Source organism: Natrix helvetica (assembly GCF_964273705.1).
Source record: "Natrix helvetica genome assembly, chromosome: 4".
NCBI lineage: Eukaryota > Metazoa > Chordata > Lepidosauria > Squamata > Natricidae > Natrix > Natrix helvetica.
Genome location: NC_138550.1, coordinates 132,785,651 through 132,857,739, shown reverse-complemented (window position 1 = coordinate 132,857,739; position 72,089 = coordinate 132,785,651). Strand labels below are relative to the sequence as shown.

The window sequence follows — 72,089 nt, the reverse complement described above, 5'->3', positions numbered from 1 at the left end:
TGAGACATTGGAACACTGCTATCATGTCTCCCCTCATCCTTCTTTTCATTAAACTAGAAATACCCAGTTCCTGCAGCCATTCTTCATATGTTTTAGCCTCCAGTCCTAATCATCTTTGTTGCTCTTCTCTGCACTCTTTCTAGAGTCTCAACATCTGTTTTACATTGTGGCGACAAAAACTGAATGCAGTATTCCAAGTGTGGCCTTACCAAGGCATTATAAAGTGGTATTAACACTTCACGTGATCTTGATTCTATCCCTCTGTTTATGCAGCCTAGAACTGTGTTGGCTTTTTTTGGCAGCTGCTGCACACTGCTGGCTCATATTTAAATGGTTGTCCACTAGGACTCCAAGATCCTTCTCACAGTTACTACTATTGAGCAAGGTACCACATATACTGTACCTGTGCATTTTGTTTTTCTTGCTAAATGAAGAACCTTACTTTTTTCACCATTGAATTTCATTTTGTTAGAATTTCATCCATCATCAGACTTTGGCGATCATGTTGTCCATCCTGTGTGTATGCTGAAAGTAATATGAGACTAATAGTTTTAATAGAACTATCCATCCTGAATTTATCTAGTTTCCTTTGAAAGTAATATAATCACACTTTGATTATATCATGCCTTTTCTCTCAAATGAAAGAATATTAATTTTTAAAGATCTTATTTTAATTTTAATAAGAGGTGTTCAAACTTTTGCTCAAACTTTTGGTTTTCCTAATCTGGATACTACTACAGTGATGTTGGGAGGGCCAAAGTGCTTCCAAGTTGAAAGGATTTGCTAGTGACATCATGGTTGCCCAGGGATGCCCAGTTGTGGGCTCCTTTCAGGTCTCCTTTAAGCTGTCCACTGATATGGTACTTATCTCACAGTTGCCTTCTTTCAAACTGCTGGGTTGGCAGGAGTTGGAGCGAGTGATTGGAGTCCACCCCATCCTGCAGCAATAACTGGGTGTCGAATACAAGCCTTCCAGTCGTCAGCCCAATATCCTAAATACATGAGTCCCTGCACTCCTTAATCTGGATTACAGTGTTGGCAGTTTATTTTTAGTTCTTTTCCTAATGATCTGAGGCATGGTGTTTGCTTTTTCACAGCTACCACACAATGAATTGACTTGTTCATAAATTGACTATCCACTATGACCTGAATACCTTTTTCCTGGTTAGTTCCACACTGCTGTTTCCTCCAAAATAAGAACCCCCTGGATAATCCCAATCAGGCCTTCGAGCGTATGTCCTAAAATTAACCCTCCCTCGAAAATAAGCCCTCCCTGAAAATATTTAAACATATGCGCAGCCCCGCCATTTCCTCTGGTTGCTTACTGCGCAAACAACAAGAGGTGAGGAGGTGAGGCCTGAGGGGGGAAGTGTGGGGGGAACATGTCCCATGCACCCCACATGCCCTCACCTAATGGCCGCTCCCTCAATCCTAGCCACCGCGCCCCTTCTTTCATGCTAATGGCCTACGCAAAAAGAGAAGCAGGCCCAGTGACGCGCAACACAGCAGCAGCCATGAGCTGACCACGTTCACTCCCTCCTCACAAATAATAAGACCTCCCCAAAAATGAGGCCAATTGCTTATTTCAGGGGTCAAAAGAAAATAAGACACTGTCTTATTTTCAGGGAAACACGGTATGTATATAGTTATTTATTAAACATTTGCACTGCTGGGTTCAAGTGAATCCTGGTTGTTTGCCAAATAATCACATACATTTAGAATGATAAAGAAACAGCAAAATAATGCTATAAAACTATAAATACCATCCTAAGCACTGATGGAAAACCAACCAATCAACCAACCAGTTCCAAATGCCCCGAGGTATAGCTCCATCCTTATTCAAGACCTCTCTGAAGGATGTCAAGGTAGGTATAACTCACATCTCTGATAGGAGGTTGTTTATAAGAGGAAACAAAGTATAAATAAAGTGTGTGTGTGTGTGTGTGTGTGTGTGTGTGTGTGTGTGTGTGTGTGTAGGGGAATTGCCACAAAGTGCATCATATTATAATTACTTAAACTGAACTGAATTTACCAATGACTGACTGGTCCCAACCCAAAGAGATAGCTTTGATGTGACGTCTTTCTCCATGCTAAAGGCACATGTCCCACTTTCTTCTTTCCAGCTTTTTTCCCTTCTTCTCTTTATTCTAATCTTTCCTTTGGTAGCTTATGGAGATTCTCAATCACCCAAGTCATGGTTATCCCAAAGGTGTTTTTCCGAAAGGAAATTGGACTTCCTTGTTTTTTTTTTCTCTTTGAAAATGTTTCAGCTTCTCATCCAAGAAGCTTCTTCAGTTCAGTGCAGAAAAGTCCAGTTGCCTTTTAGAAAAGCACTTTTGGTTGTTTCTCTGGTTCTTCCCTTGATTGAGAGAAGGCAAGGCAACTTTTCCCAGCTCCAAACTGCTGCCCACTAAACAAGAACAAGTTAAAGGTGAATACCGGGGAGTCAAGAAGGGCCACCAAGGTGGAGTAACTCATCGACCAATAGAGATAGCCAATATTAGGGACTTTCAGACAGGATTTCACTTTATTGACAATGATATGTGATTGACTGATTATATGCCATCAATTCATTGTCAATTCTTGGCAGCCATATAGATAGATAGAAATGATAGCTACTGTTGTTTAACTTGGGCTCATTAATTGCACGGGAAAGCTAAATAATCAAAAATTGCTTATTTTAGCATAGAGATGCAATGTTGTTATTCAATAAATCAATGCCAAAACATTTACAGAATATAAAGATATTTAGGGCAATTGCAAGTGAGTTATATTATTTAATTGAGGTGAAGATATGATTCATGAGTTCTGGCATGTGGTTTTTTTTTTTTTTAGATTCACAGACGTTGCTAAGTATTTAACTGTGCTTTACCAACCACAGTGGTTGTGTTCATATATATGTGAACCAATCAAACAATATTGTGAGTCAACACAATGGTAGCATTTAATCTTTGCTACTTTGATATTGCAGTACTCCAAAATGAAGTGTGTGCATTTTGCAGCTGCAGACATCCTACTAAGATATTCACATAGTAGACAAGCCCTTGTGTTGCAGCCATTTAGGCTGCAGGTATCAGTGAAGGCAAGATAAAAGTCATGATGATGAATCAGTTGATAGATGCAGCTCCAAGGATATATTTAATGTCTATATATTTTTAAATAAAGATTGCTTATTTTAATCATTGATAGAATGAAAGAATTGCTCATTACACAGAGGGAAACAAAAGGGAAAAGATGGAAGAGGAAGGGAAAATACGATTTAGTTTTAAGTAATATTTTCATATTTTAGCTTCTCAAGTGGAAAAATGTAGTTTCTTTAATCATAGATCCTAAGTAAAGTGACTCCATAAATATCCTGGCCAATGCATCATGGTGGTGACTCACTTGAGGAAGCCACACTGGGTGCATTCTTATAAAGCAGTGTGATGTCAGGAGTACAACCTACCTAGTGAAATATGCCAAAGGTATGGTGTGTATAGTATCTACTTCTTGACATTTGGCAGGCCAAGTTTAAAATTGGTTTTAAAAGTTTAAATGACTGAAGGAAGATGTAAACTGCATACACTTTTGTGGAAAGGAAAGGCTTTGAACAAATATTTCTCTTTTGGTTCCAATGGAAAATCCCTTGTTTCATCAGTGCCTGTTGAAGGTAAGCCCTGAAACTATGTAAAGTACTTTCTACTGAGTAACATTAAATAAAATTAAATTCCTCAATGCATCTAAGTAAAATGTTTATGAATAATTAATCAAAACAGAAAAAAAATCACTTATTTGTACAGGAGATTTTTACTTTCCTTCTTGAATGATTTCTCCCGGATGATATCTGTTCCCCATAACTTTCAGGTAGAAGAGCACTATTTCTCATATTTTGCCAAAATTAAGCAGAATCAGAGATGAAACATAACAATCATTCTACTGAAGCAATCTTAACCTGCTCCTTCCATTTTTCTTCCACTCTTTCATACTTTAATAGGAAAGGAAGTGAAATATAATTTCATTAATTAAAACAGCAGGAGAATTCTACAGAGCCATGCTTTTAACTTTAATTACGTAATTTGGAAATTGACCAATACTTGGGACTTCAACCCTTGTTCAGAATTTTGCAATAATCACATAATTATTGGACATTTATCTACAAGATCTGAAAAATGTCAATGAAGATGCTGTTCTAGTACACTGGAGTCAGTTGTGAGAAAAAGTTATTACTTGAATGGGACAGCATCAGAAAATAACAGGGCTGCAGAATATACTGGTGAGTAAACAAAAATTCTGAAAGAAGGCAATGATTATTAGCTACATCCATATCGATTCCAAAATAACTACATGGATGTGTCCATGAAATTAATCAGAGTTGAGCTTCATTGTGTTTACAATTAAAATAGCTTCATGGATATTATCATATGTTGGTAATATGGTTTGTGAGTGGTGAGAATGTTAAGCCAATCAGAAGACTGGAAGATCAGTCCAAAATTTATATGCATGTGATGTGATAAGTCACCATCTTTTGTAGAATATAAATGGGTATCACACAATTCACAAAACATTTTCAGTATTTTTAACGTCATTTATTTGAGTTGATTTACATTGTATTCATGCTGTTGCTGGAAGATGAATTTCAGTTTAGGGTAAGTAAATCATTTGAAAGCTGGTCCATTTGGTCCAGTGGTCAAGCAGAAAATAATATAAATGGACAAAGTGGTTCTCTGTTGTTACAAATTGTAGCAGATTTAGTAAAACCTTTAAGTATAAAAAGAAATGCATTAAAGTAAGATGGAATGTCAGGCCTTGAGTGGATACATGCCAACTTCTCTAAGTGAGATGAATCATGCTGCTTGCCTTCCACAGAACATAGCTAGCAGAGTACCAAGTCATTACTTTCACTGGATTCCCTGGAGTTTACTTAGGAGTAAGTATTGGCAAGTGAAGTACATAATGTAACTTGTTTATGGTATATGTGTTAAGCTAAAATAAATACAATTTGAAAGCCCAGTATTTCTTGATCTCTTGGAGTTATCTTGCAGGCAATAAATAATCCTTTGATATAATAGACTATTTTTTAATGTTCAGTATAAGATGTTTAAGGGAAATATCTTCAGTTCAATCCCAGAAGTGAACCTTCTGCTTCAAAATTTCTCTAGGAACAAACAGACTCATCAGGCTCAAGACCTCAAACAATAACAATCTGACTTTTACCCTCCTCTCCAAAAAAGGCAGATTAATGCTTTGCGTACAAATAGTTTTTGACATTTTGGATAAGGACTCCAGAGAGTCCTACTCTGTTATCGTCTTCTTGTTGTTGTGCCATATCTGTCATCGGACGTTGGTGATCATGTTGGCAATCCAATTTTTGTCAACAGCCACATGAAAAAGTCTGCTTAGTTTGTCCAAACCAGTCCCTTTTGAAACCATGATGTTCTTCTTCTGCTTGGACCTTGTTTGCCTTCAATCTTTCCCTGGAGGATTAAGTGAAGGATGCCATATTTTTCTGGGTGTTGTATCACATGTCCAAAATATTCCAACTTCTGATTTTTAATGGCTTTGATGATTTCCCTTTGCTTTCCCAGGCGGCTTATCACCTCCTCATAGTCTGCTATGAGGAATCTAATTCATATTGGCATGGCTCTTTGGTATGGGTAACTTGGCAAATTTAATGTTCTTTAATAGTTCAAAATCCACATTATAATTTAACATCATGCAATGCCATACCTTATTGAATAAACCACAACTGACTGAATTCACATAGGCCAAGCTATTGCTCATGGTTCAGAGATTGCAGTGGCTGAGTTTACAAAATATGTACAAAATGAAACAAATTATACTGAAAGAGTCATGTGCTATATGAAAACAATGTAAATATCATCCAAGTCCCTGATCTGTGTTTGAACATATGGATTTCCAGCTTCTTGTCTGAAGCCCTGCAATAAAAGGGAACTTACCACTTCATGAGGCAACCTACTTTACTGGTTGATGGGTTCCTACTATAAGATTCCCCCCCCCCCATAGCTAACCTGAATATATTTCTCTGTAATTTCATTTTTTTCGTCCTAGTCCTGCCATCCAGGGTGACAGAGAATGAGTCCATTCATCTTAGCATTAGGGATGAGCTTAATGTCTTCTAATAGTGAAGAAAATAAACTATAGTCCATGTGTCAATATAGTCATTATGCTAGCAAGTTGAGATATACTATAAAAGAAACTAAATCTATCTCTGCAACCTATTTTTAAACCTATTCCAAATGTTAACCATAAGAAATTCTGGATCTGATTTTAAGCCACATTTCTCATGCTTTTCTGAAAGCTGTAAAGCTGCCCTTTTATATGTTCCTTTGGAGCAAGAAGAGAAAGAAAGGTGCATTGTTATAACTGATATGAAAAATTAATTCACAGCTGACTGACAAGCCAATTAACAAATCATTTTGAACCAGCAGGTTTCTCTTAACAAGGGTAGAATTGTTCCCACATAGCTAATGAAGCAATTAAATTTGTCTTTAATTTCCATTAATAAAGTATGTGTAAATTGTTTAAAAGAACATATTTGAAATGTTACCTTTAGTGGTGTGTGTATGTGTGTTTCTGTCTGCTTATCTTATAATTATTTGTTGAAGATGGAATATTTAATGGTTCAGTCAAATATGGCTGAAGGTAAACGACATTATAAGAAATTGTTTGATGATATTAACAGAAGAAAAATGAGTATTTCCTGCAGCTATTATCCAGAAAGATGTTCAGTATTGATTACTAGGCATTGTTTTGGTTGGATAAGAAATCTGGTGATGCAAAGAACTTTTCAGATTTACATAATCTGCTTAGAAATATAAAAATACATAAAACTATTGCTGTGTTGAAATATGTCCTGGAGATTTAAGTCGTGTTCCTTTGCTGCAGAGAAAGATTTCTATCTACCTTGTTCTCAGGCTCTCTGAAATTTTAGAATTTCTTTTAGTGATTTTTAGTTTACTTTATTCTTGAAGAATGGTGTAAGGTATTTCAATGTTTTTGTTTGTTACACATTGTTCCTTCATTGTGATGCTTCCCTGGTTTCCTATGCTTCCAACATGGTGTCTCCTTAGGGCAGGAAGCTTGGGAGAATGAAGAAAAGAACAATTAGAAGACTATATTCACACATTCCTTGGTTATTCCATAAATGGAGGCTCGTATTGTGCAAATCTCATCAAAATGTTTTGGCCATTAAATTGAATTAGCATGGAGAGAAAATAGAGAATCAATTTTATCACAGTATTTTATTTGGTTCAGAGGCAATAGATATTAGGGTTCTCAATATTATTTATACGGGTTTATGAATAACATCTTTGGCAATAGACAGTGATTCATTATAGAGTAACAGCATACAGATTTTGTTCATATATCACACTACACCATTGTGCTTTATTTAACAGAATGTAATTAATCAATCAGATGAGTTTGTATAACATGGTAACCATAAATCATGCTGTTCGAATCACAATGGCTGGTTTAATGCAGTATACAGTATCAAAACCAAACAAACTTCATGTGATATTCAATCCCAATAACAGTTAACACATAATACAGGCCAACAAACTACTGAAATTTGTTTCCAGAATAAAATCCAGGATTATAGAGCTCTACCCAAGTGTATAGATAAAATTTTATACCAGCCCAATGATTACTTCAGGCTTTGTCAAGTGGCATGTCTCTTCAGTTTCCAGGCAGGGCGGTTCATTTTACTGGTACCAGAATTTTTTGAAATCAAATTGGCAGATATTGAAATTTGGTCTTTTTTTTTTTTTTTGCTGAAATACATGCACCTCACCATCTGCATTAGAGTCCTCTCCTGTCATTGATTGTCCTGGCCATAGAACATTTCCAGATGAAAGTGCTTTTGAAAGTATATTCTGGCTTTGGTGTAAAATAAGCCCTTGATAATTTGATTATGTGCTAATATGGAACATGACTTTGCCAACAAGTCTGATAAAACGTATTTGTTTTCTTCAATAGCACTATTAATGCTGTTTCAAGTCAGCTAATGAAGAGAGATTTCTGGCAGAGTTAAAATAGTCCCTGCAGCTGGAAACTTTGTTCCTAAGAACACCCAGTCCACTAACTTGGAGTTTGGAAATTAAAAAAGGAAGGGTGGGCAGGTGGGAAAAGAAATGTCAACCTGATACTATTAGTCATGAATGCAGAAAATGCTGGAAGCTTTAGAAGCCCTTAAATATTTGTCTCCCTTTTCCTTTTTGCTCATGCCTTGGAAATGTACTTTTCTTCCCCCACCAGATAGGAAGGGAGGAAAAGAGGATGTCACTTCGTCAGAGAAATGTGTTTGTTTCTTGTTCTACATCAGAAGGTAGTCAACACACATCCATTTTAAGTGTTCTTTAAAAAGAATTCAGACAGGTTGGGAAATAAGCAGCTTTTCTGGTAGCCTTTCAAGACTTTGATGATTAATTTGGGGCCAAATTATATGTGATGCAGGAAAAAAAAGTCGGATGTGAATAGAATTCCAATGCATTCAGAATGTTCCGGCATAAAGGGAATAACAACATGGACAGAACCTGAGGGAAAGGGGTTGATCTTTATTCCAGGTAATTTTTCTTATAAAAATCACTCTTATAACTTGCTATTTGCCTCAAAAGGTAAAAAATGAGGCAAAAAAGAAAAAGAAAAACAAAGCTTCTGCCCCTCAGTCCTCTAAGCCAGGGGTGTCCAAACTTGGGAACTTTAAGACTTGTGGACTTCAACTGCCAGAATTCCCCAGCCAGCATGGCTGGGGAATTCTGGCAGTTGAAGTCCACAAGTCTTAAAGTTCCCAAGTTTGGACACCCCTGCTCTAAGCCAAAAAGGAAGCAGGAGCTGGAAGTGGGTGTTAATTGGGGAAAAGGTCATGGACAGTAATAGGAAAATCATTCCACAGCACTGCAGATTCATTATCTGATTCCTATGGCTACTGTAAACACAAGATAATAGACCCACAGCATCCAAGCTAATTATGCATGCTTAAAAAGAAGCATTAAGTCATCATACATATTAGAGAAACATCCTAGTGATTTGGCTCTACCACAAGCCCATGAGATAATATTATGTAGACGCTAAGGCTTCTTCCGGACGTTACCTACATCCTATAAGAATAACGAGCCATTCTTTTAAGACTGCATTAGTGCTAGGCATTTAATAAGTTACTTCTTATTAAATATGTTCCAAAATAAAATTGGGTGCTGCTGGACAAATGATGGCTGGGGATGTGAGTGGCGAGAATACATGTGGTGTACATAACTTCTAAAAATAACAGATTTACTAAAATGTATCAGAATGGCTTGAATCAGCAATAATAAGGATAGTAATAAGAATGATTATAATTTAACTATTGAAATGAGCTTTAAAACACAAAGGAAAGACATATTTACAAAACACATAATTAATCTAAGGCTCGGACTCCATAAGAGTTTGATGGGCCAATATGGTATTAAATATATTGGGAACCTACACTTATAAACAGTGTACACTTAATACTACAAATGACTAACCAGTGTTGGTTTGTTCGACAAATCATGGCACAGTGTGAATCTATTACTGATGATGTAGAACCCATTTACAGTTAAAAACTCAAACCACTGGCATATATTAACTCTATTCTAATTACATTTATGTTGCTGATTGTTTTGGAGATAAGAATAAGAAGATAAGAAGGCCAGGAAGATCTATGTGTCTTTGAAAATATATAAGTTTCCTATTCTTTTAATGCCAATTATTATTACAATACATGCATGAACAGGCAGAGATTATGCAAGTGAATTTCCCAGTAGCTTGTTACAGGGCTAAAGGGAGAAGTGTCATTTGCATTCCTTAAAGAACTGATTGAGATTCCAAAAACAGATTGGAAAGTTGAAGGTAAGAAATGCACAGCTTGAAAGTCTTTACTTTTTGGCAAGAAAGAGTAGTCCAGATTGACATAATCTGTGACATAGTTTCTGATGAAGCATTGATAATAAACCATTTAAGAACAAGACACTCTTTAACCCATTGGGATAGATACACCAGAGGTTTTTGGTTGAAATTCTGTCAGCCTTGAATAGACAAACCCATCCTGAAGTGAGTTTAGAAAGGGATTCAAATGTAAATATAAACCATGGGGAGAAAATGCTTCAGGGAGTATGTATATACATATATACATGCATATAAATTAGGAACTAGAATTAAGAGTTGCAAGAAAAATATTTTGGAAATTAAGAAAAGGGGAAGAAATCTTTGTTGATTAGCATTCAGCTCAAAGCAGATATGTATTGTATTTTTTTTTACAGATTATTCTTTCAAATATAGACAAAAATAAAAGATTTAGCTGAATGAGGAAACTCAAATTAATTCTGACAAAACTGACAATAAGAGAGGTTAAGAATGGATTGAGGAGTAACTAACTTAGATTGTAACTAAGTTACAATCAACGAAGATATATTTCTCTTTGTGTGCATTTCACCTTATTGGGAGTGAGCTCACATAGAAACATATTTCTCAATAGCATATAAAACATTGCGCTACAAATGCAAAGCAGGAAGCTAGTTATGAGACTGGTTAGATTGCCAAATATCAAATGAGTCGAAAGATTGCTAAAAGAGAGCAGGTATACAGGGAAATGGAATAGTTCCATCAGTCTTCATAATTCAGATATTAAATAACCACGGAATTATTTTTAAACTAACCAGTTTCAGTATTTAATCACATAGAACAGATGAGAAATGAAGTTCTGCAGCTCTCAATCTAAATATTAAAATAATCTGTTTACAATTTATTTCTTGAATTTTTTATAATATTACCACAAGTGAATGAGCTCAACATAGACAATACTGTGTCTAATATAAAATCTAAGGAGAAGCCAAGACATTATAAACACATTGCTCCAATGTTGAGTTTTAACTGGAAGAAAGCACCACTAAATTAAACTTTTAAACTATTCTAAGTGTAATGAGAGGAACAAGCTTTGCTGGACCAGCATGGCTTCTGAAAAAGGAGTTTTCTTTCTTTTGCAACAAAAGGATATAAGTGGAGGCATGTGATCTAGAATATACCATAGTTCAATCAATCAATCAACCAATGAACCTTGTGTATGTATATACATAAATGCAAATGGGGTGTTTTCCCTTTGTTACTCTTAAAGCAGAAGATATGCTAAACAGTACGATAGCAGTAATGAAGGACAGAGGACCAGCATGTTTTGGGATGTGGAATTTCACTCTCATATGATTTTATTTGCAGCTGCGTATTAGTTTCTTGATGCCTGATTCCATACTTCCTCATCCCATATTTCACCAGAATATACAAGCTTATATTTGATTTTGGGATTATGGGAGGACCATCTTTGAATAGCCAATTTCAATCTGGCCTATGTCTAGCCAAGGTGATATTAAGGCAGGGGTGTCAAACCTGCATTGTCATGGTGGCGTCATGTGACGTATTGGGACTTTCCCCCACTTCGCTAAACCGGGCGTGGCCATGGGCAGCATGTGATGTATCTGGCCCGTGGGCCGCAAGTTTAACAGCCCTGTACTAGACTGATTGAAGTAGTATTGGCAGCTTTTTAACATTTTGCCCAGGAAATAGTGTAAAGAGAGTGATAAAAATTTATGTTTAAAGCTGATTGATTAATTAATTGATGTTGGTAAAATATTATACTATGGTATGATATGGTATACATTTATTTGGACTTATAGACTTTTTCACTCATGACCAACTCTAAGTGATTATTTTCTTAATAAAACATTTTGACTATGGTTTAAAATTATATGAAAACAGATCCACTTTTTTTTAACTGAATAAAATGTCCTGATTGAGACCTTTATATGAATGTGGCCAATGTGTCGAAAATTAGCTTTGCACTACCGATGTGAGAAAGTTACTAATAAGGAGGGGGCTTATATTCATAGGAGGGTTTTTTTTCCTGTTGCTTCCACCTTTCAACTTTTTTCCAGCTTCCCTACTGTTATATTTTGTCCAGCTGAGTAGATCTCTGGGATTATCTTCCTATTACTTAATTATTTTTGCCTGAATAAATGCATTATTCTCTCTAGCTAATTATGTGATGCTACAATATATACTTTATGTATAGTTCTGTTATGTAGTACAGCATATATTATATGACTGAGAAAAAGATTGTCACTTCAGATTTTAGACAACCATGGAAGTAGCATTTTAAAAACTAGATATTATTTGATTCTGAAATATATTTACATGATTTAAGAAGCACAGAGTCTTAGGAAGAAAAATCCCGCTAATGGGCAGAGATGGATCTGGAGCCAACCTCTGCCTTAATCACAGTAAGGCTGAATTAGTACAAGTCAAGAAAGCACATGAACACTTCATCACTGACAGTGTTAGTATTAATTTAAGGCAATCAAGTTATTTAATAGCAAATTGGATGGCAGCGTATACTGTATCTGAAATCTCAGTGGTGTTCCAATTCACAGTAAATGAGATCATGATGGCAAACATCAAATATAAGGATATGAATAGTTGGAGAGAAATATTCTGTAAGAACAATTAACTCCATCATGAAAATAGAATGGAAGTGGAAGAATAGGATATTTTTTTCCTATGGGTAGAACCATCTATATTTTTTAAAGTTCCCGTTTTTATCTGGTATCAGGAATAGCTACCAACTAGAAGATAACTAATCAGTCAATACTAAATGGGAAAAAAAAACCCTAACTGTTCTTTGGAAGGACAGATGCTGAAGCCGAAGCTCAAATACTTGGCTCCCAAATGGGAAGAGAGGACTAATTGGAAAAGACCCTGATGTTGGAAACATTGAAGGCAAAAGGAAAAGGGGACAGCAGAGGATGAGATGATAGTGTCATTGACTCAATGAACACAACTTTGGGAAGACAGTGGAGGATAGGGTGACCTGGCATGCTGTGGTCGCGAAGAGTTGGACACGACTTAGCAACTGAACAACAGCAACAGATGGTAACTTGGAAGAACCCAAAGTAGTGGGAGAAAGTCAATTTTTCTCCCGTGGCCATAGAGCTTGCTGGAAATCCAAGGCTGACAACTTTAGAAAAATTAAGGAACAATTGACATAAAATGCATTTAACTGCAATATTTTTAAAATTCTAACAGTATTAATTACAATCTTGAGGTTGCATTAGTTGTGCAGAGGAATTTAATCCTTTTCTTCTGTGATGTGATCCTCAGACTGTGTGTGTGAGAAATCCCTTATTACTTCACCAAGCAGAAATTCTCTTTCCATGCTATCCCCTTCACACACACACACACACACACACACACACACACACACACACACGATGGACGGACGGACGCACACCAGTAATATCTTCTGAGAAAAGTTTTATTCAGGACTGAAATAATTGAATGTGTTTTTTTTATTGAATGTTGCTATCTCATTTGTTGGCTTTTTGTTTTTAACAGTATTATAGATATGAAATGCAAAGGTGCCATTAGTACTGTCCTTAGTTCTTTGCTAAGGTAACTTAATGGTGACTGCAATCATAATGCTAAGGAAATGTAATATTAACTAAAGCCAAGTTCTGAATAACCAGAGTCTGATTCTATACATTTACAATTAGCAAACTGGGTTTCTTGTATGACAAACTGACAAATAAGGGTATTGTTTAAATAATAAGAAATTAATGCTTAAAAAAGAAAAAATAGAGTCATGGGTATTGTGGCCTGGCTGAGAGTTGAAAAAAAATGTGATTCTGTTGTTGGAAGTCCACAGTGAATACGAACTGCTTTCATTTGCTAGGTCTTACAAGCAGATCTGGAAATCCTAAAAATTCCTAAAACAAGCATTTAGAATCCTATCTTACAATAAGATTTTAACCATATTAGATACATTAGATATAAATGTGTCAACACTCATTTCTTTTTTGAAGTATTTAACCTGATAAGACTTCCACAGTTCAATGCCCTGGGCAGTGGTTCTCAATTTTTACCAACTTCAACAAGTGTGAACTTCAACTCTCAGAATTTCCTATCAGCATGCTGGCTGGGGAATTCTGAGAATTGAAGCCCACACATCCTAAAGTTGTTGGGACTGAGAAACAATGCTCTAGGGGTAAATGTATAATACCAGAATTCCAATAGATCACGGTTGGGTTCCAACACACTTGGGCAATTCTGATGGAGAAATCTGCTAAAATCTCAAACATTGTACAGTACACAATGTTTTTCCCCGCTAAAGCAGGAAAAAAATGTTCTTATCCTACTAATTTGGTCTCCTTTTAACCTCTTTTAAGACTGGCAAAGTTTAAAAAATGATTGAAGGGGAGGGCCTGTAGAATTCATTTCTGCAACATATTTGAATATATATCTAATGTCTGCCAGACAGAAGGAAATAGAAAGTTTTTTAAAAATCTGGTTGTCAAACCTGTGGCTGGGTAACTTTAATTGGGTTTTCTTGTTTGTATGACATTCTTAACCCTCTCCCGATGACCTAATTAACACACTTAAGTGAACAAGGCCCACATTAAAAGATAATTAGGGTCAGTTGCATTTTCAGAACAGAAAATATTAATCCAAACTAAGTTATAAGAATGTTTGCATGAATTATTTGAACGGTTACAGCTACTTTATCAAGTGACATCTTTATCTGTCTTACTTAAGTAATATGTAACTCTCCAGATATTGCTGTCCAGCATAGGCAATGGGATGTGATAATGGAAGTTGCAATCCAAAATTTGGAGGCAACACGTTCCTCCCAATGGCATTTGTATACATGAAACCTAAACAACAGCTTGCAATTACTGTGTTATATAGTGTAAATTCTTTAAGGAAAAGATCAACATTATTGGTAAAGACAGCAAGACAGTTGATTCCTATGGAACTGACAAACTTTAAATTAAATTGTATATCATGGTTATGGAATTATCTTGGTTAAGTGTAGGCATTCTTATTATAACACTTCAATATATTTCTAATTGAGGCCAGTTTTTTCTTGGTTATATTTAGTATGGTAATAATTCATCAACAAGACACTTTTTTGATTTAACCAGCTGTTTATTTCCGGTCTAGATTTTCCCAATTATTTCACCTGTCTTTTTTCTTAGACTCCAAACATGCTCTGAATAAATGCTGCTTTCTCTAACTGCTTTTTTTAATGTTTGAGCATTGATCCAAATAAGCAACATTTAGATCATGTTTAAAAAAAGACAAAGAGCTAATTCACTTGGGCACATTGGGTTGGGGAAGGGTAATTGCTTTGTGACTTATCCAGTTTGTAATTTGTTTGTAATTACATGGCTGGTAATTTCTTATCATAAAATATAATAGGCAGGTGGTTGGACTAGAAGACCTCCAAGGTCCCTTCCAACTCTACTATTGTATTAAAAGGTAATACAATACAATGCAATGCAATACAATACAATACAATACAATACAATACAATACAATACAATACAATAGTAGAGTTGGAAGGGACCTTGGAGGTCTTCTAGTCCAACCCCCTGCCTAGGCAGGAAACCCTATACCATTTCAGACAAATAGCTATCCAACATCTTCTTAAAGACTTCCAGTGTTGGGGCATTCACAACTTCTGGAGGCAAGCTGTTTCACTGATTAATTGTTCTGTCAGGAAATTTCTCCTCAGTTCTAAGTTGCTTCTCTCCTTGATTAGTTTCCACCCATTGCTTCTTGTTCTACCCTCAGGTGCCTTGGAGAATAGTTTGACTCCCTCTTCTTTGTGGCAACCCCTGAGATTGCAGCATCCTACGCTCATATGATTTCATGTGCAAGCTTGACAGCCAGTTTCTGGCAAGCAGAGTCAATGGAAAAGTCAGCAGTAAATCACATGACTGTGATGTCTCACTTAACGACAGCAAATAATTTGCTTTATGATTGCAGGGGAACAGATGTAAATACATTGGGATCATTTGATGTTTCACTTAAGGACCACATTACTTCACAATGGAGTTGCTGGCCCCAACTGTGGCATTAACCGAGGACTAGCTTTATGTAGACATTTACTATTTGAAGTAGAAAATCCCAGAAGTGCACTCTATGCCAGTAAAAATACAACAATATTCATAGTAGAAACATCTGCATGGAATTATATAACATTGTTGGCCAAATTTTTAAACCAGAATACTGTCACATATAACACACATTCCATAGTTTTGTTGCTTTATCATTAACCAGGGAACAGGTATCCCTAATATGACTCCCACCAGATATATTATAGCACTAGCATGCATGTGGCTGGCATCTGGTTAGAAAAGTAGACTAGAAACAAGAACAGGTCAAATTATTCCTGGGGAAAAATAAATAAAAACCAGTTGTTCTTTCCTGTTCTCCAACAAGATGAACAACATTCCGCTTTAAATTGGAGAACTATGTAATTCTGAATGTTTCATCAGAATAGTTTCCCATGATACTAATCTGAACATATCAAACAATGGTCCCATCATTAAATTGTCCACATCTATGCCTTAGTATTAATTTCAACTCCTGTGCTATATCCAAAATGTCAGTCCACTTGGTTTGTGATGATCCAGTCTCTCCCCTCCTCTTCCCTCCCCTTTCCTTCCCCTTCCTTCTACTATGCTATCCCCTCCTCTCTTCCCCTCTCCTCCCCCTCCTTTTCCTCCCCCTCCTTCTCTTCTTCACCTCCCCTCCCCTTTCCTCTCCCCTGTTCTCCCCTGTTCTCCCCTGCTCTCTTCTCCCCTTCCCTCCTCCCCCTCCTCCCCTCCCCCTCTCCTCTTGATTCTCCCACTCTTTTCCTCACCCCTCCAGTTTCTTCCCCTGTCCTCCCTTCTTCTTTCCCCTTCCCTCCCATTCATCAGCCAAAGAGAGGTAAATACATCCACAACCCAACTTCTTAATTTGGGCTGAGAACAACTGGAGAACAGAGAATCAAAGAGTGCTTTTGACTATGGGACCTCTTTTGTATAGAGGAAATGAGCTGGATCGGTGATGGCATTAGCAACAGCAACTGTTCTGGGGTCAAGTTTGACTGTCACTGATTGGGGGTGAGAAAAGAAAAAAACAGTATAGGATGTGTGTATTTCAATTCTGATATTGAAGCTCTTGGGTTGCACTGAGAAAAACAATGCTAATTGGTCATAGGATTGTTCAAACTATAAAACTATGGACAGAAATGGCAAGGGTGACATTCAGTAGAATCAATTGTAAATAAAAATTTAAAATTAAAGAACTAATTCAGATCAATTTGCTTCCTAACTCCACGTACAGAGGATATACAAAATAATGCCTGATTAGTACTTGGTAGGAGACCAAAGAATTCTACAGGTAACAATTAGGCTGGGAAGATGAGAAAATCTTGAGGTGAGATGGGCAGCAAATAAATCTAACAAATGAACAAAAATCTCAGAAGTTAATAGCAAACCATTTCTATATTCCTAACAAGAAAACTGAAGGGTCCTTGGTGCTCTCTGAGCTTTCCTGTTTTCTTGCAGATGTTTCATTGCCCATTCATTTCAACCCTGAGCTACAAATATTCTCATTTATTGGTAACAATGAAATTACTTGGTTGTCCCTATGAAGTCAATAGGAGTTCAAATGTCCTTAAAGAAGACTTAACTTTACAAGCAGGCAAAGGAAGAGGCCAGTAAAATCAAAAGGGCCATTCAGCTATATCAAGTTACCCAGCTCAAAGGAAATTTGAGATAGGATTACTCCCAGCATTACTGTTTTCCTGCACACCAGAAATAAAAACCTGTGATCATTTCAAAGGCTATCAGAGGTGTAGAAAGAACAGCTTGGGTAGCCCTATCTAGTAGATTCAGCCGTAGGCTGTGTTTCAGACTTTCAGCTGCTGAAAAGAAGGAAAAGGCCACCAGATCTAGTTCCAATAAGTCCAACAGCACATTTTAAATTGGATCCACGGTGCATGGAAGTATAGCACAGTATTTGCCATAGTATGGCAAAAAAACAGCAATCTGATTTCTCCCTTCTTCCCCTTTGTGTGTGTTTTAGCTAGCCAGATGGGCTGTATATGGACTGGACTTTCACCTCCCTATAATGTCTTTTGAACTCTTTCATACCACACTCCAAGTTATTCAGCAGAGAAAGTTCAATTGTAATTCATGGGATTTTATGCTCCCAAAGTTGTGAATTTCACCATATTTTTAAAGAGATACTTTATCACTCTTTACCATATAAGTCCTCCCCCCCCCCCCGCTGTTAAAAACAAAGCAGGAGAGAAAGGTGTGTTGCATATGCTTGCTTTACCTGATTCTTTCCCCTGATATCAGTTTTTCATTTGAATTCTTCTCCTATACGAATAGCAAAACCCAGTGTCAATTTTTAAGATGTTATTTATGCCCTTGAATGTTAGAAATTCTGTAGATACTCTATCCTGCAAATGAGGAAAGTAGAAAGAATGGCTTTGTTGGCAATAAACCAGACTTACTTTCAGAAGTTCTCCTAGGAACGACTTGTTACCCTGCTTTGATTTCCTTGAGTTACGGTTTCCTTAGAACAAAGTGGAAAGTTTTGACCATCTTGACTGGGGATTGTAGGAGGTGGTGCTTGCTGATGTTCTGTCCCCCCCCCCCCCAGTTTGGGAACTCTTCATTCAAGGGTTTTTGTCAATGGGAAAGAGTGTCCCGCTGATAATTCCCAACCACAGGCTTTGCTGACGTCACTAACGAAGCAATAAATATCTCTTGTTATAATTGGATGTGAGACTTGGGGTTGTGATTGCAGGACGTTGCCCACCGCTGCTATGGAGAGGCCCCCATGATTGATTCAGCAGTGGATCGGGGCACGCAAGCGAGCTGTCAAGGAAGCGTCAGCTTATTAGGCGAGGGCTGCGTGATTCCAGAACAGGGTCTAACCTATAAAAATCACACAGCCAGACTCTGATTAGGACACCAACGGATCACCAGGACAGGCAGGAAACGTTAGGTACACATCCCAAGAAGGAAAGAGAGAGAAAAAGTGGGCACCGACCACTGACTGACTCTACTTCTCCCAGACTGCTCCGTCGGTATCTCTTAAGGTAGGAAAGAGACAGATGCAAGCACGGGTTGCAAACTTTTCTCAGGAAGCCGTGTGCATGTGTGTGCATGTTTGTGGATTGTGGTGGAAGTATGTAGTATGGTCTAAGAAACATCGCTGTATTGAGATCATGTCATAACTGTGGTGATAAGGGAGGAGGAGGAGGGAGAAGACATTGTTTGGTAAGGCAAGGTTCACTGTTTTAAAAGATTAAGTGTGGTGATTTATAGGAAGCCCCCAATATAGTGTAAATTAAGTACTACTCCGTCTGTTCTGACCTTTAATAAGGAAGAGCGGGTGGGTTTCTTCACCCAGAGAAAGAATGCAAATCCTTCTCGCGGTTAAGTTCGAGGGGAAAAAATGATTCGAGTTGGGTTGACCGTTCCGGGCAAAAGTCTGATCGTGTTCTTGGTTCGTTAAGAGTCTTCGCGAGGGTTGCTTGAAAGATTTCAGCACCTCGGACAGTACATTGCACGGACAGCAACCCCCCCTCCCCCAGTTCTTTGATAGACAGTTGTGCCTTTTCCCACCAACCCTCCTGTTACATTTTCAGATCCGGCCGTCCTGAATCATGAAGATCCAGCTGCTTGTCTCTACCGGGATCTTATTGGTTGCTCTCCAGCCCTGCCATGAGTGCAGAACCCTCAGCAAGGGAGCCCCGGCCGCTCCCGCCGCCAGTAGCGCTCTGCAGCAGCTAGATTTCCAAGAACAACCCCAATCGCTCCCCATATTGCTCCGCATGGGAGAAGAGTATTTCCTGCGCTTGGGCAGCCTTCGTAAGAACCCCGCTGCTCCCGCCGCCGCCGCCGCCGCCGGATCCTTCTCCTCCACTACCAGCACGAGCACCAGCAGCAGCCACCTGGCTACGTCGGCATCCGCGGGCAACTTTTTCCGAGCCGTCGTCCAACAGCTGCAGCAGCTGCAGCACTTCCAAGAACGCTCGTTAGAGGGCGCCCCCGACTCCTGGGACGGCGAAGACGACGGCGCCCACCTACAGGCCACGGAGAAGGAGAAACGATCCGAGGAGCCGCCGATCTCCTTGGATCTGACTTTCCATCTCCTCCGAGAAGTCTTGGAGATGGCCCGAGCGGAGCAGATGGCGCAGCAGGCTCATAGCAACAGGAAACTGATGGAAATCATCGGGAAATGAAGCGCTCTCCTTTGCCTGGCCCCGACCAAAGAGCTCCTCCAGTTAGCACAGCCCCTTCGACCTAGATCTACCCACCACCGCTCCCTCGCGCCCTTCCCCTTCCCTCCTCCTTCTTTTATTCGAAAGCTTTCTCGAAGTAGCCTTGAATAGCATGTCCGGCGTCGTACCCAAGTGTCGTCGTTTGTAACTTCTTGTTCTTTTCTTTTCTCACCCGTCCTGTCCCAGGCAAGGTTCAGGGTTAGGCGTTCCAGGGTGGGGGTCCGTTGGTCTGGCCATCGGAAGCAGGTGAAGGACGAGAAGCGTCTTCTGGGGTTGGTGGGCGGGGAAGGGGGCCGGAGCCTGTCTGTACTCAGCTATTTCGATTTCACTCCTCTTTGTCTTTTCTTTGTAAACATTTCTTTCCACAAATAAAACATATTTTCAGCGCTCGGTCAACTTGGTTGTGTAAGAGAACGTTTAATATCTATCTATATCTATATAATATCTCTCTATATTTCTAATAAAAGCTGCAAAGGAACGTTGGTTTGCATACACTTCCTTGCCTGCCGGCACGTCAAATTTCAGAAAAAAATGGAAGGTTGAAGATCTTCCATGGGGTGGGGCTGTTAAACGGATTAACGGAGGAATATGGGTTAGAAAAACACACTGACACGCACAGAATCCGAGCGTGGGGGACAATGGTTGTGCACCCATCCAGCCAAGGTTCAATTTGCCTTAGGGAAGAAATGATGTTGAAATGGGGAAGGGCGGGGGGGGGGATATAAAACTCTCCAAACTGGTGCCCAACAGGGAACAAAAGACTATAACTCCCATTGACCATAGGTAGCTGAGGACAATGGGAGATATTAACAATCCCGTCTGAAAAGAGGATGATTTCAATTTTTAATCTGCCTGACACCTGTTAGGATATGAATTCCAGATTAGCTCATATACAAGTAATTAAAAATGGGGAGCTGCATTGGACAAGTCCAATGAGCTCTGTAGATTTTGGGCAGAAGGATAAAGGTTCCAGGTTCAACAAAATGATTTCGAAGAGAAAGCTGTCACTTTTGTCATCTTGGAATCGATAAGAGAGAATTTCTGGTTGTTCTTCTTGCCTTACATTTCAAGGAATTCTTTGCAGCCTACATTAGTTCCAGAATAAAGCAGGTGCAAAGTTGCCATTTGGTGTATCCATCTGCCTATTCTTTCCCCAGGCAACAACTGTTTTGGTGCTCTGTCCCAGTTAACCCAGTTAACTACAATCCAACCAAAAGCTGGATTTCCAGGTGAAATATATTAGTCAAGCTGCAGTGCTTCCCCCCCTTCCTTTCAGTATATTTTGGCATTACAGGAATACAAGCAGTGTTTGTTGTCACCTCAGATAATTAAAAAAAGATACCGTATATTCTTAGATCTACCTTTCAAACCACGTAAAAAACCAAGCAAAACTCAATTCTTGTTAATAACAAGGCAAACATCCCTCAAACCTTTTCCATCATTCTTCATCAGAGTTTTGCTTACAGGTTTTTGAGGATAGAGTATCTATGAAAGATCTATGAAAAAAAATTAAACTATGAAAGAAATGTGTCATATTTTTGGGCTGGAGTGGGATGAGATTAGGGTTTTTCGTTAGAAGTCCTCCCCAAAGACATTGGTGGCTAAAATATAGGTGAACTGCTGAATTATTTCTCACATCAAAGACTTTGCAAAGTGTCTTATTTTGTGTCCATATTTAGACACAAGGAATGTTTAGAAGAGAAAACCAAGATAATGGAATAGAACTCCTTTCATAATTCTCAGACATTTTTGAAAGTGGAATACTTCTCCGGAAACCATAGTGGTGGCCAAGATGGTGGCTAATTCAAAACCAGCCCAAATGAACGACTGTCATCTTTTAAAGACGTCCATCCATTACAGAGAATGTTTTCTTCCACCCCAATATTTAAGCCAGTGAGATATAGTCATTTAAAAATGCAGAGTGGGGACTAGCAGAAAGTGGGTATCAACCGGTCTATTGTTTATCAGCTTAATTTACATCACCAATTTGTGAGGAGGATTAAATGATGGAAGTTGTGAAGATGAGGACAAAACTGTGAGTTTTAGGAGAGATTGTCAGTGATAAAAAAAAGTTAAGCAGATGATTCTAGATGTCTGCATGAGCTCTTGTTGAATAATAAGCTTCTTGGTGTGCCTTAAATATGTTTTTCAATAGAAGATCTAGCTGATATATATAGCAAGGCAAGCAACCCTGAAAGGAATAGAGAGGTCTTCCAGCCTCGTAATACCCAGGTATTCTCTAGATCAGGGGTGTCCAAACTTTTTGCAAGGAGAGCCAGATTTGGTGAGGTGAAAATGTGTGGGGCCGATCATTCAGCCTGACATTCTTTGAACCCTTAACATTAAATGCGAATTAACTACCATATTTTTCGGAGTATAAGATGCACCAAGATTTTGAAGAGGCAAATTAAAAAAAAAGTTTTTGCACTCTCCCAAAAACGGCCCATTTTTCACGAAAATGGGCCTTTTTTTTAAAGGGCATGAGTAGCCTTTAAGAGGCTTCTAGAGTGCTCCTGGGGGCTAGGGGGGGCAAAGTTGAGCAAAAAATGGCCCATTTTTTGCTCATTTATGCCCTCCACAGCCCCCAGGAGCACTCTGAAAACCTCCTAAAGGCTATGCGCAGCCATTTTGGTGAAGGGGGCAGAGTTTTGGGAGGCAAAAAATGCTGTATTCAGTGTATAAGATGCACCCAGATTTTAGCCCCTTTTTTGAGGGGAAAAAGATGCATCTTTATACTTCGAAAAATATGGTATTTTATGAAAGACTAAACAAAAACTCCAGTGGGGAGAAGAGGCTGCGGGCCGCTTGAAATTTTAAAAAGGGCCACATTTGGCCCCCGGGCCACACTTTGGACATGCCTGCTCTAGATCAATGATGTTAAGACTGCTAGCGTCAAAGATCTTATTATTCGCTTCTGAATCAGCAAGAAGTTTTCATTCCCAGGCACTGGACATCTCCTTCTGACATTGTGTCTCTTCTACAGTAATATTCCCCAAATTGTGCCCCCTTGAAAGACTGGAACTGCAACTCTCAGAATTGTGTTTTGAATTTCTATGAGTTATAATTTCTGTAAGTGGGGATCAGCAGATCAAGAAAAATCTAAAAGAAAAGACCTGTCAGCTTAATTTATTCAGTTTAATTTTTTCCATTTGATTCCAAATATCTCGGGGCAATTCACATTATAACCAAAAGAATAAAATGGATTATAATCCAAAAGCAAGTTACCAGAAAATAAAGAAGGAAGCAGGCAAAAAGCAAGATGGCAGATTGGTCAAAAACAACACTCACAAGGGGTTCCAACTACCCTAACTCAAGTAATGGGGAACAACTGGGACTTCAATGGTTTTGTCTGATATATTGTGAGACAACCAAAGTTATTTGGAGTCAAATCAATTAAAATAAAAAAGTAAATATAAACTCTCAACATGGTGCCCTTCCATAGGGATATTTCCAACCAACAGTGCCTTTGGAATGACAGTCAACACTCAGTGGCAAATATAATGAAAATATTGGAAGCATATTCCTTGGGATCTGCGGACACAGGAGGTTTACTCAGGTTCAGCTTGTCACCAACTCCTTGCCCCATGGACATGGAAACATACGGGCATTTTATGCAATTAATAACCACCATATGTGGGCTACAAAAATCTGGATAATCACTAGAGAGTAGCAGTGTCAGTTTTCTGATTCACTTGGCTGGCGTAAGTAATATTTTATAGCCCAGAAAAAGCAGCTCATCCTCACGACACCAACAAAAGCACATACTGGTAGTAATCTTTCAGATTTTTGTAGATATTGTATGCTTGAAAGAATATATTTCTGCTGGCTTAGTATGTTCATGGGGGACTTGCGGCATGATTGCAGAAGGTCAAGTAGGATGAGGAAGGACATTTGGGTGGCTAAGGATGGTAGGAGAGATCATTTTAGGCAAGAAGTCTACTGTAGCAGAGCATACTGGTATGTGGAACAACCTTGGGAAACAATAGGAAGAGATGCAGCCTCGACAACTCTCTGATGAAATGGAGGGGGGGAGGTTTCTGTGAAGACTCTGAGAAGGAGTCCTTCCTAATTTTGAAGAGTGTACATTCAGACTCAGATTCCTTTTATCATTCTGTTAACTAGACTGTGGGTCTTCCTCCCGTCATTCTCACATATCATTACATAGTGGCAATGAAGAAGCAGATGGGTGACCTTCCTCTTCTCTTTCTCCAGTCCATTCTAAATGGCTGTTATGGATGGGGGCATGCCTTGCATGACAGAGGGAGCTTTTAACTAGTTTGCCTTGGTGTCCTGCAAGATGTACTTATTACCCACTCTACAGTATTTGACAGTGACTGCCCAAAGTTTCAATGGGAATTTACCCCAAGTCTACGTAAGGAGGCTATGAGTTGAATCTACAAACTTTTGCATGCATAACAAATATTTTTCACTAAGTAGCCGCTCTTCCTAATACCAGCACCTGCTTCTTGGTTTTTTTCTCAATACATCTAAGTCTAAGATAGTCTGAATTGCTTGTAGACTTAGCTCTGTGTCAGTGCTATAAAACAGATACACTAATATTTGGCAGAAGACACAGGAAGAACCAACATGTTCTTTTCTTTGTACGTCATCAAACTCATCCCCTTCCCCCATATATTCGGATGTTCTCAAAAAGAAATGTGCTGTCTTTTTGATTTTTAGCATCACCGTGATATGTTAAAATGAAATTCAAAATTTAGATTGACAGGTGGCATGAATGAATAAATGTATGAGATAAGTTCAATGTAGGCAATTGTCAGCAGGAAGTCATTATTTTTATCAAAAGGGAAAGGAAAATTCAAATCAAATATTTAGGTTGCACACAGACATGAAAAATATTTGGGCTACTACTCACTAAAGAGGTTCCAGGATGTTGCACTAAAAGTTATGGAAGCTTTGAAAGATATACATTTTTAAAATGCTAAGGAATCATTGGTGTGGCATACGTATAGGTACTTGTTGCACTGTAGCTGATTTTAGACATAGTTCACATAATCCATCATCACTGTTTAATCAAGCTAGAGAGGATGGGAGTTGACACCCAATATTTAGAGGGCCATAGATTCTCAGTGTAGGACATTTTAGTTCATTGTTGATGTAGAACATGGGAATTCAACTTAGTTGTAACATAAAGTCTATGAATTAAAAATAACATAATCCCAGCAATTAGGTCACAATTAAGGATATTCCATTATACACCATCATTGTTGCAAAGATTTTGAACATTGATTTGAATCTTTATACTATATGAAAAAATTACTTTGAAAATTCCAACAATTCAAAACCAGCTTTCTAACAGTTTATAGGGAATTCTGATTTTAAAAACCCCAACTGGAATCCAAATGTCATCAGAAAAATTAGTGCCTCATTAATTTTGGTGATTTTGCTTATAAAAGTCAATTTTTAAATGTTCTGTAAATGTCCAGTTATATATCCCATCTTTTTGTGCAAGAGGGCTTGTAGTAACATTCTGAATTTTGGATTCTGTGCTGAAGAACATTATACTAGTTGTGTCCAAGTTGAAATAACAGATAAAAATATTTCTGTTCCATTACACTTTTCATCAATTTTAATTATCTTTTTCTTTTGTTATTGCTCCCAATAGTTGCTTTTTTGATCTTGTTAAAACTATTGTAAGATTTGTTAAATTTATATATATGCAGTAGCATTCTATGAGCTAAATGATTTATGAATACTTTAATAAATATTTTAATTTCAGGGTTAGCAAATTCAATTACAAAAGCAGGCAAGTGAAGAAACTTCTAAATAATGAGAAATTTATTAACAACAATATCTTTAGTGAAGAAATGATAGTACAAACATAAAACTAAGAGTATGCCTAAGGCATTTACAGATATGCATAATGAATTTTTACTTTCATTTTAGTTTGGTTTCTAGCTTACTTGTAAATATATTATTCTTTTCAATTCCTTCCTTCTGATTTTAATTTTATTTGAACATAAGTAGGGGCACTTGCCACATTCATATAATAATTTGGCCATAACCCAGATTAGCTATTAGAAATACTAAAGAGCCTTACGTCCAAATCCCAGTGCCTAGAAGCAAACTGTACAAGTATTGTTATCATTTGATATTTGCCATGAGTTCAGAAATGTGTATGAATTTGGCATTCAAATGGTTCATGACACTCCTACTCTTTCTTCCCCACCAGCACCCTGCTCAAATTGTACAAAAGTCAGATCCAATATGATGATTTTCAAAATGAAATCCTTAAATAAAATCTGATCCTTTTATTTTCAATGTGTTCTTTGTTGTTTTTCCTGCTATTGAGTTCACCAGATGCCATCTGGACGAGGAGTCATCATTCATTCAATGAGTTCAACCAGGAGAAAGAGAAAACATGACGAGTTGGCTCATCAACTCTTTCGTTGCTCCCGGGCTGTCCTTCCACATGTCCTTGTAAGGTCTCAGACCCAGTCTGAGGGGGGAAAACAAATTGAAATATTTTATACCTATGTAGTTTGATCATTTTAGTTATTTTATGGGTGAGAACATAAAATATTTAGAAAACAGTAGAAAGTATCTGTCTACAAGACTGCTGAGATGAAGCAGCACATTAGACTACCCCAGAGGTCCCCAAACTTGGCAACTTTAAGACTTGTGGTCTTCACCTCCCAGCTATGCTGGCTGGAGATTCTGGGAGTTGAAGTCCACAAGTCTTAAAGTTGCCAAGTTTGAAGACATCTGGACTACCTGATCTTACATACTACTTGATTCACTTCAAAAGGGCTTGCACAGAACTCCTAAATTATATATTTTGGGCACAAAACCCACACATTCATAAATACATCTAGAATGGAATACTGCCAGTTAATTTAAACTTTTGAATACTCTTATAGGTCTTTCTCCCATACTGGATTAAGCTGCTTATTCTTGAGATAGAAGACACTATATGTATGAAATTCATGTACCCACTGTTGATCCCTATCCTCCTTCTATTGCCTCTGTTCCCATCCAGGGCCCATCCCTTACTTCTCTCCAAGGTGACAAAAACTCTCATTTTTTTTGGAGGGTGTCAAAATAAGTGGAAACTGCTAGGATAGAAGGACAGCCCTGGACCCCTTAAGCTTGTTTGATTCATAGATTATGAATCATGGAAGCATGGCAGAAAAATGGTACTAGCCATGTTTGTGCTTGTGTTTGTGCACTCAGAAAGCCAATAAACTATTACTTTTATTGAACATTCTTGAGCTTTTGGAATTACATCTGAATCCCAGAAAGCAAGTTTGGTGTAGTGGTTAGGACATCAAGCTAGAATCTAGGAGACTGTGAGTTCTAGTCCAACCTTAAGCATGAAAACTGGGTAGGTGACTTAGAGCAAGCAATTCTCTCTCAGATCAATTCCTCTAATAAGGTTGTGGTTATGGGGGAAATAGGAGGAGGAGGAAATATTAAATATGTTCATCACCTTGAGTTAATTATGAAAACAATAAGGGCAAGATTATATATAAAAAGGCTAAAATAAAATAAAATAAATAAATGTGACTTGACTTTGGCAGGTTGTAATAAAACTGCTAACTATGATACAATTTTTTTCTTCAGCAATATAAAGTCAAAGGAATTATCTCTTTAATTTTCCCATGAATTGAGATTACACACTTATTTTATGAAGAAATGCATATTTACCAAAAGCACCCACAACCACAAATGATAAGAATATACAGCTATGAACTGTCACAGATGCTTGCAAAGAACTGCCACATGAAATAGAAGATGATCTGGCATATTCCAAGCATCTTTTGTAAATGCACTATGTTAAAATTCAAAGCGGAATTAGTGAGGAATGATGATATGTTAGGTATTAATTAATTCACATGCTGAATGGACAAAGCCATATTACTGTATGACAGGTCCTGTTGTCTAATGGTTGTAAAAAATAGATAGAAATGTTTCTGTCTAATTAAAGTTTTCATTTTTAAGTTGCTGCATTATGCAACTTTATTATCTAGGGGTATTCTCTAAAATATAAATATATCCTAATGTGGATTATTCTTTTGCAGTGGGGAAATTATTGGTAATAAAAGAGTTGGTGTACAAATTTTGTATACACTTAAAGGTAAAGGTTCTCCCCACACATATGTGTTAGTCGTTCCCGAGTCTAAGGGGCGGTGCCTATCTCCGTTTCAAAGCCCAAAAATATTGCATTTTAAAAAATATTGCATTTTTATATGCTTTCGAACTGCTAGGTTGGCAGAAGCTGGGACAAGTAACGGGAGCTCACTCTGTTTCACAGCTCTAGGGATTCAAACGGCTGAACCGCCAACATTTGTGATCGACAAACTCAGTGTCTCAGCCATTGAGCCACCAGGTCCTTTTGTATATACTTACAGTCAAGATTTTTAGAATTATACTCTTATCACTATTGAATCCTACACTCTCTTTTTCAGCACCAGGGCAGGGTCTTGGACAAGACAGTTTTATCCATTCAAACTGACCAAGAAACTAAGTGGCCATCAGAGAGTTATTAAAATAATAAATATAGTCTTAATCTTTGAAACATGCCATTTTTATTGAACAGGATGAGGAAGAGAAAAAAAAATTTATTACCAAGAGGTCAAGATTAGGAAATGGAATGTAGCTGAATTTAATGCTAATAACAGGCTTCTGCCTCCACTAGAAAGTCAACACTGTTTTCTTTAGAAGCCCTTTGATAATGTTATTTTTTGTTCTTCTGATGAAACATTTTGCAGTAGGGTGATTGTACAGGTGGAAATTTCAGGTATTGGGATGAATCTCAGTGGAAACAAGCAGCAGTAAAAAGAAAAGATGAACTGGGAATTTCGAGTGCATCTTTTTATCTCCTGACCCGTATCCATGAATTCTGAACCTAAAATCTCTTATAACTTTCCATGTGTAGTGTTTTAAATTCAGCCTTAGAATATAACTAACTCAATTTGATAGTGAAAAGGCTGGAACAGAAACCAGCAAAGCTCAATGTGTGAGTTTCCCCCCCGATGTTCTCTTAATAACACGTAGCAAGCATAGGATTCTTATAAAGGGAAGTAATTTTTACATGGAAACAGTTGGAACTGGAGCATTTAAAACATTCCCATATTCATACCAGCTCACTTGCCCTAAACCAGGGGTGTCCAAACTTGGCAACTTTAAGACTTGTGGACGTCAACTCCCAGAATTCCCCAGCCAGAGCTGGCTGGGGAATTCTGGGAGTTGAAGTCCACAAGTCTTAAAGTTGCCAAGTTTGGACACCCCTGCCCTAAACATTGCATTTCGCTGCCCTAATGTAGGTTAGTCTCTAGTTCTAGAATTTGGATTCTGCTCAGGCCCACTGAACATCACACTTCCTGTGATGACTCTATTTGCTATTTTATTTATTAGTTACATTTATTATTTTAGCACTGATTTGAAACCAAACTAAAGTACCTAAGTTAACAGACAGTCTCCCATCCAGGCACTGACCAACCCAGATTTATTTATTTCATTTTGATAAGAATGCTGTAAAGGAGCGTCTGCAAGAAGGGAAGAAGATTTTTTAAAAAATCAAGACCATAACCACTACTATGCAATCATTTTTAACATGTGTTACGTGCACGATATAAATATATATAAAAGGGAGGGGGTTAAATGGCACGACTATGATCTCTATCTTGATTTGACAGTCTTCTCCCCCACTCCACCCCAATAAACCCATCATGTAGTTTCAGATTCGACTCTTATTTCCATGTCATGCCACTGGGAGGTTGAGTGGTAATTTCATTAGGTGATGGCCCAGGGATATGTTGATTCCTGCTGGCCCGTTATTCGTTGCAGTATGTTGATTAACAACACACTTTTCCTATTTCTACAAAGTCAAGGTGATTTAAATCATAGACAACGCAAAGCCATCACAACGCATAACAATATAACACAATACTGAAAAAATTACAGAGGCATCCCGGATCCATTGTCTAGGTCCAAATGTCCAATTGAACAAAATCAGTGCTTTTCAACATGCGCACGGAGCATATGGCGCCTGCGCTCCGTTCGGTTGAGCAGCTGGAGCATTGCGGGCTGTGGGTACACATGCGCATGCTGCGCACATACACGTGGTGGGCACCCAGCCCCGTTGCACCATACCAGTTGCAATGGGATCTGGAACTCACCACTGATGCACAGCATAAGCAAATTCTGGTTGGGAGAGATGATCTTGCAAGCCACAAAGAGCTAAAAATCAGAACTCTTTCTGGACTACACAACAAAACATACCTTTAATTAATGGTAAATTTTACTTAGAAAACATATAGGTGCCAAGAATGTAAAGCTGAACAACTGTATTACTAGTTTCATACTTAATTCATCTCACATTATGTGTAAGAGATTTACGTGCAGTTTAGTTGAGATTGAGAATAATCAAATGACCGAAGGGATATTCTGGGATGATTTATTACATTATTTATTTTTAAGAATAAAAGCAGAAGGCACTCTGTCCTCAGACAATCGTCATGAAAATGTTGGGTTTGATCCAGACTAAGGACCATATTTTAAATGAAATGGCATAAATTATTAATGGCTAACTTAAGTTCTGTTCATCTTAGTGCCAGGAAAAAACCTAACAATACATTCCCCACCAATCCTCCACTCTTTTACTTCTTCAATCTTATTCACGCATAACAAAACCAAAAGCTTTTTAGAAGTCAGAATTAGTGCTTAAAGTTAGGTTATTTGGCAATTGTTTCAATAATCAATAAAGCAGAAACATTCAGATACCATGTATCACGTACATTTGCACCAGGGACGTGCGGTCAGGGGGGGCAGGGGAGGCAGAGCCTCACCGCTCTCATCATGAAAATTAAAAAAAAAGGAAAAGGGAAAAGGCGCTGAGGAGCCTTCTGCACACGTAGTCCGGGAATGGGACCACATGTGCAGGAGGCTCCTCTAGTCTCAGCCTCCCTCCTGCACACGTGGTCCCATTCCCTGCCTTCCTGAGTCAACATGAAGGGGACCCCGGAGCATGAGCCACGGTTCCACAGAGCGTGCTCCGTGGTCCCCTTCATGTTGACTCAGGAGTCAGGAAAGCGGGGAATGGGACCACGTGTGCAGGAGGCTGAGGCAGCTTCAGCCTCCTGCACACGTGGTCCCATTCCCCTCCTTCCTGAATCAACATGAAGGGGACCGCGGCTCGCGCTGATGACGTCACCAGCCTCACCAGCCATAAACCTCACCGCACGTCACTGATTTGCACTATGAATTAGTTTGAAGAGTTTCAGGATTATTTTTTTAAAATTTCAATGGGTTTATTTTCACATAATGTTTTGATATAAGTAATATGCAAGACATAATCTTTTATCAGACCATCAAAAGCGTTACTACATCACTTTGGATCTTGGCTGTGATGTAAAGCAAACTCTGAGTGTCTGGCAGAAGGGAGATATCAGCATAATAAGCATATATTCAACTCTGTATAGAACTGTCACTTGGATTATACTAAGAGTCTTCCCTGACCTGGTGTCTTCTAAGTTGTATTAAGAGTTAAGTGTCTAGAATTTTCACTGCCACAGCCAATGATTGGGAAATCTGGGAGCTGTAACCACACTTCATTTGAAGCATACTAAGTTGTTAAGTGCACTACAACATTATTTTAGAAAATCATCAATAATTCATTATTAATTCAGAATGTAAACTCTACATGCTGATGAGCCACATAGATCAGTATTTTTTAATTCATGTTTTGTATTAAGAAGGAGAAAAGGAATGCCAAATCCTGAATATGAGTCCATTTTACTACTTTAAAAATGTTAGAAATGCTATTAAGAATTCAAATATTATAGTATTGGTGTCAAACTTAGTTCAGAGATGAAAAAATAGTAAATTTTGCTGCTTTGATTTGAACTCCATCCGTCAAGTATGTGGAGAATGAAAGAGGATGAGTTAATTATAACAAAATAATGCTTTTTAGAGCCCTACATGGGAAAGGAAATGGCAGGTGTTCAAGCTGCTTCAGAAAAGTCTGAGGAACATGGGATATTGCTGCTGATACCCTCTGGATAATTGAGAAAGTAAAAAAAAATGCCAGAGACGTGATTATGGACTTTAACAACTAGAGAAAGGCCTTTGATTATGTCAATCATGTCAAGTTGTGGGAGGTGTTCAGAAAAATGGGAATCACAGAAGATCTCACCATCCTCATGAGAAACTTAAATGCTGGTTAGGAAGGCACAGCATAGACACAACATGGCAAAATAGACTGGCTCCAGGTTGGCAAAGAAGTGTGGTGTCTGTAAATTTATATGCTGAATATAAATTAAGGGCAGCTGGATTGGAAGATGAGTATGGATTTAAAATTGGAGGAAAAAATATCAGTAACCTTTTTTTAGGCTGATAATATACCCTGATAATTTAAAATACAAGAGATCTACAAGCTCTAATGATATACATCAAGGAGCAAAGTGCAAGACAATGGAGTAAAATTAAATATAAAAAAGACCAAACTAATAGGAACAAATTGAATAACCACCATTGACTTTGCTTATCAAAAGTCAGCAGTGAAGGTTGCAAATGGAAGTTGTTGTAATTATGAGCAGGTTGCTGAGCACCTAAACCATAATCATGTGACCACAGGGATACAGTGCCAGTCACAACTATGGTATGAGGACCTGTTGTAAGTGTTCTTGTCCAGTGCTATTGTAAGTTCAAATGATTGCTGTACGAGCGGACTTTTCACAAGGACTACCTGTAGAAGTTATGTTGAAATAGTTTCATATTTTTATATAGTTTCTGTTTGTATTGCAATGTACTTGCTTCAGCAGAACTTTCTACAGCTCTCAACTTTTATCAAAACAACATAGTTAGAGGCTCAAAGATTTCTTTCCCTATGCCTATTTTTAATTCTCTAGAAGCCAACTGAAATTCTTTTCTTATGAAATAAATTGTTCAACTACATAACTGTAGGCAGATAAAATATGCACCCAACAAACTCCATCCATCATGAGATTAGCTGTTCAATTCTCAGCAAGGTGGTTGGTCGTGAACTTCTCGCACCCATGGGGACTGACTGTCTCACCAAAATAGATTTTCATTCTATTACAATTAGAGCCATGTGGCAAAAGGATAATGTAATGCTGTTTATTTCACACAACCTTAACAATTCCAAAAATAGTTCAGAGCAAATGAATTCAGTGTTCCTCTGTGTGTAGGCTGGGTAAGTTCCCTGAAGGATATAATGTCAAGCATTCTTTAGGAAACTTAAACTAATGGAGAAATCTTTTTCTTTTCTTTTCTTTTCTTTTCTTTTCTTTTCTTTTCTTTTCTTTTCTTTTCTCTTGGAAGAGAATTCTTAAGAAAGACTGCATAATGTGAAAAATCATTTGGAGGTCACCTGAAAATGGTACAATTTATTGCATCCCTAATCCAGCTCAACGTACTATATAGTTGTTAAAAATGAAATTTTGAATATTTCTGCTAATAATCATATTATATCCTGTGTTATATCTATGAAAGTATAATTCACTGATGCCCCAGGGACATCTTGATACACAGGGATGACTTCCATTTGGGAAAGGGAGTTTGGAAGAAGAGCAAGGACTTGAATTGTTCCATGACCATATTATAATTTGCCATTATGCACTGCTTACTTTCACTGCCTTACACTATATCCAAAAGGAACCAGACAGGAGAAAATCAGTCTCTAGTTGATTGATGTGCTCTCTAAGCAATTTCAGATGAAACAAATAAATCCCACAATTGCTAGATAATTATTAAGCATTTTGTTCCTATCCAGAATTAAGTAAAAAAATTAAATCATATGCTTTTGATACATTGTGGGAAGATGGACAGGGAGTATAGTTTTATATTACAGGCAGTCCTCGACTTACAACCATTGCTTTAGTGACCTTTTGAAGTTACAATGACATCCCCATGGTCACATGATCAAAATTCAGATCAGGGGTGAAATCCAGCAGGTTCTGACAGGTTCTGGAGAACCATTAGCGGAAAGTTTGAGTAGTTCGGAGAACTGGCAAATGCCACCTCTGGCTGGCCCCAGAGCGTTGCGGGAATGGAGATTTTGCAATATCCTTCCTCCAGGAGTGGGGAGGGAATGGAGATTTTGTAGTATCCTTCCCCTGCCACGCCCACTAAGCCACGCCCACAGAACCGGTAGTAATTTTTTTTTAATTTCACCACTGATTCAGATGCTTGGAAACTGGCACCTTTGTTGCCGTGTCCTGGGGTGATGTGATCACCTTTGACACCTTCTAACAAGCAATGTCAATGGGGAAGCCAGATACATTTAAAAATCATGTTGCTAACTTAAGAAAAGTACTGATTCACTTAATAACTGTGGCAAGAAAGGTTGTAAAATGGGCCAGAACTCACTTAGCAACTGTCTTTTGAAGCAACAGACATTTTGAGCTTAATTGTGGTTGTAAATCGATGACTACCTGTACTTACTCATATTCACTGTACTTATATTAGTCCAATAAAATGTCTAAAAAATAAACTCAGTTGAGTATATTTAATTCTACTGATAAACCCACACTGATAAAAGTTAATTCTTTAGCACTGCAATAATTTAAACATCAATTAACTATATCCAGTTATTTTCAAATAGATCTTTACTGTTAATTTTTGACAAAACAAAACCGAATTATTCTTCCTGTTGTAGACTGTGCTCATTAATTATTTTACAGAACATGCCTAGACACTCTTGGCAAATCAATTGCCATGTGGACTAATTGGTTGATTACTGGCTGGTTGTGCAATGTACATTAAGAAGGTTTTGTGTTGTATGAAGTAAACTGCAAAGAGCTGCAGGAAGAAACTTTCTCTCATTGAAGAAGAGAAGGGCAGATATTCCTGTAGTGACGCAGAAGAAAGTCTTAGTCGGCCACTTAGGAAGCAGACAGCACTTTAAAATATAGATTGCTCTCTGAAAGGGCCTGATGAATGAGACCCATTACCATTTCAGATTATGACTCATAGCAAAGTTTGTACCATGGATTCATTGGATCAAATAACAAAGACTGAATAATTTGCTGCGTTTGGATGCAGGGATCATTTGATCATGAATGAATGACTGAGTTGAGATGTTTAAAATATTCTAGGAGGGACACATAACAACCAGAGAGAGACACTGTATATGCTGTGGAAATCAGCCCAATTTTGTAAGAGCTCTGTAAATAGAGCATCTTGTTGAGACATCAGTGCCACAATCACATTCTTATTTCTTGAAGTCACATAATAGTTGGAAAGAGTTCACCGTACACTGTACATTGATTTCTCTCTTCTCTAATTTCCAGTTATTGGCAACTTTTGATCTCATTTGCCTGAGATGTGCTCTCTGCCCTCTCTTATTCTGATATGAATATTGCTGGATGAGAAGTGCAAGAACTGTATCCTTGCTCAGCAGTTATGTTTAGGATGGATAATAACATAAGGTGGTTGATTAAGGCTGTAGTCTTGTGGTCTAAAGGCCCCTGGGAGATGTTCCATGAACTTTTTGAAATGTCCAAATTCCCCATTAAAGAACGAAGGGAGGGGGGAATAATTGCTATCTTAAAGAAAAACTTCCTTTCAAATGCCTGAGGAGTTTCTTTTGCTCTCGCATTCTTGCCAAAAGAGATAAGAAGTGATTCGAGTTACAGGAGGAATTAAGAAAGACTTGGATCTACAGCTTCTATGACTTTCTACAACTCTGTCAAACACTCCTGAAATATGCACCACAACCAAGGAGAGACAAACAGTTAAAAGGAAGACAAAGTAAACTATTCCTTCCCCTGTTCTCACATTCCACAAAGGTAGCAAAGCTTTGGAACGGGAGTCTCCTCTAACTTTGGACTCTTCTCTCCCACTCTCCTTGCAGGAAACACAATAACATACAGGTGGTCCTCGACATGACCACAATTGAGCCCCAAATTTTGGTTCCTAAGTGAGACATTTGCAACATGAGTTTTGCCCCAGTTTAAAACCTTTTGTACCACAGTTATTTAGTGAATCGCTGCAGTTATTAATAACATGGTTGTTAAGTGAATCTGGCTTCTCCATTGACTTTGTTTGTAAAAGGTGATGACATGATCCCAGGACACTGCAACTGTCCTAAATATTAATTAGTTGCCAAGTGTCTGAATTTAGTGACCACCAGGATGCTGCAATGATTGCAAGTGTAAAAAAATGGTCATAAGTCACTTTTTTCAGTGCTACCGTAATTTCAAACGGTGACTAAACAAACTGTTGTAAGTTGAGGACTATGTGTACTTAATAGCTATTGTTGGATCATTGTGGATGGCTATATAATAAAGGAATTGGAGAGCATGCTCAAGATGATCTGATTTTGCCTTTTCAGTACCACTGATGATTGAGGAGCAAAATTAAGCATAACAGATCCCTTCTCATGTTTCCTATACATTTCCCTCCATTTGCTAAAAGCTTGTTTTTTTATGATGTCTACGTTCAGAGGTTTTCAAGGGAGTATTTCAAATCATTAATGCTTTGCCCTGCAATGATGGTTGTTATATTTATTTATTTAGTTTTGTTATTCTTGATGCTTTGGATTATTAGCCACCCTGAATCATATGTTGATGTAGGTAGACATACAAATGAAATAAACAAAGAAATAAACAAAAAGGTCTTATTGTAATCTATTGTGAACAGGAGGAATAAGCAGGAACATAGAGGTACAGTCACCAATCAGTGTGCAAAGAATGTGAAATAGTCTAAAAATGACAAAATTTGTCCTGAATAAAGGAATAGTTTTAATATATGAAAGCTCTTTGTGATCAGAACAAAGGATGCACTAAGTTTTTATAACATTTGAGTTGATCCAGAGACAATAGACTTGCATTCAAATATAAAAATAGAGAAGTAAAAAAAAGTGTCAATAGGTTAATTATAAGTACTTATTTTTAATTATGCCTAAAAAACAAGCTGGTCTAATTGACTTTTGTTTTCTGCACCAAGTTGTATTATATGTATAATCTGGAGGGAGAAGGAAGGAAGGAAGGAAGGAAGGAAGGAAGGAAGGAAGGAAGGAAGGAAGGAAGGAAGGAAGGAAGGAAATGTCACAGACATATCCAGCAGATGTGGATGAAACTGGAGCAGGAATATCCCAAAATAAATGACAATTGAATAAATAAGCCTGGGATACTTGAAAATATAAGTGTATCATAACAAAACAGCTGCCTGAGGGATAACATAAAAAGTGAAGCATAGGCCCAAGGGGGACAATGTGCATTCCTTGTACCCACATACAACTGATTTTAAGGCAAAATGTAGAAGTCAACATTTCTGAGGGAAAGATGTCATATTAAAAAAGAAGACTTGTCATTGTTACATTATATTCTTTTTACAAGCAGTTTAGGAGATGACAGGCTATTTTAAGGAAGCAATTTAACAGAGACCAGAATTCAACATTTTTCAGATTTCAATGAAATAAAATAACAAGGCAAGGTCAGCCCAGCTGCAATTTCATTTTAGGAGGAAATCCCTTTCTTCCATTATTCTGGATACAATTACTAAAAAAGTTCTAAACTCAGATGCCGGAAGGTATGCTGTGCCTGTGACTCATAGTCTGTAGAGGTAACTATTAAATGCTAAAGGGAGGAATCACTGACAAAATTAATTATAGCAACACCATTGCCTTGAAATGTTACAAAATGCTTTGTCTTTGCAACAGCTTTTCACTGGTGTTATTGAATCATATGAGCAATTTCCAGAAATCAGATGTGAAGACTAAATTAAAAAAAGAAAAACTCAGGAATATACTTCCAGATTTAAAAGACATGCTACATTATGTTGTAAAGTATATCTTAAGCACCAATATGTGACTGTTTTCCCCTCAAAACCGAAAACCTTCAAAGGGGCAATTGGATTAGAGAAATAAGAAAGAAAAGTTGTTCTCTGTAAGTATCTTCTTTCCCATTACTTCCCTTACCATCTATAGCCACAACAAGCTCAACTTTCTAGTTATAGAGAAATAGAGAGTATTTTAACTTACTGCACCTGTGTATGGATTGCCAATTGCACAGTGGCAGATAGGACAGCACTCCAGAGGGTTAACGCCATTGCCCAGAAGATCATTGATTGTCCTCTTCCCTCTTTGGAAGAGCTTTATAGCTCCTGCTGCCTTAAGAAACTTCAAAACATCCTTAAAGATCCATCTCATCCTGGGAACCCCTTTTTGAACTATTACCATCTGGCAGAGGGTACAGGATAATAACAACAAGGACAAATAGGCTGAAAAACAGCTTCTATCCCAGGGCAGTAACTATATTGAATGCTATGGTATAGTGTAATATTAATGCAATATCGGGTTTTCAATTTCAATTATATAGCATGTGAAGAATGTGTGTTTGTGTTTTTATTTTTATTGTTATAATGCACACTGAAGATGGCATTTAATTTCATTGTACGATGTGCAATGACAATAAAGTAAACTAAACAAAACTTTCGAACTCCATGGGGAAATGGAAAAAAAAAGCTTAGGATGCAAATAAATCACACAAATGATAAGCGAAAACTATTCCTTATCCCTCCTCTGCTTGTTGTGAGGAATAGGCCATAGTTACCTCTTTATGGTGTTCTTTTAAAGATTGAGAAAATTTAAATGCGGCTCTAACTTAAAGTAAGTTGCTATATTAGGGTTGAGATTTAACTGGCTAAATTAAATCCACATGAAGGCATGGTACGTTGCCATCAGGTTAATCTGGAGTAAATTAAGACTTCAAAGCCGGACTGGTCTTATCGATGGCAGGACCTGGATATCCTGAAAGCAACCCCACAATGCAAAGCTGGCTCTTTCAGGAGAAAGCCGGCAAAATGGTTGCTTACACCCCCTAACATCTGTCTCTTTCCCTGCCTGAAAAATCAAATCCCCCTTCTGCCCTCCCTTTATATTTCTCTCCCACACCTGCCCTCCCCAACCATTCCCAGCACGAGAGAGGAAGGCTTCTTAAATTCTGAATATAAGCAAAAAGTTCCGATTCGGAGCACGGGCCAGGGGCTTAGACTAGCTGACCTCTTGAGTTCCCTCCCACGCCGGATTCTAAGAACTTGCATTTCACCTGTCGGTAAGGTAAAAGATAAAGGTTCCTCTTGTACATATATGTGCTAGTCGTATAATTAAATAGATTTTACGTAAAATGTAGGGTACACCTTAAAGCTTGAAATAAGGTATTCCATTCCATCAAGGAATGACCATCTCTGCCTCTGGAGATAAGGAGAAAATTGAAAACGAAAGAGCAGCAGCTCCATTTTAAAGAGGGAGCTAGATTTTTGATTTAAGTATCTACTGAAGAAGGAACACAATGTTACTTTAGATTGTTTCTCTAACAATTTTGAGTGTTTCCCTGCATCACCAAAATATTGCTGAGGGAATATAAAGCTTGTCATTGTTAGATCAGCACATAGATGGTTCAGTGATACTGAACAAGCTATAAAGCACTGGTAGGGATCCTGCTATACTTAATTGCCATAAAATTTATGGCTTAACTTCAAAACCATGCAGCACGGCAGTTACTATGTTATTTATTTTAAAACAGACTTTCATAAAGTTTTACTCCTACTGAGACTCTTAAAAGCAACCAGGGTTTTAAAAGGGTTCTTTATTTTTTTTATATGCAAAAAAATAAAGCGGTCATAAAACACTTTTGATGGATAGTCTGGAAAGGTTGAAGTGCTAAAAGCTTCTTTTAAAATGGAACCCTAAAATGTTCATTACAATAGTGAACTTATTTGAGCTGACTTTGGAATCAAGAGCCTGCAATTTAGAAAAATTTTAAAAAAATATAATCACAATTTATCTCTTGAAACTCAAACGTAGCATGGTATTAATTCACTGTCTGATCTTCCAGTTCTTTCTTTTAATGATCTTATTAGCCAGCATGCACTTTTATTCATGTTGTGGGCTATTTCGATGGCTTCCATAATTATTCTCTTGTTGAAGTGTTCAATTTTGGAGATTAATTTGGTTCTTTCAAAATCAATTCCATGTCCTGTTGCTTTAAGGTGCTGGAAGAGGGAGGACGTTTTTTCGTTTTTTCTGACTGCGTTCTTGTGTTCTTTGATGCATGCATTTATTCTCCTATTACTTTGTCTAATGTAGGTGGCTGGGCAGATTTTGCATGGTATTTCATAGACTCCTTGGTTTTCTAGCTGGATCTTGTCTTTGAGGTTTCTTAAGATGGGGTTTTTTGGGTCAGTGCTGAACGGCATCGCAGAACACAAGAATGCAGTCAGAAAAGAAGAAAAAACTTCCTCCCTCTTCCAGCACCTTAAAGCAACAGGACATGAAAACACCCGAATACGTCAAGACCTGCATGTGTGTGTGTGTGTGTGTGTGTGTGTGTGTATACATATATACATATGCATATACCTATACCTATATACATACATACATACATACATACATACATACACACACACATACATATTTAAGTGTTATGTCAAAGCACTTGGTATGTCCAAATATGGGAGGGAGCATACTGCACATATCAGCACAAATGCAACATCTATCTATCTATCTATCTATCTATCTATCTATCTATCTATCTATCTATCTATCTATCTATCTACATATATATATATATATATATCTTTATCTCTCCCTCCCCCCTCCCTCCCTCCTTCCCTCTCCACTCTCCACCTATCTTTAGAAAGTCCAAAAGTTGCAAAAACTACAAAGGAGCACAAAATATTAATGTAAGTTGAATTGAGTCCCTAATAGCAATACTGTAGCACAATAAAATTCTGAAATGCTACAAACATTTTAAAATATTTTCTTGCTCAGGTACATGAAAATATTTGGTAATGATAAAATAGTACCATTGGTAGGATTAGCCAAAAGACTACCAAACAGTGATAAATATTTAGCAACCCTGCAAAGATTATTAAGTAAAACTAGTTAAATGTCTATGGAGATCCATGGTCATCCAGGTTATGGTTGTCCCAAAGGTGCTTTTTCAAGAGGCCGTTGAAGACGTCAGAGCTGAATAAGCTTCTTGGGTGAGAAGTGAAATGACTTCAAAAAAACAACCAGAAAGACCAGTTGACTCTTGAAAAAGCACCTTTGGGACAAAACTAGTTAATTAAATGCATGAAGGTTTTAAAAAAATGAAGGGCATGGTAGAAAAAAACCCTCCATCTACCGTGTTTCCCCGAAAATAAGACAGGGCCTTATTTTCTTTTGACCACTGAAATAAGCGCTTGGCCTTATTTTTGGGGAGGTCTTCTTATTTTTGAGGTGCAGGAGGCGGCGAGTGTGGTCACCTCATGGCTGCTGCTGTGTTGCAATATTTTTTTGGGGGGGAGGGCTTATTTTAGCGCATGCGCTCAAAAGCCCCAATTGGGCTTATTATCCGGGGAGGACTTATTTTCAGGGAAACAGGGTAGACTTCCTAATCTTTTTAAAAATGGACCAAGCCACCAAATGTCAGCATCAAAGAGGATATGAAGGAATTGCTTCTATTCAATTCTTGCCATAAAACAGAACATTAGTGTCTCCAGGGACCTGTCCTAGCAACCAGCAACATCTGACTGGCAAGGGAGGTCAGAGTCACATAAGCAGTGTTTCAGCATTGTGTTGCAAGCTCTGTCCCTTTTCTCTCTGCGTTGTGATGTTGCACAGATGTCTAGGCTGGTTAATATTTGAATGGGAGACTGTCAGAAAATCCCACATAAGCTGATCTCCAATTTCCAATGGAAAATCAGTAAAGCATAGTGACAATATGATTTCATAGTTACTTTAACAGAAAACTGATCTTTAAAATTTGGAGGGAAATCAGGTGGCACACATATGGAATGTGAAATGCATGCAAAGGACAACGTGTTTTAATACTTCCTTTGATAGGAAACCTCCTACTTATACTAAATGAGTGTACTAAGGAGAAGATTAGGTTTAAAATCAGGGAGCAAGGATATGTTGATTGGGTTCACTTAACATGCTAAGCCATAATGTAGTTAGTGTGATGTGTGAACCCAGTCATAATTTTAATAGAATAAATAGAATAAATTTAATTTGTTAGCCGCTCCCTCTCCAAAAGGACTCGGGGCGGCGTACAATAAAAACCCATACAAATATACATATACATACAATACATACACACATACACATAAACACATGCACGTACATATACATATACATGGAGGAGGTAATCATGTGGTCCCCTCTTTTTGGTTTGAAATATATATTTTTTCATGACGAGAAAAAAATACAGAAGTAGTTGGTCATAAAGGACAAATAATGTTGCTTCTTGGGCCTTCTCTGCTGAGAATAATTTGCATACATTTGGGATAAGCAATCATTAAGGTGCTTATTTATGTGGAAATTGCACTTTGTTACATCCACCATTTTAAACATCTCCAGAAATGCTGAAATATTTGTCTGTGAGATTAATATGGGATCTCCAATATATTTAATTTTCTCTTTCACTACAAGGTCTCATTTTTTAATCATGCGGTGTAACATCCAGGACAACATTTCAGAGGAGGGAAAGATGAGGAGGAAAAGCTTTATAGCATTAATGACATGATAGTATGGTCCTTTTAGATGAAAAAAAATGGGATCTTTGTTTCTTAAACTACCTGCAGGCATTGCTAGAGAAAAAAACTGGTGCTGTTAGTTGAGATAAAACAAAACAGTTCCTACCCCTCAAAGTAAAAACCATGTACTGAATCTGATTCCAGATATGGTGCAGTAAGATAAGAAAAGCCAAAACTGATATGCAGAATGTCAACCCCTGTGAGGAAATAATAAAACATGATTTCACCAATGTCACCAAAATCATCTGCTCATAACTGTTGAGCCAGGTGAAGAAGACATTCCACTCTCAGTATACATTGTGCCCAGTTTTTTAAAATGCCAGGTGGGTTATTCAAGCAATATCAAGTAAACTTTGTGCCAGATTAGTCCTTGTAAGAAGCATGTACAAATTAAAATGTCAGGCAACAATAAAGACTCCCGACTTAGAATATCTTATTCAGTCTTTGCCTGCCCCAATTTGAGCTAAAGAAATCAAAATGCTGGCACAGACTGAGGTGCCCAGCAGTGATTTTTAGGGTGAGCTTTCTGAATAGGAGTGAGTTGACTCCATGCCATTGACAGACCCTCAACTTAACTGAAATGACCCTTATTGTGGTTTGTTTGACTTTAGCTTATAGTCTGAATCCACTCACCCAAACTGATAATGTGGGCCTTCTGAACAGACACTCCTACAAAAGGCTTCCTCCCTCACAAAAAGTTCCTCCTAGCTCTGTGTGACTCCGAGCTCTGACCTCAGTAGGATCTTGATTCAGAGCTTTGCAATGGCAGGATCCTAACACATTTATATGGCAATTTTGTAAGCACCAATAAAATGTATAATTATATACTGTGCTACATTGTACGCTGACCAGAATCACTTGGATAGTGTGGTGGGCAGCATATACATTTAATAAGTAAATAAAAGTAAATTCAATGCAGTAAAGGGGCTGTACCTGAAAGCAGGCTATTTGGGGCAAAAGCTGTCAGTGCCCCACTCTGAGGAGACCAATGTCCACCAGCAGCATAGTGGCTAGCCACTTCACCTGCCAAAATGTACTGACACCAGCATGTCTTAGGGCCAGGAAAGTAAGTGGCTCTGCTTGCAATACTCTCAGGTAGGTCTGGAGGAACAAAACACCTTTGTTTTGGGCAAGGGAACCCTGTTCAGCAATGGTAGCAGACATAACTGAACAGATATTGTTGGGGGGGGGGTGTTGTTTTTGTTTTAACCAGAGGCTATCCATAGTGGTGACCTTGGTACTCTGCTCTGTTCCTGGCTCTGAAATCCTCTGGCATGAAGTATAATGATGCAAACAGATAAGATTAAAGATTGGCTGCTGAATTATATATTATCTTAATCTTTATCTGCACTACACAATCGAACTATTAGCGAATCATTTAAAGTAATAGGTCTCAAGATCTTCATCCAGACAATAATGAGTTTATAATAATTTAGTAATTGCACAGGGAGTTTGGAGCTTTGTCTCTCCACAGAAGTCTCTTATCTGAGAACTACATAAGGAGATTTGCTTGGAATTAGTGAAGATGAAATGTTAACTTTCGATTACAAATGCAGCTGATTTTATTAAGTCATGATTTTCAGATACCTTCAGTGTCACAGGCATTACCATACATTTGCAAATGTGCTAAATTACACTTCAATCCAATAATTTCTTTTCTGAAATAAACCCCTCTGAACTCAGTGTGATTTTCTCTTAATACCATTAGTTATTTCATGAGGTTAGATCCAAACATGCCAATTTGACAATGAAAATTATTCCTTCCACCTAACGAGCCAAATGAATCCAAGGGATGCTGCCCATTTGAGGAAAATGATGGGAAAGCATATTTTGCTATTTTTTTTACAGAATCATGTACTGTATATTAGAGGACATCTAGTCCAACCCCCTGCTTAATGCAGGATCTGCTAAAGCTCTGTTCAGTTCCAGAAGTACTTTCAATAGTGTTTTAGAGGGTGAGAAAGTCTCCAGAGCAATATTTTAGTAGTCTGATGAATTGCAAAGAATAAAAAGAACTGGTGAAAGCTACATCCTTATCTTCTTCTTCTTGTGAAGTGATACGCAGTTAAGCACATATACTGATCCGAACTATGTACTTACTGCTTTCTGATTATATCTGATTCAAAGCTCATTGTGTTTTTTATATTGCTACTAACAATAGGGAAGAAAATGAGGTTTCAACCATCATGATATAAATAATATAAAATGTGGAAAGAATTAAGTATTTTCCAGTTGTGTGACTGCACAACTGGAATTCATGATACATATTCATCTGGTAAAGTTATTTAATTTGTCTAAAGTAAACATAAACACATGATTCAAATGAAAATTTGTTTTTGTATTTTCATGAATACCATGAATTTGAATTATATACCTTCAGTTTCCACCTGCCTTTTTGCATAATCTTAGAACTGTTTTCAAAGCTTTTATTGAGATAGCTTTTATTTATATAGCCATGGCATGTAGACCTACATACTGCTCTATAGTGCTCTACAGGACACTCTAAGTGGTTTACAAGTACATTTTCCCCAACTATCTGATCCTCATTTAACTGACCTCGGAAGGATGGAAGGCTGAGCTGTCCAGGATCAAACTCCTGGCTATGGACAGAGTTAGAATGCTGCATTCCAACCACTGCACTACCAGGGCTCCTCATTATGGAAATCATTTTTTCCCCAGAATTCCCATATAATTTTTCTGTGTAGGATTTTCTGGTGAGAGGATGGCTGCCTAGAACTCAGTATTTCTCAAATTCATATTTAAAGATCTGTTGATTTCATAGAACCATTTGCACATTCTTGAGATTCCAGCCAGGTTTAAATCTACAATACATGTTACCTTGATTGATGATCGTGTGTGTGTGTGTGTGTGTGTGTGTGTGTGTGTGTGTGTGTGTGTATCTGTTTCATATAGATTGCAAACAAAAGTGGCTTCTGTTGTCAGAACTATCAGGTAACTCCCAAGGCAAGCATTTCAACCCCATAATCAAGACATAATCTTGATCTTCCTACTTGCTGTTGCAACTTCAGTTCTTGCCCAAGCATAAAAGAGGAGCAGCTTAAAGCTGTCCTCCTTTCTAAAAGTGATGCAAATTGGTCCGAGAGGATAGTGGAAACCAGAGACCCAAGGCAAGCTTCTTTTGTACAGGGGTGGGGGTGGGGCAGTTACTGATCGCTAAATTCCCCTGATCTTGGAGGACAGCTATGCAAAAGGGCTATGCAACTATGTGCCTTGGAAACTGAAGCTAATATATGTAAATTTTTGTAAAGTGTTTGATTAGGGACACCTCTTTATTAAAACTTTGTAGCATTGGCCAGTGTCATTCAGCTAGTGTTGTGTTTACTACTTATATGTATGCACAGAGGTATTTCAATGGCACTATAAATTATGAGTGAGGAAATTGCTTAGTCAGCTAATCCCAAAATAATGCTGACCAGTAAAGGTATTGCACAATAAGCAAGAATGTCATATGCATCATTGTATGAAAGACACAAATCAGATTGTTGGCATCACATCGCTGGCTTCAATTGCACACTGATATCATGATACATCTGATGTCATTGCCCTCTCTTGTGAAGCCCATGTCTTCTAGAGGTGTCAAATGACAGTTCCTAGTATCTCTTGGTATTTTTAGGAATATTACATCAAGAAAGGCTGCACTAGCTTTTAAAAGCCAGCATATATAAGTACTATATATACTGCACTTGATGTAAAAATTTACAAAACAGTGTCTATGTCTAAGAATGTAACCTTCCTTCTCCAATTTTCTTTTAAGATTTCATTGGAATTCTATGTGGCTGAACTGGCATATATTAGAGTTAACGAGGTACTAACATAATTTCCTTCTTAGAGGTACTATTTCATAGAAAATAATATTTGAATGCAACATATTCAAATAATTATACTAACCTGTGAAGTATCTGTAGATTGGTTAACTTCCTTACCACACACAGCAGAATTTGTATTTGCAGAAGCTGCTTCTGGAGCCACTGTCTTCTTGACATTCACTTCTACAGGAATGGAAGGCCCTACCTGCCTACTCTCGGTCAATGGAGCTGGAGTTGAATTGCTTGTTTGTCGTGGCGATGCTTTATACCAACTAGGGTAGAACAAGGGATCGGATGAGTCTCCATTTGACTGTAGTCCAGGCTCTACTAGTCCTGCAGGCTGTGCTGTAGTAGTATGTACAATTTCATCCTTAGTAGGAAAGATTAAAAAAAGAAAAGAAAAAATAGAATGCAAATTATTTGAGGTGGTTTTTTTTTAAATCTCCATTTCTTCCCATCTTTCTCTCTGAAAGGGCAGCATCATGAAAACTTATATTTTAGTTTTCTATACTTGAAATCCTAAACTATGCTTATTGATTACTTAAATATGCAGCAGATCTTAGAGCTTTTCCATTCTTATCCCCAACCATAACAGAACAGAACACATCACACAAACGTGTCGTGGCAACATCTTCTTCTATTGTCTTCCCATGCAGTTTGCTTCATGTTGGCCCTATCCATGAGTGCTTTCTACCTTATTCCAACACAACGCAAGGGCAGCCTCAAGAGTGTAAATTTGTGACCAGAGAAATATTGTGGATTTATAATTATATGGTTGTTCTTATTGACAATATACAATACCTTAGATTAAAATTAAGTGAATAATATATTATGAATATTGGTTCTTTAGAATGTTAAGTGTTAGTATTTTAGGATATTTTAAGTACTGGTATTATTTATTTAAACTTAGAGATTGTTGTATTGTATTATTGGTACAGAAAAAAGTTGGGGGTCGCTATTGTTATATATTTATTTGATAGGTGTTTTTTGGTCACTTTTTAACTTGTCCTGTTATTCTCTCTCCATTTTTCCTTTTATTTGGTTTATATTTTAATTTTGGTTTTTGAATTTAGTGAAGACATTTTTTTAAAAAAGTAAAATCTGCTAGCTATTACTTCCCGTTACATGCAAGGAATGCCGGTGACTTCAGTGATTTGAAATATAAGAAATAGAGACAGGACAGGAATCGGTAATGGAAACAGTCAAGGTCAAGCCAGTATAATTTGCTGCCAATTCAAGGATGAGGGATAACACTTTTAAGTCAGCAGTGGGTAATTAAAGTTCATACCAAGGAAATGGTAAACTCAGCTTGGGAGGTTGTTTGTTAAATACACCATCTGCAGCCAAAGTAAAAAGAAAGTTTTAAATCTTTTTGTTAAATTCTGAATTCTACTAGTTGTTTTATTAATTATTTTATGTTGGCTTTATTTTACATAATGCTACTTTTTAAAGCCTCAGTTGGTTTTTATTTGTTCTAGGTAAAAGGTTACGACTTTATTTAAAATGACATTAACAGGAATTCTAGTTTTAAAAGTACTGTATCAGAAAATGGCAAGGTAGGCTAGGTGAGGTTTATTTTCTATTGCAATTGGATTTTTTTAGTATGCGCTAAGTAAAATGTTAAGGGCTGCATCCAATGGTGGTCTTCTGTATGCAGAAAATCATTCCACTTGCTCTAGATGAAGCTTCCAGGTTTTCACTCATCTCTTTACTTCTGCAATCTTCGGGGTAAGAATATGTTGATTGACAATTCCCCAAATTTACTAGAGAGCAAGAAATTTGTAGGAGTTGTAGACCAACACACTCAAGGTACCAAAAATTGGGGAAGACTGGCCTAATGAATTAACTAAAGTATTAATTAAAGTGATATTTAATTAATAAAGGGATTAACAAAGTGATAAAATATTTAACATAACTGATATGAGAATATTAGTTACCTGTTTTGCTGTCGTGGGAGTATTAACTAGTGGGTTAGAAGGTAATGATGGTGCCAGGTTACTCTGAGATACTGCTAGTGTGTCTTTCAATGCAATATCCTGTTGAAGTTGCTGAGATGATGCTTGTTCAGCTATTTCATCTTCTTCACCTGATGATTCAGTGTGGATTTCATCTGGTGTTTTCCCTTCTATAGCATCTTCTTCATCCTCATCCTCTTCTTCTATTGTAACATAAAAGGGAAAATACAATCATTGGTTTCCTCTAAAATAAAATTTGTTAATAGAGAATCTTTGGTTCTAAAAGTTCTGGTTTACTCTTTTCTAAGCAGGAATATTTGTCTATGGCCCTATTAAAGGAATTGAATTGCATCAAAAAAAAAAAACACAGAGAGAAGAATAGTATTTTTGTATCAGTTCCTGTTCATAGTTGTTTCTCTCAACACATAATAAAATTAACAACTTGTTTTTCTGTGAAACCTTCCCAAAGGACTTTGAGATTTCCTAGAATGGTTAGCACATTGTTTTTTTTAGAAGCAGAAACTATTCATCTAATAATCAGAACAGAATAAGAGGAAGTAGCTTGTGTAGAGAGTGGACAAACTATCATGGCAGGCTTTCGACTTTCAGTCCTGAGTCCTTTGATGTTTGTCACTGAGTCCTTTATTTCTAGGAAAAGTGGGAAGTGCAATTATGGCCAGGATATGGTCATTGGTCAGAATGTCAATGGCTAAATCATTGTAATTGTATGTTACTTAAAATAAAAAAGGTCTCCAATGGAACAATTTAAGAATATATTAGACATATGGGGTTGCCAACATATGCTTATACTATTTGTGTATAAAAAAGGGAAAGAAAATAATTCCCCTTGCCCGCAAACTTTCTGTGCTGTACATAGGTAAACAATCCCTCTTCCCAATCTGCCTCCTGTTTGTGCTGAAATATATATCGAGGAATATTACTTAACAGCAACATAATGTAGCAAAGAAGCTAAAGGATACAGTTCCACCTCTTTCCTGAAATGCTCACAACTAGGCTGATCACATGATTTTGTACCTTATTGGATCAAAGATTTGAAATGAAATTGTGTTCTACAATGAGTATGACATGATATGATGCATGCAACTATCTCAGGATTATGTGGAAAAGGTTTGTTAGCATTCAGTAGCCTTGTTTTTCTGAAAGGGTATTCTGAACTGACTTTGTAATACGATAACTACTGGGTCCAGCTTCACCTTTCTGGTGATAAATATTTCAATAAGCGCACAAAATACCAAGTTCTGATAAATGATAGTTTATAAAGATGTATTTGTGAACTTGAGCTGCTTTTGATCTAACTAATATAAATGTGGTTAAATACTGTTCCCTTCCCACCGAAGTGGTACCTATTTATCTATTCGCATTTGCATGCTTTCAAACTGCTAGGTTGGCAGGAGCTGAGCAAGAACAGGAGCTCAACTTGTCACATAGTGTTGTGTCTCAAATTAAGTAACCGGGGTCACACAAATACATTATTTTAGGGTGGCATAGCACCACAGAATTTACCTTTTCTTGATGGAAAAGTTGCCCTTCTATCTTGACTATATTTGTTCCAAAATTTTATTTAAAATAGTTGTTTACCCTTTTGTTTCTCACTCTTCATTTACCACTACATTTATGAATACAACAAGGTTAGAATAGAGAATGAGAAGCTTTCTATTATCACTTTTTCAATAAGATTCCAGGAACTTTGACTATCAACAAAATTGACATTCTTTCTTTACAATGGCTGTAAACACTGGATAAATACTATTGCCTACTGTATATAAATTCATATACATGGTCATAGATACACATGTGCACACACATAAATAACCTGTCAATATTTCTCAGTATAACATTGGTAGTAATTAACATCTTTTGGGTATATAAATACACATAATCAAACTTGATAACTATCGTTATTCAAGGAAATGTTCTATCATGAATCACTATTGGTAATCATTGCTAAGGTTCTGCTAGTCATATAAACAGATCAGACAGAGGTTAATAGCTTTGATGTATACTGAATGTTGGAATCTTGAAAGATTTACAACACTAATGCCAAAGCTCAGATTCTATGGGGGAAAAACCCATATATTTCATCATACAATCTTAGTCTTCATGAGTTTACTTTTGATTATTAGACATGTAAAATATATCTTTCACTTTTGTAGAATGTCAAAAAGGTCTTTCAATTATTTTTGTGACAAGATGTCTTCACAAAAATTGAATGCTTCACAGCTAAAGGGAAAATAAGCTTTTTTAAAAAGGGAAACCTACCTCTGTAAAAGTAAATTTCTCTAATAATCTTTTCTTCTCTATTAAGATTGACTGTGAAGTGGGTCATATTTTCATAGCCTTTCTCTATTTTTTCCATCTGAAATGCTTTAGAAGCTTCAGTAATTCTAAAATAGAAACATCATTGTGTCATTTGCATTATTTTGCAACTGAACAGTTTAAAAATTGTTGGTTTATGATGAAAATGGTAACACATCTTTACTTACTTTTGTAGCAATGCTTTAGCATTCTGTGAAAAATAAAATATAGCCAATAAAATACATTATTTAATAACTTCTTCCTTTTCTTTTCAACGTACAGGTTTAAAGTTCATTCATGTATAAAACGTTAGAATATATTTTTAACAAATAATAGCTGGAATTCTAACCATAACAAGATATTCCACCAAGGTAATGCAAAAGTGGACCCCTAGAGGAAACCAAACTAGAAAGCATATTTTGATCTAGAAAGATATTTTAATTGTTAATTTCTCTAGGCCACATTGGGAAACAAGAGATCCTCTTGATGTTGTTAAATTAAAACTTTCAAAACTACAGTTAGCATAGCTGCAATGGTTGTTAAGAGCTATAAGACATATATCGTGACAACATATAAACAATTATATGTTCCCCATCTCTGTTATACACTGATGTACACATTTCTAAAATCACGCCCATAAAGATTACAAGCTGCTATGGTTTGTCCTGTCTGCTGTTCACAGCTTGAACATTTAGTTCATCACAGAACAGCAAATCATTTTGTTCCTTGGGTTAAGCAATAATGTAGACCAACTAATATCACAAAGTGCTCTATAGCTATGATTCTTGTTTCATTTGCACTATAGAGTAATTTTTTCTTTTTTTTCTTTTTTATAGAGTAATGACTGAAATATGCATCAATTATAAGCTGACAGGAGTATAGTATTAGTGCATTTTTCATATTGGGAAATACCAGGCTATTCATATTCAATTTACCTGATGTACTTAACAGAAGGAATGATCAAATTCTAACTTTCTTGTTTGGGAGAGCACCCAGCTAAAAATAAAGATACATGTTCTAATATAATACACTGTCATCTCTGCAAAATCTGAAGGAACTTGAAGATGATCTTCACAAAGTAAGAAATTCTAATTCAATAAGAACCATCTGATTCTGCAGATTAAAATATAAACTGCTCAGGAGAAAATTTGTTATCAATTAAAATTTAAATTTAATTTTTGGGTAAAATTGGGTCACTTTGACATAAAACACAATATAATCTAATTATTTCCTTATACAGTATGCTGTATTATGTTCCAAAGGGTTTTTATTATCTTCATTTAAAAACCCTAGGATAAGTGTCATCTCAAATACATCTTTTGTTTTTCACTTTGAAAATCATATTTCCCTGTAAGTGTTGTCTGTTTATCCATTTTCTCCCACTTTAAGAAAGTACCATAAATCCTAAAAATACAATTTTTAGACTGAATATAAAAAGTACTACACAGGTAGATATTCTATAAAACTTACATTTGAGAAGTACATGGTGAACATTCAAATTGCACTTTCCATAGTGCTAAGAGGAATGCTAAGAAAAATGCTAAGGAAAAGACATTTTCCTCTGAGAGATTTAGCACAAGGGAAGGTTTAATTAGAAGATGTATAATGATACATTCTCATTACAAAAAAACTTTTCTGCAACATACCTGTAAAAATAGAGCCATTTCTGGCTCTTCCACAAATTGGATGCCTGATTCTACCAGTTTTGATACTGTCTCTAAGTGATCTGCATACTTTTTTATCAGAGATCGGACATGTTCCAATTTCTCCTCTTGGCTCCGAGTGATTATTTGTGTCATCTCACTTTTTCGTTCTTCCAATATTGCGTACAAATAATCAAATTTTTCACATAGTTGATCCTTCTGCCTTTTGCAGCATTCCTGTGAATGAATCATTAACTTTGTGTTAAGAGGATTATGCCGACTGCATCTGTTTTTATTTCTATAAATTGAGGGAAATGCCTCTGCACTGAAAAAGCTTTTTCTTTTTTAAAAACCTTTCACAGTATCTTGTAGAAATTAACAAACTTCATTGATTGAATCAAATCACGACGGTGATATGAACAAAGAGGGAATTTTGAGTTTTGAACATTCCAAACTAACACTCAACTAAATTTGCCTCATAATAAGTAATAATAATGAAACTTTTTTCAAATGCTGATGTTAGAGCTCTAAACATTTCATAAAATGATAAATATCATTTTAATTTTAGAATAAATATTCTAAAAATATGAAATGTAATAGCTTTTAAATAAGTGTTTATACTAAAAATATTTAGCGTGACTTGCAAATTCCTCCAACCCCTTTCAAACATTGTCATTTACAATGTTTATAATTATATTGCATTAGAAATTATAAATAATGTAATCTGTAAATTATTAAAATTTCTTTAGAATTCCTTCTCTAGATTCCAATATCTTTTATTACATTATAAATGTAAAAGAAGATATTGGAAACTTGAGAAGTAATTCTAATAATTGCATTTAACTAATTTAATACAATGTAATTTCATACTGTTAAACAAAACCAAAATTTATTTTTCCTTAGGCTCCAATGATAGTTTTGTCCTGGCCATCTCTTTTGAAATATGATTACTTTCCAGGGACGTCATACAGTTTTGACAATTTAAAATACCCTGAAATAAGTTTTCCCTTTCCATAAATTGAACACTCAAAATCCCTGTGAAAATTTCCAGAACTAAATATAGTTTAGTTATACTTTGCTTTTGCAAGGGAATAATCAGGCCATTTTAATAGCTATGCCTTATTTAAGGTTTTCAGCAAGCCAATTTAAAAAGGGTCATAAAATATGCTATCTGTTCTAGATGGGGAAAGAAAGGTTGCATTTTTACTCAACAGGAAAAGGATTGCATTTAAGTTCCAAGTGACTATTTGATTTCAAGATCACATTGTCTAATGGGCACAAATGAAGGTAAGAAAAATATTTGAGCTATTACTATTGTATAGAGAGAAGAAAGGCTGTGATCTTTATGTTCTATTACTGGGGGACACAAAGTTAGCTGGAATTATGAAAAAGAGTTTCTTTGGCTCACACAGACTATGAAAGATGTGTCCTTGTGAGATTGTTTTGGATGTTCCTTTACTGTATTGCTTTTTGTTGAGCAGAAAAATGTGTTTCCTGTTGATTTTATGTTTTTAGATATAACCTTCTTATATTCATGGTTTCAGTTTTACATTAATTATATTTAAACAGTCTTGCACTTCGAATGTTTAATTGGTAAAATCATTCTGTTGTGCAAACACATTAGATGTTTGGGGTATTGCCTCTCTAAATAAAGAAAGATAACAAAAATAAAGAAAACAAAAATATGGGAAACATAATGAAGGCTGTTTCCCAAAATACCATGCATTACATATGGATGCTAAACCTATTGAATGCTATGAAAATGAAAGGATTTGTGAGAATCAGCATTTCTCATATTAGATTTGGAAAGTATTTGGAAAAAATGGGAGTTATATCTATGTAAATAAGTCATTATTGAAAAGATATAACATCAGTCTTGGTGATTGCTTCTACTTTCTAATGGATTGTTTTGTAAAATGCTAAGTAATGAGCAAAGGTTTTGCATTTATTTAAGAACCTTTCTTTGTTTGTATCTAATTATGGCACAGAGATGTACCAGTATTCTGCTTTTTACTTTTGTGGTCATTTGATTCTTAGACCACATCTGAAGTGGCATTAAATCTCCTTAGGTCTATCAGTGCTTTTTTTTCTTTTGCCTTATTCTGACACAGGTTTTGCAGTGAGTAAAACTTTTATGCATTTCTGTTACCATTCTATCAATAGTGCAATTTGGTGATTCCTAAAAGGTAGATCAGCCCAACAGCTATTGGTTATTTAGATTCACTTGTTAGGCCTCCCATCCCATTCCTGGCCATTGTCTTCAAGAGCTATTATGCTTTGAGCAGAGGGACAATCCACTTCTTTCAAATTGAGTTTTCGCTAACTGCACCTGGTCTCTGAAACATGTCACCTTGAAAAACAGCTAATAAGGTTGGTGCCATAGCATGGGCTACAGGGTGAATGGTAGAGGTAGACCTGGTTCTCTCTCTGCTGCTTTCCAACACAACTCCCATCACAATGTCATCTTTGCTTGGGTTACTTAGTGCTCTTCTTAATATCAGCTGGGAATTGGGCTGCTTTGAACACAGCCGCAGAAAGCACTTGCAGAAAGCCAGACCATGTTTAGGCAGATGGCTAAACCTAGCAGTCTAGCCATCTGTTAAAACTTGTCTTTCTTTTCTTCCCACCACATTCTATTCCATGTTAAGGAAAATGAATGATGAATGTTTTCCTGCCAGCTACTGACATTGGGTAGGAAGAGAGAAAAACAAAGCCAGTGAAATATGGCAAGGTCCATCCTTAACCTTCTTGGTACACTGTAAATCAGTGGTAGTCAACCTTTTTCTACCTACCGCCCACTAATGGATCTTTCTTGCTGGAAAAATTTCCTTACCGCCCACCAGTTTTTGCGCAAGTGCGGAATATTTTTTAGAAAGGAATGCTTTTCCTTTTTATCTCCTTTTCTAAATCTTCCTTAGGGCTATGTAAGGCTGAGCTAGTTAGCCCACTTATTATTATTAGCCAACAACAATTCTCTCCTGCCTTTTCTTTCTTCTATTTTGCAACTGCTCTGCTCCGCTTCTGCCTGTCCCTGCTAACAGTTTCTACTCCTCCCCTTCCTCTTCCCACGTGTTTGCTTGTGCATGCGCTTGCGCTCGCCTGCCCACTCGCACAAAAGGAGGTTTTAATCTCCGAAATCCCTAACGCACGCATTCTCGTGCGCATTAGTTCAAAAGGAGGTTTTAACCTCCGAAATCCCCACCGCCCACCTGGAATCCCAAAACACCCACTAGTGGGCGGTAGGGACCAGGTTGACGACCCATGCTGTAAATTGAGAAGACAATTTGTTGGCATTGTTTCTATGGTAGTAAGGATCATCACTTGGGGTAGCAATTTTTATGTCACTAGAGATTTATGTCCAAATAGGTTTCTGCCATCTCAGGGATTAAGCTTGACTGTAAGGAAGAGTCCTAAGTTGCTAAAACTTCAATATTTCAGTATCTCTCCTCTGGAGAAAGTTTAATTCTTACCGTGAAGGTACTTGAAAGGCTTGCTATGGTCTGCAAACTCCTGATACCAACACATTTCATCTTTGCAATATGTAAACTTCCTTTATGTATACTTGCAATATGTGACGTCTTAACTTTTAAGTGCTAATATTTTTGCACATTCCTTGGCTCAGAAATTTCAGCAATTTTGAACCATGTTTACTATATTATTTCCTCTCGTACGTTATGATTACGGAAAGGACTGTGATTGATTTTTTGCGAATTAGAATGACATATTGAGATGTAAACATTCTTTACCTCATTTTTTCCCCTTTAAATCTTTCATTGGGGATAAAATTTCCATAAATGGTTTTGTTGACATTCTTGAAAACAAGAAAACAAAATTATTTTCAAGAATGCTTTAAACACAAGGCATTTTTAGCAAAATAACAACAACAGCAACCCCCAATTATAGGTGGTTGCAGTCTGGTGCTTGGTCTGTTAACCCAAAAATCTAGAGATGGGAAGTGAAACAAGAGAATGGGGAATACTAAATGGGTGTCAAGTAGCATTCTCTTTAACAGTTCCCTGTAACTGGTTATCTCCTCCATGTCAGCTATTTTGTGACTGGGAAGTGGGACAATCCCTTTGAAAGCAGTGGTGTCTGTAGGCTTACAGGGCAAGTGGTCAGTTTGAGAAAAACAGGTTCTGATGTCACTTTCACATCCAGAAGGGCAGAGCTTTGCAAAGCAGCGCTGCTTTTGTCATGATGAGAGCAGCAGAAGCTTGCAAATCCCCATGCTTGCTAGCTTTTCGTGAGAGCACATACTGCATTATAGAGAACAAGGAAGATGGGTTCATAGATCTTAGTGCTTCAGGTCAGCAAAAGGAGGTTGAAACATTTTTCAAGTCTCGAGAAACAAGAGAATGTTTTCACTGAATCAGAGATTGTCTTGATTCATTGAAATATAAAGGAGGGGGAGAAGCTACAGCAAAATCTAATTTGCAAGGTTTTCTATAAAAGTAGTTTTAGCCTTCCTGGGGAATTGATTTCCTGGCCTGGTTTACTAATGCAGCAAACACCTACCTAAAAATTTCAAAAATGTCTACTGGTTCCAGAAGGCTAGTGCCTCTAGACAACATTTGTGGAAGTTGCGTAGAGTGGGTCTTGAGCAGTAAGAACTCTTTCTCAGAAACAAAGACCTATGCAACCTACAACTGTAAAGGTTCCTCTCACACATATGTGCTAGTCGTTCCCAACTCTAGGGGGTGGTGCTCATCTCTGTTTCAAAGCTGAAGAGCCAGCGCTGTCTGAAGAAGTCTCCATGGTCATGTGGCTGGCATGACTAAACACCGAAGGCGCATAGAGTGCTGTTACCTTCCCACCAAAGGTGGCTCTTAATTTTTCTACTTGCATTTTTACATGCTTTCGAACTGCTAGATTGGCAGAAGCTGGGACAAGTAACAGGAACTCACTCTGTTATGCGGCACTAGGGATTTGAACCGCTGAACAGCTGATTTTTTGATTGACAGTGTCTTAGCATTGAGCCATTGCATCTAAAACTGTGGAATTCCTCATCTACACACCATATGGATGACCATATTGGAACAAAAAACCAAAACACTGCTTTTAAGCTGCACAGTCACAAACCACTTATTAGCTGTAAATACTGTAAATATATTATTATATAGTACATTATAATACCCTAGGTTCTTGGGGAGATCTTGTTGCATATGAAGGCCAACACCAGTTAAAAGAACTGGCAGCTATGACTTCAAATTGTTGTAGAGATAATAATAATAGTAATTTGGTTTAATGGTATCAAAATAGTGTTTGCTTACTTCAACTGTTCTGCAGGTTTCCTCCAGCTGAGTTACAATTCCTTGTACTCTGTCATTACTTCCCACAAGCACAGCAATCCCATCACTAAGTTCAGACTGCGATATAAAATGAACATATACTTTGAGAAGACATAAAGCATTGTAGTGATTTAATTTTTTATAATCATTAAAACCTTCCTAAAGGGGTACTGAAAAAGTGTATATTTTATTTCGTTACTAAGGAGATACAACCTAGTTTATAAAATTCCTCAAAAATAAAATGGCTGAATATAATACTCCCCCCCCCCCAAAAAAAAGATGAAGTTATTATAACCATTTATTTCATTTAGGTTTTTTCTTTTCATATTGAAATCTGATTTGCATGATTTTATTCTCCCACTACAAATATTTTAGACAGTTTCATATTAATTATTCTGTCCTCTGATCTTTTCATATTGTTTCTTGTGATTTTGGGAACAAACATACAACAATAAATTTTACCATAAACGAGGGGCGAAATCAATTTACCTTCACTACCAGTTCACAAATGTGAGCGTGCGTACATGCACAGGGTGTCAAAAATGGGACGTGATGACGTACAGGCGGGTGGGCAGAGCCTCCCACCGCCACCCCTATCGGTTCGCCGGGACTGGATAGAACCTGCTGAATAGCACCACTGCTATAAACATACAATAACAATAGCTTCTATATATTCACAGTGTAGTGATATTTCTTGTCATCTGTGGCAGGAAATCTAAGTGATTGATACGCATAGGTATAACACTTTCTATTTAGACACTTTTTCTAAGCACTATTTTTCATGTGTTATTTCAGAATAGGAGAACATAATGTTTACCAGGTTGAAAAAAACCACAGGCTTTTTTTCAACCCGATAATCATGTACTCAGCTTTAATATTGACAAACATAATAATGGGCTTCTTCCAAAAGCTCTGCTTATAAACTGGCTCTGTATCATGGCAGCCTCAGCAAGGCTTTCAAGAAATCGTGTTGCATTTCTCAGGAGGATATTCCCTATAAACAGCTGCTTCATGAATGCTGCGTTAAAAATAAATAGACCTTTAACAGATGGCAGCAAAGGAGTCTGGGAGCATCACTGAACTTTTCTATTCCATGTCCAAGAAATTATTAGCAAAATAAAAAAAAATCTTAATAACTAAAAAAACAATAACAGACAGACAGACAGACACAAATATATTGGTCTGCAGATAGAGGCATCTTCAGAATAAAAGCCAGAATCTGAAATCAAAGACTGAAGATATTTGGATCTAACTTTTTTTTTAAAAAAATCCTAGATTCAGACTAGTAATATTTCAGAGTAAAAGAAATATAATCAAATATAATTAGAAAGACTGTGGTCAACAGCAACTGATTGGGAGTGAGTGGAACAAGTGTTTCAGCTTGCCCTGTGGCACCCGGACTTCAATCTGATGAAGACTGAGAGAGTACATGCATATCGCTATTGCTTGAGGCTATCAGTGAAAAATTTAAAACATTTGCAATCTACTATTTATACTGCTTTCCTGTCACATTTAGGAACATTGTGAAAAAATAAAAAGCAGTTCCGCTAATGCAGACTATGTTAGTCTGAAATGTCACGGAAACTCACTGATGGAGGAGTTGGGTGCATCTTTGGGGTATGAGGGTGGATGTGGTGTTGTGGTAGAAGCCCCACCCTTTTTGTATACAAATTCAATGCTGCTGCAAATGGGGTAAGCTTTGATTTCAATGCTGTGCCCACTATATTGCAGATTTTGGCCATCTGAAGAAACCCTCCAGGAGATATTTTGTGCTGGGCTGTATAGGCATGTATTGGAAGGGATGTGTAATTGGGTAAAATGGTAAAATGTATGGCATAACATTGTGACACTGTCCATGATGTACAGTATTTGTATTATATGTGATATTGCAATACAAACATAAAAAGGGTGTGTAAAGGTCTCCTTCATGACCTTATGATACATATTTCATCAATTTGGTAAGGGTTAAGAATTGATGCTTATGGTGAGTTGCATTAAATATGGAAATGAAATTGACGTAAAGAGTTTTGTTTCATAGGGAACAAAGGTATCTATTATAAGGATACTCAATACATGATGGCAACTATGTGGAAAACATAAAGAAATGCTTCTATGATACCAGACCAATTTGGAAGCCACGAAATTAAAACATTCCTCCAGTAAACATTTGGATTGATTATATGGCATGGGACATCTGTACACCAATAACATACAGTGGTTGTTCTGGCAAAAATTTGAATTAGTTTTGAAATTCTTCAAACAAAACTTCACTTTTCCCCCATCATGATTATTTGTGATATTGAAAGTTTCAGTCTATTACCTCTTAAAGGCACCATATTTGGAATGGCAGCATAGGCTCAAATGTTTCACATTAATTGTAATTGTGTGCCTGCCAGCTGGAGCAACAGATTGAGTAGATTTTTAAAAAAATCCTTCAAGGACCTAAGATCTAAACAAGATAACTTCAGCAGAAAATAATGATGTACTTTTAGCAATGCATTCTTATAACTTAATTTTATAAACAGGAGAGTTATTAATTCTCTAATTGAGAAGCCATTAAAAAAAGGAATATTTTGTTTGTTTTTTTACCTTCTGCCTTTGGTACACATTTGAGAGGGGAGCAACTTGACAATCTTTATGAGCACCAAAAACTTTGCACATGGAACAGGTGGGCACTTCACAATTCAGGCAATAAATATTAATTTTCTCATCTTCATGTTCTTCACACACTGGCTGCTCAGTTTTTCTTTCAGGCCTGTGAATGGAATTAATTTAGGAGAAAAAAAGCAAATCCAAACAAAAAACAATTTAAAAACTAAAGATCAAATCAAAGAGGCAGATAAGAATATTTCTCTGTTTGGAAGGTAACTATGAGACGGATAGCAGCTCTCTGGGTTCATGGGGAGGGGCAAACAAATTCCTATTATTTTATTTATTTACTAGGTATTTATTCTGCTTTTGTTACATTAATAATAACTCAAGCTGGCAATCATATATAATATTCCTCCACTTCCAACAACCTTGTGAGGTGTGTTGGGCAGAGAGAGAGAGAGAGAGAGAGAGAGAGAGAGAGAGGGAGGGAGGGAGGGAGGGAGGGAGGGGGGGAGGGAGGGGGGAGGGGGGGAGGGAGAGAGAGAGAGAGAGAGAGAGAGAGAGAGAGAGAGGGAGGGAGGGAGAGAGAGAGAGAGAGAGAGAGAAAGAGAAGCCCAACATCACCCAGCCACCTTTCATGTCTAAGAAAGGTCTAGGTCTCCTTGTTAATCACCACTAAACATTTTTATTCAACTGATTCTTTTCAATGAAGATGTTAGGAACTGAATCTGTGACAACTTGCATGCATGTGTGTCAGAGATGGGTTGCTTCTGGGTTGGCCAAACCGGAAATGGAATTCTGGCCTGGGTTGCAGAACCGGCAATGACCCAGGCCTGCCACGCCCCTGAACCTGTTCCCTCCATTTTAGCAATGGGTTCTCTGCCCAGTTGCTGGGTGGGTGTGCGAATGTGGGCATGGCCTAGCCAGCCTCCTGCACCATGCCGGGGGGCATTTTTGCCCTCCCCTTGAGCCTCTGGGAGAGCGAAAATGGCCTCCCCAGGCTCCAGAGGCCCTGTGGAGGCCCATTTCTGGCCTTTCCGAATTTCCAGTAGGCCTGTTTTTCGCCCTTCCCAAGCCTACGTGCGCTCCGTGCACTTACCTGAGTCTAAAACGGACCATGTGGGGACTCCTGGGAGGGGTGGGCGGGGCGGGGCCAGCCAGGAGTGGAATTTGAGGGTTCTCCGAACTGCACAGAATCTTAGCTAGAGGCTCTCCTGAACCCCTGCAAACTCCCAGCAGCCCATCCCTGGTTCCATCTTATTCCCCACCGGTCACAAATCAGTTATCTCAGTTTCAACAGGGGAAGAAGTTCAAATTCAGACAAAGATATGAGATGTCATAAACCAATCAGACCTCACAATCTTTCTTTCTGTCAGATTAGTAGTAGAATGCAAAGAATATATTAATATATGGTCAGTGCCCATTTCCCTGAGCCATTACCAACTGCCAGATGTGGTCCTTGGCTGTAAAATGCCCAGGTCTGTTCTAAGCAGTTTCCTTTATTGTTCCTCATCTACAGACAGAAACCTTGCCAAACCAAAGCAACTACTCACATAATTAAAGATATATTTCGAGAATTGCTGTGGCGGAGCTCCCTTAGCTTTCTTTCTCTCAACCCCTCTCTCCTGGAATCCAGACTACATTCCACCACATCGCCTTGCTATACAGACTCTATTAGACATGCATATTAAACAAACTGTCCTAAAAATAAGACCCCCAATAGACATTCTGAAATTAAGCAAACTGTTTAGTTTTATGGACTGTCATCATTTGCAACAGTGTGACTCATTGGAATAAGTCATTTTATAATGTAGTTAATAAAAGCACAAAGATATTTTTTTGCTAAAGAATCAATAGACCTTGTTTTCAGAATAGAATTCATTCAGAATAAGTCTTTCATGTAGTACCTATTACATTGCTTTGAATTAATTGTAATAGTAATATACCACCATCACATCACTATATGTTTATAAATTATTATATGTTTGATTTAAACTTCAAAGAAAGAAATCAGGTAGCATGACCAATTTACTATTGCATCCTATATAATTGTCTTAGATAGCACAGTCTTGCTTGATACATGCAATTCATATATTGAATCATTTTTAAAATCATATCTGAGCACAAGGAATTTTGCTTGATCATAAACTCAAGGAATAGATAACTATCCTGGTTAAAATGTTTGAAGTCAAGTGACCTTAAATTCTTTACAGACTGAGACCCAGGCCAATAATACAGCAGAATAAAGTGAAGACTCATATACAAGACTAATATCAAAACTAATTGTTAGATACTTGTTCTAACTTCAATGGTTTCCACCAAGGTCCTCTGTTCCAGTGGGAACAGAGGTTTAATCCTATTGGTCAAAGGTTCTGACAGCTCCCTATAAAAGGGAGTCCCTTTTTGGGAGAGGGGGCGGTTTAGAAATACGAAGAATAAAATAAATAAAATAAAGGGCTGCTGTCAGACTTAACCTTCGCTGGATTGTTCTCACTTCTTGTATTGAATAAAGAGCTGTTGTTACCATTAAGCTTGTGTGTGCCATCCATTACCCAATCTAATACTGGCGAGGAAGGTGGGATGGAAGGCAACTAGGTGAACCAAAAAGAGCATAGCAATCCAGCAAGTACATCTAGCCCAGAGCTCAGTGCGGCTTCAAGCAGCCATTTTTGAGCAGCAGATTCCAAAATGCCCTCAGAACACAAAATGGCCATGCACGCCCACCGACTCCGTATGACCCAGTCACCGAGCACTGGGACTCATACATGCTACGATTTGACTGCTTCCTCGAGGCAGATGACCTCATTGGCCTTTCTGAAGGCCGCAAGAAGAACATGTTCCTTGGATACTGTGGCCGAGATGGCGAAAGACCTCTCTGAGATGACACCGCTGCAATCAGTCGCCTGGTCCGTGCTCCAGCAAACGCTGAGGATGCATTATGCCCCCAAGCTGTCCAAGCATGTTCGCTGGCATGAGTTTAACATCAGAAACCAGAAAGAGGGCGAGTCGATTAATGAGTATGTTGCGGCGCTTCGCAAGGCCACAGCGTACTGCAAATTCTGAGACCTGGACGAGCTGATTCTGGACAGCATAATTTGTGGCGTGCGGGACATTACCTTATATAGAAGGTTACTTGCTAAATCTAACCTCACTCTGCAGATCACCTTGGACGAGGCCAGGGTGTCCGAATCAGCCGTCAAATCTACCGAGACTCTGCAGTGCAAAAGTGTTCCACAAGACGCGCGAAAGAGTACACGTGTACATTGTGAGGCTGCAGAGCCTGAGAGGTCAGAAGGCGAGGAAGATGACAGCTACTGCATGCGCAGTAGCCGTGCCCAGCCGGTGCTCAAATTCAAACCATGTATCCTGCCTTGCGCTAGCTGTGGAGGAGACCATGCCAGGTCGGCTTGCCTTTTCTGCAACGCACCCTGCCAGCGCTGCGAGCGAAAGGGATACATCACCAGGGTGTGCCGGAGCCACTGCCTGGCAGCCTGGAAGTGCACCAAACCTCCAACAGAGGCCCAACCAAGGGGCCTGGCAGAAGCCACCACGGTGCTCAGAGGGCGACAATAGAGTCACCTACCACACGTCAATCGGCCAAGTCCACACCAGGTGGCCCAAAAAGCTGACAGTCACAGTCTTCATCGAGGACTCTCCATGTGAGATGGAGATCGACACCAGGTCATCATTGAACATCATGCCGTGGTCTACCCTAAAGCAGGCTATCCCTAGCCTAAAGAAGCAGCATCTTCGCACCCCTGACATCCGCCTACGTGATTACCAGGGATTACAGTGGTCAGTGGCAACCTGCAGAGCCTCCTACGGCTACGTTGGTTCCAAGCCCTGGGCCTAGAAGTGACTGGTATCAACGCCTTGAAAGACGACGGGGCTGAAGCCAACTCTAAGGAGTTCGAGGATGTCTTCGGCACCAGTCTGGGTAAGTATGTGGGGACTCCAATTTCCTTTAGTTTGGACCCCAACATAGCCCCAATAAGGCTAAAACCCAGGAGAGTACCTTTTGCTCTCCGCCCCAAAATTGACAGGGAAATTGACAAGCTCGTAGGCCAGGGAATCCTAGAGCCGGTCGATCACACATGCTGGGAAACCCCTATAGTGACACCTGTCAAATCTGACGGGTCTGTCTGCATCTGCGTGGACTACAAGTGCACAATAAATAAAGCGCTACAACAAAGTGCCTACCCTGTACCCATTGTACAGCACCTCCTTCATTCATTAGGCCCCGGAAAAATTTTCACAAAATTGGACATGGCGCATACCAATAATTGCTTGTAGATGGTGCTACGGCAGAGGTCCAAACCATTGTGACGCACAAGGGTGCATTAAAATGTCACTGCCTGCAATTCGGCATTAGTATTTCCCCTGGACTGTTCCAAAGCGTCATGGAATGGCTTTCGCAGGGGATTCTAGGAGTCGTACCCTATTTCGACGACATCTTGGTTTCGGCTGCAAATGAGGAGCAACTTTTGAAATGTGTACGAACACTTTTGGCTTGAATTAGAGACAAAGGCCTCCGTCTCAAAAAAGAGAAATGCCAAAATAACATGCCAAGGGTTGAGGTCCTAGGGTACCTAATCGATGGTTCTGGGATTCACCCAACCACACAAAAAATTACAGCTATTCAGGATGCCCACACACCTCGCAATCAAACCGAGCTGCAGGCGTTCCTCGGGCTCCTTAATTTCTACAGCGTCTTTCTCAAACAGAAAGCCATCGTTGCTGAGCCCTTACACCATCTCCTGGCTAAGAACGTGAAGTGGTCCTGGTGCAGAGCTGAGGCTGCCGCATTTGCTGTGGTAAAACAACTCCTGTTGGCGGACTCCTTTCTAGTACAATACAGCCAGACCCTGCCGTTGGTGCTGACCTGCGACACTTCCCCATTCAGCATCAGCGCTGTCCTCAGCCACCGCATGCCCAATGGAACCGAAGCACCTATTGCATTTTACTCCAGAACCTTGTCCGCCGCAGAGCGGAACTACAGCCACCTGGACTGTGAGGCTTTGGCTGCAGTGGCTGGAGTAAAGAGGTTCCATGAGTATCTATATGGCCGGGACTTCAAACTGGTTACGGACCACAAGCCATTGTTGGGCTTACTGGCTGGGGACCGATCATTATCACCCCACATGACCAGATGGACCATCTTCCTAGCTGCCTACTCCTACTGTCTCATCCACAGACTAGGGTCCACTTTGGGGCACACTGACGCATTAAGCCATTGCCCGCTGCCAGAACTTCTTGCTGACTCTACCCCCAAGACACCAGTCCTCCTCATTGACTGCCTTGAGACTGGGCCTGTCTCATCCAGTGACGTTGCCTGTCACTCTGCAAAGGACTCCACCATCAAGCAAATTTTGAACTGGGTGTGGAGGGGGTGGCCCAAGGGGCCTGTTGGGGTTGATTTCAAAATGTATTTTACCAAACGTGATGAGTTATCAGTTGTTAATGGCTGTTTACTGTGGGGGGACTGGGTTGTTTTTCCACCCAAACTGTGCATTGCAGTATTAGACGCTTTACACGTAGGGCATCCTGGAATTGTCAGGATGAAGTTTTTGGCTAGGAGTTACATGTGGTGGCCTAACATGGACAGGGAGATCAAAGAATGGGTGGCTACCTGCACACCGTGTCAGGAGTCCAGACCAGCTCCCCCAGAGGCGCCCACTAAGGAGTGGGAACGACCTCAAGCACCATGGTCTAGGGTGTACATTGACTTTGCTGGCCCAGTTCATGGCCAGACATTTCTCGTAGTTGTGGACGGCTACTTGAAATGGTTAGAGGTAGTCCTGATTACCTCCATTATGGCAGAAGCGGTCATCAAGGTGCTACAGAGACTTTTCTCCACGCACAGCCTGCCCGACATCTTGGTCTCTGACAACGGGCCCCAATTCACGGCCATACAATTTGAGACCTTCCTAGCAGCTCAGGGAATCAGGAATGCCCTGGTCGCACCATTCCATCTGGCCTTCAATGGTCAGGTGGAGAGAATGGTGAGATCTACAAAAGAGGCCCTCTCTAGGATGGGCCCGGGAAATTGGCAAACACGGGTTGACCACTATTTGCTAATTCAGCACATCACACCCAGTGTCACTACAGGGAGAAGCCCCTCTGAGCTTCTCATGGGTCGCCCGCTAAGGTCTCACTTAGACCGGCTACACCCCAATTATTCTGCCTCATCGCCCCAGACTCCACAAGCAAGATTCGCACATTTAGCGTAGGGGATTCGGTATATGCCCACAACTACGCCGGGGGAACTCTGTGGATTCCTGCCACAGTGATAGGCATCACCGGTCCTTGCTTTTACCTTCTAGAGCTCAAGGACGGTAGGAATTGGAGAAGGCATATTGACCAACTCCATGGCCGCCTCTCCAACTCCACTCTTAGACAACCAGAGGTAACTCCTGCATGAGTTAGCCAAAGCCCTACCCAAACGGAGCAAACACTCACTCCTTCCATGGCCAGCTCAAGCCCGAGGGTACTGGGAAACTCATCTGGTTATGTTGCATGCCTGCAGCGAGCTCCGAGCGAACCGGCTCTAGAAGCCTCATCCCCAGCCTGTGAAAGGTTCCAGGAGCTTCCACCAAGCAGAGCTGCGGAGCAAACAGGTCCATCTGACCTGTCCAAGGAAACCCCTCCTACTGAACTGCGCAGGTCAGGCAGAGTTACCCAAAAGCCTGCCTACCTGCGTGACTACATAACAAGTAGGATTGTTCCATCCAACAGGGGAGGGGTGTTAGATACTTGTTCTAACTACAGTGGTTTCCACCAAGGTCCTCTGTTCTGGTGGGAACAGAGGTTTAATCCTATTGGTTGAAGGGTCTGACAGCTCCCTATAAAAGGGCTGCTGTCAGACTCAACTTTCGCTGGATTGTTCTCACTTGTTGTATTGAATAAAGAGCTGTTGTTACCATTAAGCCTCTGTGTGCCTATCCATCACCTAATCTAACACTAATGATCTTTATGTAGCTGTTGAACAAGGAGACAACATCCTTAAATCTTAGTTCCACCCTCCTTTCCTCTCCCTCCTCTCAATGCTTAATGTCTGCACACTGTCTTTTAAAATTCCTATAGAGTAATGTAGCATAATTCCAAGCATTAATATTACAGTTGTCAAAATGTTATTGCTGTCTAATAGTCTTGACCTGGACCTAAAAGTCTAGTGATATAGCAAACATTCCATTTGTAGAGAAACGGGACATGCTTTCACATGCAATCATATACCGTAGTTATATGGTCAGGTTTGAGGAGCCCCTTCTTAAAGTTGCTAACCTTCACAGATATATTTAGGATATTTTCTATTTGTGACAATTTGACACAAGTATTGTACTCTATGTATTTTAAGCTTCTTGATCAACATAAGAGATAGGCTTGTAGCCCAAACATAAACAATTTGTGGGGAGAGATAGATGCCAATCAGTGGAATAAAGAAGAGCACAGAAGCAGGTATTAGGCCCCTTTTTGCTGCTATTAATTTTTAGCTTTTTAAAAGGACCCTCTAAAAAGTAGTGCTGGGCAAGATAGGCCTATAGGCAGTGGTGGGATTACATTTTTTTTACTACTGGTTCTGTGGGCGTGGCTTGGTGGGCATGGCGTGGCTTGGTGGGCGTGGCAGGAGAAGGATACTGTAAAATCTCCTTTCCCTCCCCATTCCAGAGGAAGATTACTGCAAAATCCCCATTCCCTCCTGATCACCTGGGACTTGGGAGGCAGAGAATAGATGGAGGCGGGGCCATTCAGAGGTGGTATTTACCAGTTCTCCAAACTACTGAACATTTCCGCTATCAGTTCTGTAGAACTGGTCAGAACCTGCTGAATACCATCTCTGCCTATAGGACACATAACGATAGCAAGCAAAACTTAGTGTCTAGAATTATTTCTTGGACAGTTAGAAGACCTGTCCTGCTGTTCATACTTATTACAATTTCCCCTTCATAACTGCTTAATATTACAACTCCCAAGCCTGAATTTTCCAGAATTCTCTGCTTTTAACTCTTGAGAAGTCTAATTCCATGCATTTCAAAGGCAAACATCACTAAATTAAATGGGATTGTTAAATGATCTTTCAAAGATAAAAATTGTTAATTACCTGGAAGATTCCTGTTTGTATATATCAATTATATTTTCCACCAGCAGGTTTCTTTGAAGGCCATACACTCCATGCCTGTCAAGAATCACCTCATGTCTACAGGAGGGGCAGCGAAATCGACCTCCTGAAGCTACAGTAGTACCTCCTCTGGTTGGAAGATATGGATTGGAGGCCTGTTCTTGCCAAGCAGTAAAACAAAGTTGTAAAGCTAATTGTATATTATTTCTCAATCATTCTGTACATCACAAGATACCTATCACACCATCTACTTAAGGTATGATCTAATGTTTTAATGTAGTCACTGTTATGGTATTAGTCGACTTCACATGAGGTCAAATCTCGAAAAAGTAGAAAAAAAGATAAATAAGTTTCAGTATCATTTTGTTCAATGCTTGGAAGCTAATAATATGACAAAGTAAGCTAGAGAGAAATTTGCCATTTTTAGAGGTGTTGAGGAACAACAGGAATGAGTTTATGTGTTAATAGCTCTAAATACTTGAAGTAACAGTTCAGTTCATATAAATAAAAGGGACATTTCCAAATGCAAGGGATCCAAAATCACACATAAGATAAATAACAAACAACTTTCTCTCTAATTAATTTTTTCCTTATTTAAATAAAATCCTGGTAATTAAACCAGCACTGTAATATTCTCCTGATTTTGTAGTATGAGATCACTAAGCTAGATATAATGTTAATTGGAGGCTTAAATGTTTAAATCAACATACCTGGAAGATATCGCTGGCACATTTTCTACAGAGGTTGTGCTGGCATGGAAGGATAACCACTGGCTTAGTAAACATTTCTAAACAGATGGGACAAATAAGCTGCTTCTCCAAGTTATCCATAGTTTGCTGCTCTTTAGAAAAAGACTTATAATTCAGAGTGGCGCTCATCTCCTGGCGATTGCAAGGCTCATAAGCTCAGAATCAGGGTGCTTCCGGGTTAGGTCGCTCAAAAGAATTCCAAAGCTGGCAAGATCAAATGTCCTTTGAAAACTCTTTCCCTAGAGGACATTGTTTTAATGGAGAGCAAAGGGAGCGGAGTTTATTTTAGAAGCAGAATGCAATTGGCTGCCAGACTCACTTTCTCCATATATGCCTCTCTGACACAAGGACAGATTTAGACAGGTGACAGCCTACAAGAGTGAGAGAACCACATTCTTGTCTTTGGTATGGAAGGGAGTGGGGAAAGGGGAAAAGGAGGAAGATTTTGACAGTTGCCAGCAACGTTTCCACAGATGTACAACTCTGTCTTTGGCAAAACTGGCGTGCGTGAAAGTCACTAGTGAATGGAAGTTGTTCTTATCATTCTTTAAAGCTTTCATTCCAACATGGAAATCACAAGATGCTGTAAAATAAATGGCATTCGGTATTAAGTTTTGTGCATAACAAATCTACAGGTATTCTTTTCTCCTTCTAAGTATCCTCCTTAGCCTAGTGAGAATTGCTGCATGATCCCCAAAATATATGCACCCTGAAGATTGATTTCTTCTTTCACAAGCTTTTTCCCTGAGTTGATTTTTTTGAATTCCTCAGAGTTGCATTTATATCTTTTCTTTCTTGCATGGTTGTGTCCATATAGTCAGCATAAGCGGAATTCAAGTTCAACCTTTTTATTTTACAAATAGCTGCCTGGCGATTTTAGATCCTAAGGTTTATAAATGTTTGGATTTTATATTTTTTTTTATTTAATTGCAAAAGATTTTACCATTGTAAGCTACCTTGTGACACAAGGAAATACTGAAGAAAAATATTTCAGGCAATCCTCATTTGACGACAGCAATTGGCACTGGAATTTCCTTTGGTAAGCAATGTGGCCATCAAGCACAATTTCATGCCTGCACAACAGTTGCTATTGTTAAGGGAATCACCACAAGTAGTTAAATGAGAATGTCACCGGGTCACTCTTGACAGTCTCCTGCTGGCTTCCTCATTGGCTCTGCTTGTAGGAAGCTGGCAAAGAAGTTGCAAATAGTGATCATGTGATTGCAGGACACTCCAATGTTGTAAAGACAAGCTGGGTGTGAGTGTCTGGATTGCAAGCCTGTCAGTGCGATGGTTGGAACTTTGAGAAGTGGTCATCAGTATTATTCATTCAGTACCATCATAAGTTTAAACAGTCACTAAATGAGTAGTTGTAAAAGAAGGTTCACCTGTCTTAGGATAGTCTTCTCCAAATAAAACTGCAGTGTCAAAAAACTATTCAAATAGGTAACAGCTTACAAATCATCATAACATAGTAATATCACTTGCATTTTAAGAGAAAACGAAGGCTTTATTAGTAGTGCTGTCTCTTAATTAAAGTAACCTCTTGTATATTTTCTAGTTGTTTGCTATTCAAATTGAAGTCGTTAGAAAAAAATAGTGCTATTAAGAATTAACCCAAAGGTGCTTTATTAAGAGGCAACTTGATAACTAAGGCAACTTTTTTTTGTTTTTCCTTGAAGACGTTTCACTTCTCATCCAAGAAGCTTCTTCAGTTCTGCCTGGAGTTGACATTTATTTTTAAAGAATTGACATTTACTTTCAGTTGGTTAAATAAAGTATATGACAGGCAAGACAACATATATATCAACAATCCCGAGCTCTCTGATGTGCTTGTTGCAACTCCCTGCCTGTCATAAGAATGAAAACTTTTATAGATGAAGTCATTAGTTTTTTTTTTCCTTTTTGTTTGCTCATACTTACCTTTTTACTCAATGGAAAAAATATTTATTACTCAGGACACTGTCCTATGAATTGGGTGATTTTATTATGGAATTCTATAATTTTAGAACCCTGCTTGGAGTTCTCTAAGCTAGTGAATCTCACAAGTTCAAGATAACGTGTAATATAAATAAACTTATAGGAAGATACATCCCAGTCATTAAAACAAAAATCTCTACAAAAATGTTTAACTAAACAACATTTAATATACAACAAGAAGAAAAACCCCTAGAGCAGGGGTGTCCAAACTTGGGAACTTTAAGACTTGTGGACTTCAACTCCCAGAATTCCCCAGCCAGCCATGCTGGCTGGGGAATTCTGGGAGTTGAAGTCCACAAGTCTTAAAGTTCCCAAGTTTGGACACCCCTGCCCTAGAGAAAGAGACAGTCCTTACAATGATTGTTCAATTAGTTAAAGCTGGGTATCCTTAACTGAATAGCCACCACTCAATCTCATACCTTATTTCGATGAGGATGGGACTATAGTATAGGTGGTCCTCGACTTACGACCACAATTTAGACCACATTTTTGTTGCTGTTAATGCATGGCAGTTAAAAATCAGCCGAACCTGATTTTATAACCATTTTTGCCCTGATTGTTAAGTGAATCACTGCAGTTAAGTGACTCAGGCAGTCGTTAAGTGAATCTGAATTTTCCCCACTGACTTTGCTTGTTGGAAGCCAACTGGGAACCTCGTAAATGGCAACCACAGGACCCTGGAATGTTTCAACTATTGTGAATACATGGCAGTTGCCAAGCATCTGAATTTTGCTTCTGTGACCATGGGCACGCTGCAAGGACTGCTTGTAAGTCACATTTTTCAATGGTTTCAAATGGCCGTTAAACGGATGGTCTCATTATTTTTAGAGCATTGCAATGAAGAAAATAGAGTTCCTGAGATAAAGTTAAAAACTCCCTATTGATTGTGTTTCAGACGTGTAAAACAGAACAAGGCGGTTCATCGGGTAGCCTGGATCTATGCCATCAAGGGCTTTATGGGTCATAACCAACATCTTGAACTG

General features: G+C 38.3%; 2 protein-coding genes across 5 annotated transcripts; one reads left to right on the top strand and one right to left on the bottom strand.

Annotated features, from left to right (window-relative positions):
• Window positions 1–18,829: 18,829 nt before the first annotated feature.
• CRH (corticotropin releasing hormone) lies at window positions 18,830–20,478 on the top strand. The gene is made up of 2 exons (XM_081952235.1): window positions 18,830–18,946; window positions 19,499–20,478. Exon 2 carries the CDS (start codon window positions 19,517–19,519, stop codon window positions 20,093–20,095), a length of 579 nt encoding a protein of 192 aa, XP_081808361.1. The 5' UTR covers window positions 18,830–18,946; window positions 19,499–19,516; the 3' UTR covers window positions 20,096–20,478.
• Window positions 20,479–25,911: 5,433 nt separating this feature from the next.
• On the bottom strand, window positions 25,912–69,320 carry TRIM55 (tripartite motif containing 55). 4 transcript variants are annotated; one of them, XM_081951616.1, is made up of 12 exons: window positions 69,088–69,320; window positions 68,360–68,532; window positions 60,259–60,424; window positions 57,652–57,747; window positions 52,385–52,618; window positions 50,927–50,949; window positions 50,703–50,827; window positions 48,405–48,625; window positions 46,550–46,837; window positions 42,747–42,837; window positions 29,555–29,640; window positions 26,461–26,591 (listed from the first exon to the last, which is right to left on the bottom strand). In XM_081951616.1, exons 1-11 carry the CDS (start codon window positions 69,253–69,255, stop codon window positions 29,555–29,557), a joined length of 1,671 nt encoding a protein of 556 aa, XP_081807742.1. In that variant the 5' UTR covers window positions 69,256–69,320; the 3' UTR covers window positions 26,461–26,591. The 4 variants fall into 4 exon arrangements, 3 of the variants coding, with proteins under 3 accessions (XP_081807743.1, XP_081807744.1, XP_081807742.1); XM_081951618.1 differs by lacking the exon at window positions 29,555–29,640 and having other exon boundaries at window positions 26,459–26,591; XR_014175258.1 differs by lacking the exon at window positions 42,747–42,837 and having other exon boundaries at window positions 26,568–26,591.
• Between the last annotated feature and the right edge of the window lie 2,769 nt (window positions 69,321–72,089).

Coding starts and splice junctions, on each gene's coding strand:
- TRIM55 (XM_081951616.1), bottom strand. CDS start 69,255: ATGAGCGCCACTCTGAATTATAAGTCTTTTTCTAAAGAGCAGCAAACT. Junction 57,748..60,258: donor ATGTGTACCAAAGGCAGAAG/GTAAAAAAACAA, acceptor TTTATATCGCAG/TCTGAACTTAGTGATGGGAT. Junction 52,619..57,651: donor AAACCTGCAGAACAGTTGAA/GTAAGCAAACAC, acceptor ATTCATTCACAG/GAATGCTGCAAAAGGCAGAA.
- CRH (XM_081952235.1), top strand. CDS start 19,517: ATGAAGATCCAGCTGCTTGTCTCTACCGGGATCTTATTGGTTGCTCTC.